At 39.8% G+C, this 71437-nt stretch overlaps 3 protein-coding genes, 2 long non-coding RNA genes and 1 other non-coding gene across 13 annotated transcripts; 4 read left to right on the top strand and 2 right to left on the bottom strand.

The window, feature by feature from the left end:
• The first annotated feature begins 14278 nt into the window (after nucleotides 1-14278).
• On the top strand, nucleotides 14279-18036 carry c5h4orf47 (chromosome 5 C4orf47 homolog). Its single transcript, XM_047585454.1, has 8 exons — nucleotides 14279-14363; nucleotides 14670-14778; nucleotides 15128-15347; nucleotides 15542-15679; nucleotides 16005-16080; nucleotides 16254-16439; nucleotides 16547-16710; nucleotides 17152-18036. Exons 2-8 carry the CDS (start codon nucleotides 14679-14681, stop codon nucleotides 17207-17209), a joined length of 942 nt encoding a protein of 313 aa, XP_047441410.1. The 5' UTR covers nucleotides 14279-14363; nucleotides 14670-14678; the 3' UTR covers nucleotides 17210-18036.
• Nucleotides 18037-21610: 3574 nt separating this feature from the next.
• LOC125007637 lies at nucleotides 21611-24036 on the top strand. Its single transcript, XR_007112755.1, has 5 exons — nucleotides 21611-21746; nucleotides 22656-22740; nucleotides 23204-23259; nucleotides 23449-23492; nucleotides 23747-24036. It is a non-coding gene; the product is annotated as an uncharacterized LOC125007637 (long non-coding RNA).
• Nucleotides 22786-22981, top strand: LOC125008724. Its single transcript, XR_007112912.1, has one exon. It is a non-coding gene; the product is annotated as a small nucleolar RNA SNORA74 (small nucleolar RNA).
• A 5788-nt stretch (nucleotides 24037-29824) lies between the features above and the next one.
• hvcn1 (hydrogen voltage-gated channel 1) lies at nucleotides 29825-35327 on the top strand. Of its 5 annotated transcripts, none has more exons than XM_047585671.1 (7): nucleotides 29825-29973; nucleotides 33329-33385; nucleotides 33502-33684; nucleotides 34167-34271; nucleotides 34349-34580; nucleotides 34669-34781; nucleotides 34963-35327. In XM_047585671.1, exons 1-7 carry the CDS (start codon nucleotides 29944-29946, stop codon nucleotides 35017-35019), a joined length of 777 nt encoding a protein of 258 aa, XP_047441627.1. In that variant the 5' UTR covers nucleotides 29825-29943; the 3' UTR covers nucleotides 35020-35327. The 5 variants fall into 5 exon arrangements, with proteins under 5 accessions (XP_047441627.1, XP_047441630.1, XP_047441631.1 ...); XM_047585674.1 differs by lacking the exon at nucleotides 29825-29973 and adding an exon at nucleotides 32112-32700 and having other exon boundaries at nucleotides 33459-33684; XM_047585675.1 differs by lacking the exon at nucleotides 29825-29973 and adding an exon at nucleotides 32112-32731 and having other exon boundaries at nucleotides 33459-33684.
• Nucleotides 35321-53386, bottom strand: tctn1 (tectonic family member 1). 4 transcript variants are annotated; one of them, XM_047585667.1, is made up of 15 exons: nucleotides 53091-53386; nucleotides 52436-52553; nucleotides 51770-51903; nucleotides 50896-51044; nucleotides 50286-50385; nucleotides 49206-49318; nucleotides 48998-49018; nucleotides 43986-44120; nucleotides 42947-43072; nucleotides 41424-41563; nucleotides 38499-38585; nucleotides 38245-38398; nucleotides 37918-38004; nucleotides 37742-37820; nucleotides 35321-35630 (listed from the first exon to the last, which is right to left on the bottom strand). In XM_047585667.1, exons 1-15 carry the CDS (start codon nucleotides 53374-53376, stop codon nucleotides 35506-35508), a joined length of 1854 nt encoding a protein of 617 aa, XP_047441623.1. In that variant the 5' UTR covers nucleotides 53377-53386; the 3' UTR covers nucleotides 35321-35505. The 4 variants fall into 4 exon arrangements, with proteins under 4 accessions (XP_047441623.1, XP_047441622.1, XP_047441625.1 ...); XM_047585666.1 differs by having other exon boundaries at nucleotides 38499-38636; nucleotides 41475-41563; XM_047585669.1 differs by having other exon boundaries at nucleotides 38499-38636; nucleotides 41475-41563; nucleotides 50896-50948.
• A 13689-nt stretch (nucleotides 53387-67075) lies between these two features.
• Nucleotides 67076-68147, bottom strand: LOC125008324. Its single transcript, XR_007112871.1, has 2 exons — nucleotides 67984-68147; nucleotides 67076-67386 (listed from the first exon to the last, which is right to left on the bottom strand). It is a non-coding gene; the product is annotated as an uncharacterized LOC125008324 (long non-coding RNA).
• Between the last annotated feature and the right edge of the window lie 3290 nt (nucleotides 68148-71437).

Raw genomic sequence — 71437 nt, 5'->3', positions numbered from 1 at the left:
AGAAAAGCATAACACATCATGGGCTGCTGTTAATGAGCCATTCTTTTTAATGACAGCTGACTGATTTAGTTCAGTTTGACTAACATGGCATGAAACAGCTAGCACAACTCTCTCTTCTATGGTAGCTGGTTTATTTTGAGTGGCTGCATACATAACTAAAGCCAAATAAGGTTTACCATAACATGTTTACTCTATATTTGTATTCATGACTCTCATCACAAGGTGCCTGGGAAATGTGCTGGATAAAACCTATTGTTTATTCCCCTCTTCTGAACAGCTCAGATTTCTTCTGCTACAGTGTTGGTGTTGGCAATAACAGACTTAGTGCTACTTGGCATGTGGAATTGTATACATATGAGTTAATATGAAATAAAAACAAAGACAAGCTGTTGAGTTATGAACAGAAATACAGGGACTGTCCTGACTAAACAAAATGCAATACCCACACATTGCAATATAGGCTACACTGGAAACTGTTAATAATCACATGTCAGTTAGCACAATTTTTCTTGGAATACTTTACAGATGAGAGAAAGGTTTGGTAGAATGAAAATGAGTTGATCATGAGTGTAGAGAATCGTGTCGTAGAGGAGTGGAAATTCAGTGGTCAAATAATTACTTATACTAAAAAAAGAGTGGCCGCATGTTGCCGGTGGCTCCGTGAACAATAACTTTTTTGGGTTATTCTTAGTGTGTTAATGGTTGTTTTTTGTCTGACTTGTTTGTTTGTTTGTGTTTTGTTCTACCCAAAACAGGTTTTGGTCATCTTTGTCTTTTTGTACTCTTTTAATTTTGTTTTTCTCTGGACATTTTGTTTTGTTTTGTGCATTGGTTGTTGGCTGTGGAGTTCTGTGGAGTGGCCGTTGTGTCTGGTGGTGTGTTCCTACTATCAACTGCTAGCGCTATCCATGTCTCCTGCTATGCAACTAGTCAAACAGCCGAACACCTCGGACACTGTTTTTGCCAACTTGTATATAGGCCTAATGCTAATTCTGTAAATTATTTGATAACATTCTTTATTTTTAAGTTTTATTTAATTTGATCTCATTTGTTTTATCTCTCGTGTTTTTTGTGTTGTTTACTTTTATGTGCAACAAAGCTAACGCAGCATCTGTAACATGTTGCAACACCTTCAGTATTACACACACACACGCTCGTGTGCATGTGCTTGGTGCCTACGTTGTGGCCCACACAGCTTAGTATGATTTATAGACCTTTAAGTGTTATGAAGTGACTCTGGCCATTCAGTCATATAGAATATAGAGGATGCCATCTGCACATATATGCTGTGTAACTGGGAAGAGCTATGCTTCTGACCTTTGACTGAAAGCTTGTCACTCACTAATATATGCGCACACAATAAGATGAACCACTCCAGCATATGAAGACAGACCCAAACATGTAAAGTACTTCTCACTCCACACCTATATAGGCTCACCAAGGGTCTCCATGGTAGGTGTCACTGCGCAGATAATGGTGAGGTGACAGGTCAGATGCTTGAGGGAGGGTTGAAGAGTTAAGAGGTTCAGTAAGGGGACAGCACTTTGGCTGATTGGTTATGGTCCCATGGGATGGGGGAGGCACTGAGACATGACATCATACCATCCAGAGAGAGGGAAATTAAGAGGAACATAAAGGAAGGGTTGGAGGTCAGAAGGTCACCCAACAGTGCCAACAACACCATCTATATGAGGTCAAAAACTCATTATCATCAGCATTTTGGTGAATTCTGCAAATTACTCCTTAGTTCAGTTTAATGTCTGTGTTGGTGTCTCCAAGGTAAAGAGTAGTGTCGTATAATTTCAGATTATGTTATGATGACTTGTTTGATGAATTATTTTATTTTACTTTTACCTTTCTTATCCCACAGAATGTCCCAGTTATTCTTATTTGATGCAACCATCTCCTTCCCTTTACACATTTTTCATCTTGAGCTAGTCTTGAAGCAGTGGGACTCCAAGCAGTGTGTAATAATGAGCAGAGATTGTAGGCTCTTTATTTCCTATTCACATTATTGTTTTACGTACCAAATAAATTGCAGAGGGATTTTCATCAGTCAATCCTCACTGTAGTAAAACTGTGGCATATTATTTTTATGAGTCATAGCATGTTGAAGCTAGTGTGCTTTATGTTCAGATGTTTCCCAGCAACACTAGACAGCCTCAGATTTACAGCATAATTAATGTAATAAAATACCAGGCATGCTCTACCGGCTTTTTAAGTAATGATGAGCAAAGTAGTTTTCATCCTTTGCAAAATTACAAATGCAGCTGAATAAACGTTCAGTGTACTGTATTTTCACATGTCCCAGTTCTTGACAGAAACTTATGCAAAATTCGTCCCGAGAGACTGACACCTGCATATGAATATGTTATATATATTTCGCCCTCCACTTGCTGCAAGTGTCCAACGCCAGAGTAAGCAAAGCAGCCCCACAGCATCACTGAGCCACCTCCATGCTTCACCATAGCTTCACCATAGCCAGTTCTTTTAAGCATATGCTTCATTCTTCCTCCTCCAGACAAACTGCTGCCATAGGTCCACCAATCCACAGAACAGAATCCCAAAACCTCAATGGCTTATTTATATACCTTTGAGCAAATTAGAGACAACTTTTCTTGTTCTTATGGTTCAATAGAGGTGTACATCTTGGAGTTTGAACAAGAAACCCTTCAATATTTACTGTATATGAGATACGGGGGTCTGTATCTTCTTCAAAAATAATCAGCAGTTAACTGAACAACCTTACGAAAACAAATGGTACTGCAGGACTGTTCACTTTCTTCTTTGCATTTCTATATTAAAACATTACTGCCACCTTGTGGTCTGTATGCGTCACTGTTGGAACATTTTAACTAAAAATACTCAAAAGTTAATTATCAATATTTTCCCATATTTTAATCATTTTAAGTTAATGTTTTTTAACCAAGTAAGTTATTCATGAATTACCAAATCAATGTACGATCTAGCATCTTCAAATGAAGGTGATTCTCTGATCCGATCTCTTGGCAGAGGCGCAGTTACCGTACTTGTTGCATTGCTTTCATCTTGAATCTTTTACATGTAGCACAAGCTGCAATCATCCTCTTTCCCATTTGTTTGGGTATCCAAAATTTGTGTCGTAGTTGCAGCAGAGTGTCTCTCATACCTGAGTGCGTTACTTGATTTTTGACTCTTTGTATTTGTCTTTCATCTCACTTATCTCTCAAGGTTCTGTGTCTGTCTTTTATTTTGTGATTATATTTTGAGTTTCCTGTTTTATTTTGTCAATTTTCTTTGTTTCCTGTCTGTCGTGCCTCCTTGTGTTTCTGTCATGATGTCTGTCTGTGTCATGTTTTGAGTTTCCTGTTTTATTTTGTGAGGTTTCTTGATTTTCTGACTGTTGTGTTTCCTCTTGTCTCCTTGATTGCTTATTGGTTTCTCCCCATGTGATTGCCCTGATTTGTGTCACCTATGTCTTGTCATCCCTCTGCCCGTGTGTATTTACAGTCCTGCCTTCCCTTTGTTCCTTGTCATGTCGTTGTGTTGTTTCCTGATCATGTTTCTGTTGTGTATCTTGAGTTTAGATTTCATCTTTGGATTAACCTGCCTGTCTGCAGCGCCTTCTGTTTAGTTTTTATTTATTATTAAAAGAAATACTGTTTTCGGGAATCCCCTGACTCATTGTTTGTCCTGCACTTTTGCCCTCCTTTTAAATCCTACACTTTCCTGATGGTAAGGTATATGTTGGAGAATAATATTGCTGAGTCATGTGTGTCCAATTGGTCCTCCCCATGCTTGCCACTGAAGAAGCCTGATGGTACATTTAGGCCATGTACTGGTCTTTGCTTGATTCTTTTCCACTCGCACATATGGAGGACTGTATGGATGAAGTTGGCTCTGCTAAGTTTGTCAGTAAGTTTGACTTGCTCAAAGGGTACTGGCAGGTTCATTTAACTCCTAGAGTTAGGCTGATTGCCACTTTTTGTCACACCCAGTGGTCTGTACTTGTATACGGTTATGCCCTTTGGGTTACAAAGTGCTCTTCAATTTTATTTATATAGCGCCAATAACAATACAAATTGTCTCAAGACGCTTCAGAGCAAGCCTGAGGGCGACGGTGACAAGGAAAAACTCCCTTTTAACAAGAAGAAACCCTGAGCAGAACTCAGCTCATATGGAGGGACCCATCTTCCGAAGGCCAGCCAGGTAGAAACAGAGAGGATAGAGAGAAAAGAGGAACAGGAGAAACAAGATAAACAAACTTCAATCATAGATACATACATCAAGCTGAAGGAAACATGTAGGATCTAGTAATATAGCACATAGCTGATGATCTTATGTGACAGTTTGTGAGTATAAGAGGAATCATGGGCAGGTTGGTGAATTGTTCATCTAGGTAGAACTGGACAACTGGAGGAGGCCATGAAGACTGGGTCAGATGTAGTTTATGGAGATCCATAGGTCTGATACACAGTACTCCAGACCAGAGACCCTCACAAGAAGATGGGAGGGGAGGGGAAGGGAGAAAGTGAGACACAGTGGTTGGTAATTGAAAATAAATGATAAGAGATAGAAAATAAAATTATAAGATATTAGAGGACAGGAGCCAGAGAAGAAAGAGGAGAGGACATGTCCTCAGTGCATCGTCCCCCTGCAGCCTAGGCCTATAGCAGCATAACTAATGGATGGTTAAGTCCAGCCCTAACTATAAGCTTTGTCAAAAAGGAAAGTCTTAAGCCTGACCTTAAACGTAGAGACGGTGTCTGCCTCCCGAACCCAAACTGAGCTGGTTCCACAGGAGAGGAGCCTGATAGTTGAAGGCCTCCCATAGATAGTTGTACCTCCCATTCTACTTTTAGAAACTCTAGGAACCACAAGTAGACCTGCACTTTGAGATCGTAGTGATCTGACAATATGGTTCTAAGAGGTCTTTCAGATATGATGGAGCTAGGCCTTTCAAGGCCTTGTATGTAAGGAGGAGGATTTTAAATTCAATTCTAGAATTTAAAGGGAGCCAATGAAGAGAAGCTAAAACTGGAGTAAAATGGTCTCCCTTGCCAATTCCTGGCAGTGCTCTTGCTGCAGTGTTTTGAATCAATTGGAGGCTTTTTAAAGAGCTACTTGGACAGCCAGGCAGTAATGAGTTACGTATAATAACCCAGCCTGAAAGACACAAATGCATGAACTAGTTTTCCCGCATCACTCTGAGAAAGGATGCTCCTAATTTTGATGATATTACGAAGGTGAAAGAAAGCAGTCCTGGTCACCTGCTTTATGTGAGAATTAAAGGACATATCCTGGTCAAATATAACACCAAGGTTTTTCACAGTAGTACTGGAGGCCAAGGTAATGCCATCCAACAAAAGCAGGTGATTAGATAATGAATCTCTGACATGTTTAGAGCCAAATACGATAACTTCAGTTTTGTCTGACTTTAAAAGTAGAAAATTACAGGTCATCCAAGCCTTTATGTCTTTAAGGCATGCTTGGAGTTGAACCAGCAGATTAGTTTCATCTGGTTTCATGGATAAATATAGCTGGGTATCATCTGCATACAAATGGAAGTTTATGCCGTGCTTTCTAATATTGCCTAAGGGAAGCATGTATAATGTGAATAATATTGTTCCCGGTACAGAACCCTGATGAACTCCATAGCTTACTTTGGTATATATAGAAGTGTTGTTTACATGGACAAACTGGAATCTGTCTGACAGATATGATTCAAAAGATTCTAATGCAGTTCCTTTAATCTTGATCACACTTTCAAGTCTCTGTAGTAGAATATTGTGATCAATAGTGTCAAATGCTGCACTGAGCTCTAGCAGGACAAGTATAGAGACAAGTCCATCGTCTGAAGCCATGAGGAGATCATTGGTAACTTTAACCAGAGCCGTTTCTGTACTATGATGAGCTCTAAAACCTGACTGAAACTTTTCAAACAAACCATTCCTGTTTAAATGATCAACCAACTGAATGGCAACAACCCTTTCTAAAACGTTAGAGATAAAAGGAAGGTTGGAAATTGGCCTATAGTTGGCTAAAACATCTGGGTCAAGAGTCGTGTTTTTTAAAGTAATGGTTTAATTAAAGCAGTTTTAAAAGATTGGGGCACATATCCTGTCAATAAAAATATGTTTATCTGATTTAATATGGAGGTATTAATTAATGGAAAAACATACTAAAGCAACTTAGTTGGGATGTGGTCTAGAAGACCTGTTGATGGTTTAGATGCTGTAATAACTGAAGTGAGCTCAGGAAGATCAATTTAAAAGAAAGAATCCAAATACTGACTAGATCCTATAGAGGTTTCTAATGCCTCTGTACTTATATCTTTGACAGCTGGAAGGGTGCTATGAATTTTATCTCTAATGCCAATAATTTTATCAATAAAGAAGCTCATGAAATCATTACTGCTGAGGGCTGAAGGAATAGATGGCTCAACAGAACTGTGACTCTTTGTCAGCCTGGCTACAGCTGAAAAGAAATCTGGGGTTGTTCTTGTTTTCTTCTATTAATGAAGAATAATATGCTGTTCTAATTTTACGGAGAGTTTTTTTTATATAAGTTGTTAAACTATCTTTCCAGGCTATGTGAGCTTCTTCAGAATTAGTGGAATGCCAAATTCTTTCCAGCTTTCGAAATGCCTACATTGAACTATGCAGGAGCTACCCTCCTCCGATTTATCACCTTCTTTTTCAGAGGAGCAACTAGATTTAGAGTTGTGCTAAGTGATGCTGTCGTGCTGTCAACAAAATAATCCATTTGTGTTGGACTTAAATTGTGGTTGCTGACATCCACATCACTGACATAAGGCACTGAGGTAAATACTGAAGGAATTAATTCCTTATATCTAGTTATAGCATTATCAGATAAGTGTCTACCATAACGAAATGTCTTTCCAATTTCTGTGTAATCTCTTATAGTAAATTCAAATGTTACAAGGAAATGATTGGACAATAGAGGGTTATGAGAATATATTGTTAGACCTTCAGTTTCTATGCCATAAGTTAGTACAAGATCTAAGGTGTGATTGAAACAGTGAGTTGAACCATTTACATTCTGAGAAAAGCCAACTGAGTCTAGTAATGACATAAATGAAGAGCTAAGACTGTCACTGCCAACATCACCATGGATGTTAAAGTCAGTAAGGAGTAAGGAGCAGGTGGGCAATACACCACAACAAAGATAATTGCTTTTTGGGTTTTCCAGTCTGGATGAGCAAGACTAAGAGTGAGGCTTTCAAATGAATTAAAGCTTTGCTTGGGTCTAGGATTAATACATAAAGCAGAGAGGAAGATTTCTGCCACTCCTCCTCCTCGGTCTGTGCCTTGAGGAATGTGATAGTTACTATGACTGGGTGGCATGGACTCATTTAAACTGACATATTCATCATCCTGCAGCCACATTTTAGTCAGATCAATCTGATGATCAGTTATCAAATCGGTCACTAAAAGTGATTTAGATGAGAGACAGCTGACATTTAAAAGACCACATTTAATTTTATTGCTCTGTTGTACTAGTGAATTTGTGTTAATTTGTAGAAGGTTCCTATGAATAACTCCTCTGTTGTTATTTTTCCATTTAAAAAATCTGGGAGCAGACAGCACATCTGTGGAGTTTGGGGAGTAATGGGTGTGAGACAGTACTAGAGAAGCGGCAGAGAGGGGTGTAGGACTGCAACTCTGCCACCTGGGCTGAACTCTGGGTTGTCATGGTTTTGGGGGTTAATAAAATCGGCCAAATTCCTAGAGATAAGAGAAGCACCCGCCAAGGTGTGGTGAACTCCATCTCGTCTAATCAGACCAGACTTTCCCCAGAAAGAGTCCCAATTATCAACATAGGCCACGTTGTTGGCTGGACACCACCTAGATAACCAGCGGTGGAGTCCGACATAGTTTTAGCAAACTTACACACCGATTCAACATCAAGTTTATTGGCGTAACCATTGGTCATTACTGTCGACGTGAATAACAATTGTACCATACTTAGCCTTAACCTTAGCCAGCAGTTTCAGATAAGATTTGGTGTCGCCCGCTCTGGCCCCTGGAATGCATCTTACTATAGGGTCTGGTTTCTCTAACTTCACGTTCCGTAAAATAGAGTCGTAATAACTGGTGTCTTTTACTTCCTACAGGGTTTTTGTTTCTTGGTACTAAAGAAGCACTTTAAGAGGGGAGAGAAACAAAGTGCCCTGCGATAGGCTGGCGACCTGTCCAGGGTGTATCCTGCCTCTCGCCCCATGCCATCTAGGATAGGCACCAGCAACCCCTGCAATCCTAGTGAGGATTAAGTGTTATGGGAGATGAGATGGTACCAAAGTTGCTGAGGGGGCGCGACCTCAACATGAGGAAAAGTGACGACCTGCAGGTGGTATCAAAGTCCCACAGTATAACTTTACCCTCCTATTATCCTTGGGGTCAATTTGAGCCCATTCAATGTCCATCATTCAAAAAATAACAGTTGACTTTTTTTAGTTCAAATTTCATGACTTTTCCTAATTTGATGGGGACAAGCATAAAATTATCAACATGATATCTTTTCAATGTGCTGAACACTATTGCACGCATTGGCGTTCCTCTGGGGTCAATTTGACCCCAAGCTGTCTTAGCTGTGTAAAGCTTGTCTGTCTGTGTATGACCTAACATCACCACACCTGCAGATGCAGAGTTGATACTTTAATTTATACATAACCAGAGGGAGGGAACTTAACCCAGGTTTGTCTTTTTGTGAATCGTTGAATGCACACATATAAGGGCGGGTTTCAAGGCAGCAGACCAATCACAATCATGAGCGCTGATCCGCCAGCAAAAAGGACAGCATTCGTCTCCTACGAGGAGCAAAGACTGATATATGAAGAAAAAAGTAAATCTCACTCGAAATCTCGAAAAGTCGCAGCTGTACCGAAGAGACGCCAAATGGCATGGCAAAGGATTGCAGATTGCATAAATGCGTAAATTACACATCAATGACTCAATTAGTTTACATTTAACGCAACCATGAATCCCATAGATGAATCACGTGTGTGAGAATTAGTCTCATTCCCCCAGATTTAACCCCTCTGGAGTAAAAAGAAAGTGGGAGCAGATAAAAACTTATCCCAGCTGGCACTGGGCAAGGCGGGGTACATCCTGGACAGGTCGCCAGCCTATCACAGGGCTAACACATAGACAACCATTCGCACTCACACACACACCTAGGGTCAATTTAGAATCACCAATTAGCCAATTTGTTTGGAAGTGTAGGAAACCCACACGGACACAGGGAGAACATGCAAACTCTACTCAGAAAGGCACAAGCTGGACTCGAACCCGGACCTGCTTGCTGGGAGGGATCAGCAGACCACCAACTGCTGTTCCGCCCCTGTGGTCATTAATGTTGTCAGAAAATTTGAGAAGATTTGTATGAAAATTTTACAAAATACATTCATTCTAATTTAAAAGTCCACCCTGATGGTGGCGCTAGAGGGAAGGTCAACTCACTGGTAGGTTTCATTATCAAGGGTTTCAGTATCAAGGGTTTCAGTATCAAGGTTTTTATAAATTCAAGAAATAAACAAAGTGCCAGACACAAAAACTTGGTCAACAATTTTATGTAAATCATTTTCTGGAGGACAATATCCTTGGGGTCAAATTGACCCCAAGGGTAAAATGTGTTGTATCTCTGCAAGTTCTTTTACATCCTCCTCAGTCTCCTCCTTTGTTCGGTTTGTTACTTCCATCCAGTCATGGTGACATTGTTAATTTTGTTAAGTATCCTGATTTTGACTTATCTAAATAAACTACTTTGGCTAATTCTGTGTGTGGCCTCCCTCCTGTTGTCAGCCTAGAGCCTGGCGGTAACAGTCACGAAAATCACTTCAGCTTAAAAAGTCTGCAGACAATTTATCAATAAACATGGAAACTACTATAATATTAAAAAATACAAATTTTGCAATGTGGAATGCAAACATATGTTGTTAGTGTTACTACTTTGACTATGATTGCACCTTAATCAAATTGGGACTTGAGAATGTCTGAATTTAACATACAGTAGACTTTTATTTAAAACCTAGCCGATTGGTACCAAAATATAATAGATATTTCAGTGATTTTCCTATTGAATTGGTAGTGGAATTGCTTTAGAGCATTTTGCTGGATGTCGATAAAGCTAAGATACAAAGGGAAAGTTGGCATCATTTGTATTTAAATTAGTTATTCAACTTTAAATGACACTTTATACATATACACTACTGGTCAAAAGTTTAAGAACACCACACTTTTTTCATTTATTTTTTTTACTGAAAATTATTCAGTTTATTGTGTCATTGCACTCTGAAATAAAGCATAGGACTAATAAGCAATTTGAGTTGAAAAAGAAATCATGGAATTAATTTATAGACCAAAATGTATTATAAACTTTTGACTCATCAATGTAGCCACCTTTGGCAGATATAACAGCTGAACACACTCGTGGCATTCTTTCTACAATAGAAATCAATTAAATCTTCCCAAGTCTGTTGCAGAAGTTCCCATAAATGTGTGGCACTTGTAGGTTGCTTGGCTTTCACTCTTGTGTCCAGTTCATCCCAAACCAGCTTCGATGGGGTTTAAGTCTGGAGACTGTGCTGGCCACTCCGTGTTTTCAAGCTTTCCATCTTGTTCTTTTTTCCTGAGGTAGTTTTGGCATTATCTTGCTGTAGGATGAACCTCTGACCAACTAGGCGCATACCACAGGGTATTGCTCTCAGAAACTTGTCCTCTGATTCAGTTGTGGCTTTGGGTGCCAGATTGCTTCCTATCAGAGTTTCCCCCAGTTTCTGAGTGCCTTTTGATGGTGAAGAAAACTGTACTCACTTGACTTTCTTTGCAATTTCCCTGTAGGAAAGACCTACATTTTTAAATGTTTTGATGGTCTGTCTCTTCCATTGTTAATTGCCTTTTTCTCACCATTTTTTGTAGCAACACACTAGTTTCTGCAGTACAATACTGTTGAGGGTCTGGTACCACAGAGGGGGTTGTAAGTACTTCAGAAAAGTTGGAACACCTGTAGGAATTAGTTGCACCAGCTTTCAAGGCTGATTCAACCTTCATTGCTGCAGAACAGCTTTAAATTGTTAACCCACTTCATGTTCCCTGAAAAAGTCCTTTTTGTATAATTCTGAAATGTACATTATTTTTCAGTTTGGTTAACCAAACCTTTTTTTGTAAACCTCTGACTGTTCAGTACTTACCTTTGTACCAGCTCAAGCTATTCATTGGGCTTGCATGACTTGAACTGCAATAAATAACTGGAAAAATGAGGGTGTTCTAAAACTTTTGACCGGTAGTGTTCATAAGTGTGTATATAAATATGATGGTTGGTAAAGATGTTTTTTGTTCAGACTGAGTTCACTTCATTTCACTTATCCTCTGACCAAATAGCTTTATCCTGACAAAGTGGCATCCCTCTCAAATATATTGAGAGGGAGGGGCCGAAAACATAACAATGACCTCACTGACTGACACACGCACACAGTCAAGATAGTCAGGATAACGATGTCTGAACACAGTGTTGTTTCTGCAGTGTAAGCCGGAAACTTCAGCTGTCTGCCCAGGTTGGCCATCAGCTGCCAAACTGGTGTAGTGGAGAGTATGCTCTCCCTTCTTCATAAAAAAAAAAAAAGATCTGCTTTTTGGCAAGTTAGTGGAGCCTGTTCATTATTGTGTAGGAGACATGTTCAGCTACTGCCTTTAGCACATGGTCATGATGCCACTGATGGTGAACATCTCCTAGGTCTCTCTTGCAGCTGCTCAAGTGTTGTCCTCCCTGGGCAGAGAAGAAGAGTGGCTTTGCTGGGCAGGGCAGGATGTTACATACAGCCTGGATAAGGAAACCTATATCTATGGCTAATTCAATTCAATTCAATTCAGTTTCATTTATATAGCGCCAATAACAATACAAATCGTCTCAAGACGCTTCACAAAAACCAGCCTGCAACCTCCAGGGCAAGCCTGAGGGCGACGGTGGCAAGGAAAAACTCCCTTTTAACAGGAAGAAACCTTGAGCAGAACCCAGCTCATATGGAGGGACCCATCTGCCAAAGGCCAGACGGTTAGAAACAGAGAAGATAAAGAGTAAAGAAGAGCAGGAGAAACAAGATAAACAAACTTCTGTCATAGATACATACATCAAGCGGAAGGAAACATGTAGGGTCTAGTAATATAACACATAGCTGATGATCTGTGACAGTCTGTGAGTATAACAGGAATTATGGGCAGGTTGGTGAATTGTTCATCTAGGTAGGAGTGGACAACTGGAGGAGGCCATGATGACTGGGACAGATGTAGTTTATGGAGCTCCACAGGTCTGATACACAGCACTCCAGACCATGAAGACTGGGCTGGTTGATGAGGCCACGGCAGCAGATGTAGTTTAGAACTCCACAGGTCAGATATTCAGCACTCCAGACCAGAGACCCTCACAAAATGATGGATAATGACAAGTAATATCTCAAAACTATCAATCACCATAAGGGATTAACAGTAATATTGCATGACAAGAAATGATTGACACTATATATGTGCTTTTAAAGTGTTTTCAGAAAATTAGTTACTGGTTAAGTGAATAGAGTACATTATGTCACAAGAACAGTGCATCTCAAATTCTGGAACCTATTAGCTGGTAGCTGAATAGTCTATTGTAGTCAGTGTCTTGGATGTGGGATGAACAGGCAGAACTGAGTCACTTTGACAAGTGCCAAACTCATTCTGGCCTGATGACAGTGTCTAAGTATCTTTGAAATGATAACTTGGGTGCTCCCAGTCAGCAGCTGTACATACCGACAATGATCTCAGGAGGGGTGTCATGGATGCGTAGGAAGAAGGAGCGAGTCTTAACTGAGGCAGTGCCAACTCACTCAACTTCCAGGACTCTGAGGACTTGCTCCTACCATCTTGCTTCCATATACCAGAATGTGTTGGGGCTGTTTGGATGTTTCAATATAGGTTACATGTCTAGATTATAATGCAGTGCCAAAATAAATTCAATACAGTTATACACAATTACACTTTGTTAGATTTAGGCACGAGTTACTGACAATAACGAATATGTAAATATTAAAAATGAAATAATTATCTACAGATATCTATGGATAAAAATGTATGTATATTGTGCTTGGTATACTCAGCTGTGTGTGTGATCCAGCTGCTACTGAATTGCCCATCCCCCATTCCCCAAGGACATCTAGCCATCAGAGATTCAGTCCCTTTGAGTCTCAATGTCTCTCTACCCCTTTCACTTTGTACATCATGCAATGCTATCTCCTCCCACTTCTACTGTGCTTCTTTGTCTGTGTCTCCTGTTGTGCATGTCTGTTTTTTTAGGTGCACCTCTGTGTGTCTGACCCACTCTGGCCAACTATAGCTCTCTTCTCTATCTTACATCACTTCTGTCTTTATGTCTGACTCTTTCTTTGCCGTTGATCAGTGCACTTTGTCTCATTTTCACTGACAACTCGGTCTGAAGCAATATGTTATGGGAAAAAAGGTCCCAGTGTGAATTAAGATCAGGTCATTGCTGTATACACCTTGAATTTCAGGTACATTTACTTCAGTAACTACAATGTATACCATTTGTTGTTATCGTCTGAATTTTTCCTAAAGCTGGCCTGCCATCTTGTGGCCAGAGACAAGATTTTGTACAAATCAAGGAAGTACAAATCCAAGGCAAGTTTAAAAAACTTAAAACCAATAAAATAATTAAATACACTCAAAGAAGTGACTGACTCAGTGACTGAGTGATTTTTTTTCAATTTTTTCTATTCTTCTTTTTATTCTTTTTCATACATCGCCCATTGTCCGTGTGATGGCAAAGTAAAAACAGCGCAGTCCAGACAGCTTTTGGAGACCAGTTTGTGTAGCAAACTGGTGCCTAAATATGGATAGTTGTAGTTGCTTGAGCCATAACACACACACACACAGACACACACACACACACACACACACACACACACACACACACACACACACACACAATTCTGTTGGTTCAAGTGACACTGATGTTTTTCCATCTTATTCCATGTTTGCAGTTGCAAGTTTGTTTTAGATAGATAGATAGATAGATAGATAGATAGATAGATAGATAGATAGATAGATAGATAGATAGATAGATAGATAGATAGATAGATAGATAGATAGATTGATTTTTATTGAAGGTATATTGTAAAATGTCAACTAAATGTTAAGCTTTTATTTTGAAGGAAACATTTCCTTTACATCTAGTGTGATCTTTCTAGCTTCACACAGTACTTCTATTCTCCAAGGTAACCAACTTGTATACACAGACACAAGGTGAACAGAGGTGCAGTACTGTGACTACGCACACAAATATTATCATCCAATAAGAGACCCTCCAATTTGTCATAGGTATGTAAAATGAAAGATTTAAGTTTTAAGGCTGACTGCCTTTTTTTTTTTTTTTTTTTTTTCTTAACATAAACTCTGTTAAATGTTGAGATCAAAGTTAATGGTGATGGTGGTTAAATATGCCTTTATTATACAAAAATGTGTTATTTTGTCAAATACATGGTTTAAGACAACCTCAGAAACATCTTTCAGTGTGTACTTAAAATAAATAACATACTTACAATAAATAAAATATTAGATTACCTTAAAGGTGTTAGTAGTGTTTTAAAGGTGTGTAAGTTGGTGTATTTATGTGTGTGTTTCCAGTGTTTAAAGATGCCTTTAGGTAATGGGAAGAGTGACATGGAGCGTCTGGGAGTATTTAAGGAGATGAGCTACATTTCTGTAGGAGACAAATATACTCCACTCAGCAGCCGTAAGCATCCATTTAAACTCCCATCTAATTAATTTAGTCTGTGCAAATATCCGCTTGCGGCTTTTCTTTTAACTTTAGCCCTAAGCTAGCCATTTAAATTATTTCATAACAATGATGCATGACAATAAGTTAAGTTGTCAACAATGTCAAGTCAACATGTTACATGTTGGGAAAAAATGGGCAGGTGTAAACACTTTAGCAAGTGGGGTTCTCTTGGTCAGAATTATTGACTGCCTACCAAATGTGGTTCTACAAGAAATAAACCATTAATTGGTTACTTGGTGTTGGGGAACATGCTGAAAAATCTTTGATCCGACACACAACTTTTATTCCTTCATCCTGAATCTAGGTCCATTCAATGAGGCAGCATACCAGAGCCGCCAGATGCAAGCAGGTTTCGCAAAACAAAGATGTGCATTGCAGAACGGCTTTTTTGAGAAGTCCTTTAAGCGGATTTTTGAACATGAGGCACTGAGTGACCCGCTGAGACAGGCCAGACAGAACCACATCCAGCAGGCCAAGAAGAATCTGGGAAAGGCTTTCCTGCCCTCTAATGGAGTCAAAAAGCCGTGAGACAACACAAATAAACTAACAATCCTGGTAGCAGTAATTATGGAAGTTCCCAAGGTTTTTATGGTTATGGGAATTGCTAGTTAAAGATGTTCAAATTAAAATTTAAATGGAAGATTGCGTACAAAGTTTGACTGTCCTACAATACTGTATTTAATATTCTTACAACAACATGTTCTTTGCCTGCCTTCAGGTGTGGTTCAGGTACTTACTATGGGACTTTGTCAGGACCTGTTGAAGCTATGAGTCCACTGTCAGTTACCGAGAAAACTCATCACTCACCTGGCCGCAACATCATCACCTCACCCCCGAAGAGAGGCAGTGGTTACAGGTTTATGGCAAGCAAAAGTGGTTCACAACTAACCAACATGGTTCACAACTAACCAACAACCATATTTCCCTATTTTTCCTCGGGAATCAGATTTGAACTTGTCTAAAACATGTTCAGTATAATTGAACTAGTACAGTATAAATTGAAGTTTTTGCATGCACTAAACAGTTTTCAACAACATCATTATCATAAGATATATAAAGATAAAAAAATAAAAACAAGAACAGAACTACCGTGTTTCCCCCGTCTCACGTAAGACGAGGTGTGTCAAACAATTACTCTTGTATCCACACGATTGTATTAACCAACATGTTACCTCCTGCAGCTATCCAAATTTAACCTTGTCCAAAATTGAGCTATATGCCTCGGATCCATACGGCAGAAGCAAAGAAGTACTTAAGGTAAAACAAAGAACTGTTTCCAAATAAGATAAATAAACCTGAGATATGAAACCTTCACAACCTTTAAACAAGATGGATTCTCCGTGTTTTGTGCTCCTCAAGCAACCTAGTAAAAATATAGACTAAGACTACCTACATACAATTTAAAATTTGTGTGTATCTGTGTGATACAGAAGGAGGCAGCGATTCATCGTGCCAAATTAAGAAATGGCCCCTTCAAATTCAACCTTCACCCCAGGGATTATTTCCAAGACAATCCATACCATAGTGACAAGCCACTCCCACCTCCACATAAGCCCCTCCCACCAGCAAAGAACACCTCTACAGCCCCCTTCAAGCCATCATCCCCCAGCAAACGGGTGATTCTATATGCTCAACTGTATCAGCATTACAATTTCACCTGTCTGATATGCTGCTATTTTCTTTCTATAGTAATGTATGTTTCTGTGAATGTTTCTTGTGTTAGACTGGAGGAATGAAAGCGGGGACATTTGACTCTTACCCCTCACACTCTGCTAATTCATATGTCATTCGTCGGTCCAAACTGGCCAGTCAACAGCCAATCTTCCGGCCTGTTCCTGGCCCTAAGAGCACACCTGTGAAGAGTATCATCACTGTCAATGTTAACAGGTTTGACCCCGTGTCTATTATTCTCTGTTCTCCCATGGATAACTTTAGTGATACAAACTACATTCTGGAGGTCATCATAACTTTTCTTAGCAACCCCCAGTTCTAAGACGCCTCATCTTAAGTGACATTTCCAGGCAGGAGTTTGACAATTTGAAACAGTGCGACTGCGTCATTGTGGCACAGCACATCCTTCTCAACCTGCATGAGGTTCCAATTTTGGACTTTGTGATTCAGGTTAACTCCAATCTTGGAAGTGTATTAAATTGGAATTTTCATTAGTTTTATCAGGTTAAATTATTAATTTAACCGTGGCCTTGAAAAGCAGGTATAGCTTTGTGTACTGTTTTCAGCTTTTACTAAAAATAAGAAACAAAATGTGCTGGGTAAAATTAAATTTTTTTCCTCCTTTCATTTCTCAATGTACATTTCTTGTTGTTTCAGGAGTGTGCACTCTGCAAAGTATCCTACCACCATCCCATCAGCTGTGATGAGTTTCTGACAACATTGGTGCACGATGGGCTGATATTTCACCTGCCGTGTGCTGTGAATGAAGAGATTCCAACAGATATTACACTTTTATAAAGATCCTATTCCACTTTGAGGCCATCATTAGTGGTTTTAGCTGTGTACTGTCGCTTCTTACATTTCCTAGTTTGCATTTGTCCTTAGTCAGCGTATGTATCAGATGTAATACAAAGTAGAAAACTCAAACAAAAAGGATTGGGCTTATTCTTGTTTTTGACATTTGTTCCAAATGAAAGAATAAAAACAGTAATATAGATGTAAATGCTGGGAATGGCTTGCCAGGTGGACAATTCTCTATGTGCTAGGGGTTAGAAGTTTTCAGCACTGGAGTAAGATGTCATCTAAGGATTTGCCTACAGTCATAGGCCAGCGAGCAAGACGATATGTAGAAGTTCAGAGTTAGGGTTTATGCCAGAGGCCTGTATCACAAAGCAGGATTACGGATTTAGCGAGGTAACTTCAGGGTTAACTCCAGGTTTCCGGTATCACGAAGCTGGATTCATTCTTATCTAGCTACATTACCATGGTAATTTACTCTGAACGGCAAACCTGCTTCAGTTCAGGGATTCAAGATTTATCTGAATCGGATAAAAGGCTCCACCCACCGGCCAATCAGCTGTTCGGGAAAGAATCACGTGCCCTTTCATTGAAGACCCAATTGAGATTGGAGGCCAAATCGCGAGAGCGTTACAGCGTGAACGCATCTACCAGGAGATAATCACAAAAGAATATATTTTAGCTATTTGCCCCCGCTAAACTCAAACACAGCTTAAAATAAGGATAATTTCATTCAGGCCAAAAACGTGATGTATTGATATGATGTAACTGGGGCATCAGCTTCCATCTTTATTGTAGCCCATATAACATTACAGAATTAAGAAATCCAACTCCAAAGGTGAAATTATATTTTTGTGCTTGGTTTTCATATGCTCCCACATTCTTTTTACTCCAGAGGGGTTACATCCAGGGGCATGAGACTAATTGTCATACTTGCGATTCATCTATGCAGCACAGTGATTGGGTTTCGTGGCTTCGTTAAATCTAAACTAATTGAGCCATTGATGTGTAATTTGCGCATCTATGCAATCTGCAATCCTTTACCATGCCTTATGGCTTCTCTTCAATGCAGCCGCGGTGTTTGACTTTACGAGATTTCGAGTGAGATTTACTTTTTCTTCTTCATATTTGAGTACAATCAGTCTTTGCTCATCGTAGGACACGTATGCTGTCCTCTTTGCTGGTGGATCAGCGCTCATGATTGTGATTGGTTTGCTGCCTTGGAACCTGCCCTTATACAATTCACTGATTCACAACAAGACAAACCTGGGTTAAGTTACCGAGTTGATAACCAGCGTCGTGATACGCTTATCCAGACTGTCATTCAGTGTGTTTACATGCAGAGCTTAATCGAGCTATGCTCAAAATTCGACTTTCTGACTACAGTCCTTGTCCCAGGTTACATGCAGCGCAAGAAAATCGAATAACTGCTCTCTTCTTTCACACTAGGTAGCGATATGTGTCTTTTCAGCAGATTATTAACCCCATTAATATGACACGATTTCTGGTTGACCTATTCATCTCATCTCATCTCATCTTCCGTACCACTTAATCCTGCACTAGGGTCTCCTACTGGAGCCTATCACAGCTGTCATCGCCCGCGAGGTGGGGCACACCCTGGACAGGTTGCCAGCCTATCGCAGGGCTAACACTGAGACAAACAAACATTCTCACTCACACGCACACCTAGGGTCAATTTAGAGTTACCAATTAGCCTCGGTTGACCTATAACGTGATATAATAAACAAGAATCGTTCATGCGGCAGACCGGCATTTCAAACAACAACCAGATGGATAATAGTACATTTTTAATCTTGTACGTAACGTTCGCGCTACTTCTGGTGCAGGTAAGATCCTCGCTATTCCTAAGACGGTTCTTCTAGTGACTCCATTCCTGTTCTTCTTCTTCTGCGGCCGGCTTTCTTGGATGTTTTTGTTCCGGGGTCACGCGCCAGCGCGGTGGTTGTGGAGCATGCGCACATGCATTATCCGATGAAAACTCAGATTCCAATCGCATTATCTCGGTGTCTAAATCGGATAACAAGAACTCCGATTTCAATCTAAGTAAAGTGTTTACCTGCACTTAAGTTCGTCTGTTATAGTCCGATTAAGGCAATAATTCGTTTTTTTCACATGCATGTAAACGCACTGATTGTTGTGGATAGGTTCAGCTGAATAAGTTGGAGTAACCCCAGTTAAGTTGAGCTCATTTCATGATACAGGCCTCAGTTCTGTTATTTGCCGATTCTTCAGCTAAGTGTAGCAAATCCTAAAGACAGATTCTACAGTCTGCCTATAAGCCCTGCCTTCTCTTAAAGGTCTATAAGTACTTCCTTCTTTAGAAGAACTGCATGAAAGAAAAAAGGATGAAATCAGAAGATGATATGAAATTTAAATTGAGTCTGTGCAGTATTCTTTAACCTTTTCTTCCATTAGGTCTAATTCATAATTCATAACTCATAATTTTACCTGACTTTAGAATTGCTTGTTGTTTGAAAGATGAATGAAACGAGTGAGTCAACAGGTGCAGAGACATACCTTGGAGTCTTAAGTAAGCGGGTGTTATGTCACAGTGCCCATACTTTTTAATCAGTTGTTAGAGTAGCTTCCTAATTACCATATTATACACCACACTAAAGGAGTCCTGTTGTGGATTTGACTGAAACTTTCAATGCAATGTGCGCCTTTCAATTCTATTTCTTAAAACCAAATAGGTTATACACATTAGGGTGTACCTAGAGTCTGACACTGCATCAATTTTTCTAATTCTATATGGAAGCACAGAGCATAGTCTAAAGAAATAAAGCTTGGAGATGTATTATGACTTTCTGACTCTCATCTCATAATTACAAAATGATCACAAATGGGACAGGAATAGGTAGTTGCATGTTAACCATGGAACCCAATAGCATAAATATGACACTGTAACATTAAAAAGAATTAAATTTTCTTTCGTGAATGCAATTTGCTTTTATATCTAGATATCTACATATATCTGTACCTATATCTACATCATCATGCTGTTTATTACTCATGCTCCAGGCTTCTTATTTTCATTCTTGTTATCAGGGACAACACATTTTACCTATATTTATCTGAATTTCGGGACAGACTGGAAAAATGTGATATACTTGAGGCGTAAAGCAATATTATATAACATCATGTACACTACCTAACAAAGTTTGGACACACCTTCTCATTGAATGTTTTTTCTTTATTTTTACTACTTTCTACATTGTAGATACATACCAAAGACATCACATATACGAAGCAAGATAGAGTATATGGAATTATGTAGCAAAGAAAAAATGTTAAATAACTCTAAATAGTTTTATATTTTAAATTCCTCAAAGCAGTCACCCTTTGCTTTGTTGACAGCACTGCAAACCCTTGGCCTACTCTCAGTGAGCTGCATAAGACATAAGACAACGTTTATTTATCCCATGTATGGGAAATTATCTTGTTACAGTAACGCAGAACAAGGTATGAAAATATATACAAGAAACTATTAAAGACAGTATCAAATTTGAAAGACTGTGCAAAGCATGTAAGGAATAATGTCCGACGAGGTGTCCAGAGTTTTTATTACTGGACCGCGTGACCTGAGCAGGTAACTACTCTTCCTATACTCCACAGATGAGTGAGCGCCATCTGCTGACGCGAAAGTGTATTGCTTTTAAACATGTCAGAACAGTCCAAATATCAACAAAAAATAAGGGGGTGCCTGTTTATCTGAAAACTACAGATAAGCGTTTACCACCTACTATAATGGCAGTGTAGCTCTCAAAGTTGATGTCCACGTTTTTCTGAGCTAGGAAGTCTTTTTAACTGCCCATTTCGTGGTTTTCTTTGTGTTAATCTCATCCTTATCATCCTCTAAATTGTCCAGTTTCTCCTCCTTGTGTCGCATCTCCTTCTTTTCATATTCTCTCCTTCTCTTCTGCTGCATCTCAGTCTTAAAATGATCAAATTCACCAAGTAGGTTAAAGTTAACTATCACTATTTTTGTCAACTGTATTGCCGTTGTGATAAATAAACAGTGAAATATCGTATGTTCCGTGTTTCTGTTGCCACGGTTAACAAAGCGTTTGAGCCAGCGCAGTCGTTTAGAACTGTCATAGGGTATTTTGACCTGTGTCCATTATCACTATATTAAAAATACCGTAATGGAATTGAACAAATCTGTTATAAACAATTGAGGTATATTTAAAAACAAATCGAATATGATCTATTTAATTTTAAATTTAATAATAACAATCCTCATTTCAAAAAAAAAAAAAAAAAAAAAGACTAGTCGTGCATCCGCTTACACGAGGATCTTCGGCAAAATATCCTTTCCCACAATGCACAGCGGCATCTGCCTTTCATAAGTCTCTGCACGACTTCCGCCCTCTCTCTGTCGGCTGGAGCCATGTGGGATGTGTAACGGATGGAGTCACTGCTAAACTTGTCAGGTACTTTAGCTGTTGGAAGATTTATTTATTTATTTAAATATTTCCCCGAAGAAAAAAGTCAAACTTCTATCAACTTAACACACAAATGGCGTCGCAACAATACTTTTAACTAATGAACCCTCGTTCAGCGACACCTGATCAAAAAAAATCTCACGCGGCTAACATGTAGCTCGTGGGTTCATTAAGTTGATATCCTCGTTTACATTGTAATTGGCGAAGTGCAAACGATCTTAACTTAACTTTTTAATATTATGCTGGGTCTTATATGGGAGAGCTATAAATTGGTAAACCAACCAAAGTTCTGTACACGATAGTGTTTGAGTAAATGATGCATGCAGTATGTACAAAATTCAGGCGAACGAACAACTCATTTAACTGTGTGCCAACTTTGATTAGGTCTACTCAGGAACAATACCACTTAGAGTGATACTGACTTTTGTGATAGAAGTCTTGACTTTCAAAACAGACCATACATGAGCTCCAAAATGTTTATGAACAGCATTCAGTTTACTTTGGGTATGTCCTAAATAGGCATTTTTTGCAATTAGCCTTAAAGGAGAGGTAAGCAAGTCTTGTTTTTATAAAAGTGGGGTTTTATACTAATGAGCCTTGATGCAAGGATGTGCACGATGAGCTCAAACAAGTAAAGCCAATTAACTGCTATGTCCTGTTTTTATACAGTCACAATGTAACTCGTAAATTATATCTACTGACTCGGTATTCGTATCAGAAGAATCCAAAGTGTTTATCACCTGTGTGTTGGCCGTGTCCTGTTACTTGTGGTCAGAGCTTTGCTGTAGATGCCTTATTGGTCCTGTGGGATATAAAGTAGACCAGCTGGAAAACTTAAGTTTGCATTGCGACCTCCTTAATGTTATACCAATGACTGATGCTCATGTTGCCTTTCAGAGATGATGGCTTTCCTGATGATGAAACCACATGGCAGAGCTTTAGACACCGGATAGTGAGATAAAGCACTTGCCCCAGAATAAAGGTAAATGAACAGAACTGAGTGAAGCATTGCAGGGTCTACCTGCGCCCCAGCTCTAAGTCAGCTGACCAGACAACATGTCTGATTCAGTGTTACAGTGCTGGTAGAGCAAGTCTCTGTACTTGGCCTCAGCTGTGCAGGTTCTGTTTTAGATTCTGCTGTTGAGCTGCTGCAGAGCGTGGCTCAATGAGAGTGGCCTGTCCTGATCTAATAGCAGGCCAGGCCTAGTATCGGGCTGCACATCACAAGCAAACACCTTAAGGTGCATAACCAGAGGTTACATTTTCTTAAACAGAGGTGCCATGAACAAGAGATCATTACAATGGCTTAATATCTTTGACTGAGATGGATAGATTTATACTTTAGCCTCGGATTGCAAGTCACCAAAGCGCCTGATGTTTCTGTTGATAAACTGGTCCTTGCCACTAAAGCATGACGTTTGAAGATGCATCTGGTTCTATTGCAGGCAGCACTGTGGAGATGCTCCTGGAGGAGCAGGGTCATGCTGCAGGCTGACTTGAGGTGAGTCTAGTGAATTAGTTTGATTTAAATTTGTTGAACTGTATGCTGTGATGACTGAATAATATAACACATCATGCTGACAAAACACCATGATGAACTTAAGACTCTGAGCAATGGCTGGGTTGACAGATTTTTTTTTTTTATTCACTTTTTTTTTTTGGTTTCACTAACGTTTTTGTCACCTTACAGCAGCATGTGGCGAATGGTGTGTGATGATCGGAGAATGACTGCAGGTATGTGGGACATGGCGTCACTGGAAATGAGAGCAAGCACATGTCTGTATAGCACATATAAACCCAATCCTGTACTGCCGTGACAGAGATTTTCTTCGCTCTGCTGCGGAATCTTAGTATTGGGAGAGAAACTCAGGACTTGGCACAGGTTTATGTAAAAACAATTTACCAAAACCTGACTGAAGACCTGAAACATGTCTGTTTTAATTAGGGGGAGAATCTTTCTAATACTTGTCCTTTGATTCTCTGGACAGGGTAATCCAGCTAGGTTGGTCTGGATGAGTGGATACATCTGACTGCTTGCTGAGAGGTGACGGGGCTGCTCGGTCATCAGTACATCACCCTGGTTCATGTCTGCTCAGCTGAGGCAGAGACCAAGGCTGTGTGACATTTCTTATTTTCTTCTAAGTCCAAGAATGTATTTCTGGTCAATGAAAATAATGCTGTATCACCTGTTCATGTAATTTAGACATGTTCAACTGAAATGCAGCATCTGTGTCAAAAATGTTCCTCCAGTGCATATGAATAAATTTAATTTACTACACCTTTATGTGAAAATTGATTCCAGTTCTTGAACAATTCAGTTGATCCATATTGAAAGGGTATAGGTGGGGTATTAAAGTTTGATATTCAGTTTTGGGGAAATTAAGACCCTTAGTTTTAAAGTCTTATGACTTTGTGAGGTCTTATATTTTAAAGGTGTTTTTGAGGTAATATTGGCGTTTGTGTCCAAACATTGACAAAACGTGTAAATGTATTAATTTATTTAAAAAAAAAAAAAAAAATGGATGAACTGATAATCTAAACTGGACGACTATGGGTGCGCTCGTAAACGTCTCTGAGAGCGCCCAAGTTTATAACTCATTGAATTTTCAATCCGTTTGGTTTATTATAAATGTCAGACATTTATGGTACAATTGGTTAAATTAAAAATGCAGATAATGTGCAATGCCATTGAAAGGCTTGTAGGAATTTGTCAAAACGGATATTAACAATAAAAACGGCAATAATGATATATTGAATAATACAATAGGTTGATATAATAAAACAAAAATATAGTTACAGGAAAGACAGACTTTAATGATCCACGAGGGGAACTACTTTGTCACCATAGCTTCGTTACACATAAAAGTAAACACTCTTTAACAATACACAAAATTCTAATAATTCTAATGGTGCAAGATTAGCATGCAGCGTCTCATCGCATGGTGTTTCCTTGTCAACTGAGGGATACATATCATATATCATATAGAATTTTATTTATAACGCACTTTACATTTTAAGGACAAAACAACTCCATCTGACCAACGCTGGGTTCTGTTTAGGCACTGTTCAGGCACAAAACTTATGTTAGCAGTTGACGTTATGAAACTGATAGATGATTTAGGAACATTTCCTACGAAGTACAATTACATACAGTGGCTGGTTTCTGAATGTCACTTTTATCATTTTACTGATGTCTTGTTAACACAAACAACTTTTGTTTTCTTATCCTTACATAAGCTAGTAACGTTAACAAGTATTTTTATTTACGTAAGCTTTACAGATACATTCAACACGTTTAAATAATATAATACATCTTCTCACTTATGAAATGGTATTCCCTGTTGCTTGGTTTTGGTGTTTTTTTCATGGGAACATCCGTAAACGACAGAAATCTGTAATTTTACGGCGCGTTCCAGGCAACACATAACTCGTGTTTTTCCGACCTGTTCCCATCGTGACGATAATCGAACTCGTAACTTTCCACCTGTGAACTCGTACTAGATCCGTGCGTACCAGTGTTGCCAACTTGGCGACTTTCCAAACCCTCTTGGCGACTTTTAGTTTGAAAAGCGACTAGCGACAAATCTAGCTACTGCTTCCGTTCCCGATTTCCGGGTATGTACCGCTTGTCAATATTGATGTTAATTGTGTATTTTGCAATACGGAAGTGGAAACTATTAGACACCTTTTTTTTTAAATGTAATTTTTCCCAGATGTTTTGGAAAAAAATTGAAGACTACATCTCCTCATACTCCAACCTACAAGTTAATTTGAAAGATAAAGATATACTTTTATACTATAATAATAAAGAGAAGAAAATTCAACACTTAATTAATTTGATTATTTTACTTGCAAACTTTTACCTACATAAAACCAAATTTTCCAAAGGTTGTCCTTTCTTTCATGTTTTTAAAACTAAATTTCAAAACTACTATGAATGTATTAAAAGAATTGATAACAAAAAAGTATACAATCTGTCAACATAATTCAAGATATTTTTTTAAGAAATGTAATGGCCTATGTCATGCCTGTTTTTCTTCCTTCCTTTCTATTATTTTTACTGTTATGTTTAACTCTTGTACTGACATTTGCACTTTATCTACTTTGTTTTATATATTTGTATTTATTCTTTACGTGAGATGCCAGACTTTATTTGTGTTATTCAAGGTCAATGTTTTTGGCTGTATTTGAAACTTTTCAATAAAGTTGGGGAAAAAAATAGGACAGCCAATAGCGACTTCCCTTCCTGAGGAGTTGGCAACACGGTGTGTACCAGGCGGCAACCTCCGGGGCTGAGCGATGAAGCCCATGCGGAAGTGCAAAAAATTGTAGTTCATCGAGTGGTTTGTAGTTCATCAGAGATGGTTGCAAAAGGAAGCAAATCCCCATAAACCCCCATGTTAAAAGAAAAACTTTACAGCATTATTAAAAATGTTTACAATGTTTTTATTTATTTATTTATTTTTTAAATAGTTGTCTGCTTTTCCACTTATGGCTGGTGACGTCATGCAACAAAATGGCCTGTGGAGGTGTTTCTTCGTGTGGCACACGGTGATAAATAGACTTTAGGACGATTCACACGTTACAATCATAATATTCAACATATTATTTTGTACTACAACCTGTTTTTGAAACGGTGCCAAAATATGTCTCCGTTAAGAAATAGCTAACGTTAGCGTCAGCCGTTTGCATTAGTTTCAGCCGTTAAAAAAGTTGATTATGGTGGATAAAACAATGTAAAGTACAGTTTTTCGGCACGTTATGTTTAGCTAACCGGCTCTGACCATAGTGCCTGATGTCATGCTTTTACCATCATCATTTTATCTGTACTGAAATCAGCTTTCCATTCGAAAACTGTGTATTTAGATGAGGAGATGTGCTGTTTCCTTCATCAGGAGAGGACTCAGCTCCTCTTGGCTCCACTGTACCAGTGCCCTCGGGAGCTATACTTCTTGGATGAAGGCCAAACAATAAGGCTCATACTTCAACTTCCACAGGGTAAGTTTTGTTATCCAAAAGGGACAAAAACATCCACTTAATTTGATCCTAGACAGACATGATCACTATCGGAGCATCCCACAGCATTGTCAGTATATTTTTGCCAACTGGCAAAGTTAAAATTATTATTAATCTTTTTTGCAGACATAAAAGCGGTCCATATAGACAACATGATAAAACGAAAAACAGGTTCAAAGAGAGAGAGAGAGAGAGAGAAAATAGAGACAGACAAATAGAGAATCAACAATCAACTTTCCACATAATTGAGTTGTGCAATAAGCTGTGCAGTGTGCATCTAATTGCATGTTGTTCTTCACATAGAAAGTTACATTTTATTCTTGATTTAGGAGCAAAGAATGTCAGTGACAGACAGACAGAGAGAGTGTGTGTGGAGGGAGAGGAAGCATCCAGCAGAAACGGAGCAGCAAGCGCGGACCCCAGCCCTTCATCACAGTCAGGGCCTCAGAGTCAGGAGACAGCTTTCACCGAGATAGCGCCCTGAGTACGCCCTAGGGCTGTTAGTGCATATTACGAACACACCCTATGTCATGGCGCTAGCCACAAAGCCACCGTTAGCCGCCACGGGCACCAGCGATCAACTGTTCACCTCTGCCAGTAGCATTGCGCCACCAGAACAGAGTTGATGTTACACCGCCACATAGCCGCATCCAAAGCAACAGCTAAGACATCGGCTAGTAGGGTTGTCTCCTCATCTTTATCCATAGTTATATACACGTAGGTGCCGCCTCCGCCACCTCTGCGCCATCTTGGGTAGGGGGAAGTCGTGTACCCTTAGGCCGGATTTCCATACACAGCCTACCTCTATACCACTCCACACCTCACCAACTTTTTTTTTTAACCTTTTCCATTGCTTAGGAGCATGGAAAGATGATCTTAGGACCTTTAGATCATGTCACTTGCAATCTGGTTGGCACGAGGTACTCAAGTACTAACATTTCTAAAGAATTATGTAATATTGAGATAAGTCCAAATGAGAGTCATATATGTAAGTGGCTATAGAGAATAATTTTTATTGTCATTGAACACACAGAATTTGTTTGGTAGCTTTCTCTAGTAACAGTTTGAGGTATTTAACGGTAATATATTAAAATACTGTATAATATATAAAATCTTTCATCTCAATATAAATCTATTAAGTATATCATCCTGATATTTTTTTAGTTAGGTTGCGACAACACTGATCAGGTGTAACATTATGACCACTGACAGAAGTAAATAACATTGACCATCTGTGTTTAATTGTTGGCAAAGTGCCAAGCCAGGATGAGCAGACGCATGTTAATTCTAACTGTGGAATTACAAGCTGCAATCCTACCTAACTAACCTAGTTCATACATTGAACATGCAAACACTACCAAAATGTCATTTGATCTTTTATTTATCTATTTAACAGCATGGAGTCATTCACTCAGTGTTGAACAAATGTTATGTGTGGTCTTGGGCTTTTTGCAAGCGGAGGCTTTCTGTACTTGGTGAGGGTTGCTGCTGTAGAGTGCGTAGTATGTGTCTGGCTATTAAATTATTATCAGGTGTCTTCATCTCCTTCCCTGGCCACAGAAGACTCTGTGATGTCAAAGAGGATTTTTATAGGATTGCAGGTAAGACAAATTACAAATTACAGAACAAGTGTTAACAGTCATGGTAGGGTATTTATTGCTTCGTGTTACAGGTTTTTCCAGTGTCATTGGTGCACTTGACTGCACCCACATCAAAATAAAATCCCCTCAGGTGCCCATGAGGAAGATTTCATGAATAGGAAATTCCTTCACAGCATTAATGTTCAGGTGAATGTGCTGACTACCTGATCAGCAGCATTGTGGCAAAGTGGTCTGGCCCGGCCATGACTCCGGAATCTTTCGGCCTTCTGCAATCTATTGGTGCCTGTCACAAGGTGAGTCACATAACCTCTATTAATAACGACTTTTAACATCAGGACTGTGTCAAGAATGTCACTCTGTTTATAAGGTTGTGATGATGACATTTTGTATTCACAAGGGAATTGTCTGGTAGAGGATATGGGAAGCAGGAAAGCACAGCAGGCATATAATAATGCCCATGCCAGAACAAGGGCTGGGATTAAAAGGAGCTTTGTTCTCCTTAAGGCACTCGTCCAATGTCTACACCATCTAAGGTCAGCACAGACAGGGCATGTGACATTACTGTGGCCTGTGCTGTTCTCCACAATGTCGCCTTTCCAGGTGACGACAGTGGTCGGCTGGTCAGAGACCAATACGTCTTAAATTATTTCAGTTAAAATGCATTCTGTATATTTAAGATGAATATGGCCTGCAAATGGCAGAGACATTTCTGTTATTTTATACTAATTTGGCCTATTGTTCTAAATACTCTCTGTATACAGGCCTGTCATTTGTCTGTTCATTTGTTAAGTATGGATTAGCCCTGCATTTATTTCAGTGTGCAGACATGCAGGGTGTATTATAGACAGACATTTGTGAATGTGTATTTGTTCTTGTGTTGTATAATATCATTTCATTATGAGCTTTCTATCTTGTAGAGCACTGTATGATTTCAGCTTTAAAAAGAAGCTGATGGTTTACTTGCTTTGAATCATCCTTATTTAATAAAAGAACATCATGTTACTCTCTTATATTTATATGGGATATATGGGGAACTAAACTATACACTGATTGCAAAATCATCTAAAATAATTTATCTAAAATGATTGCAATTAATGAGGAAAAATGTTTAAATAATGGCATTGGGTCTAGTTGAATGTGATGATAATGTGTAGTGGGCAGTGAAATAAATATTGGTTTCCATTTGTTGTGACTGCTGACTGAGATAAGAGATGAGATTGAATAGATCCTGGAACTTAGGCTGATAGGATAACCAACATACCCCGGCTTAATGCCATATCCTGGTTTTGTGCAATGGAAACCCCAGGCCTCCAAATTCACTAGATCCCAAAATTTATCAAGTAGGCTATCTGTGAGACGGTCCAAAGAGCCCCCTCCCCTCAACCCAGAGGACCCAAGGGCCTCCGCCTCCCACAGGCCTCGTATACACCACAGGACACCCTCAGCAGGCCTATGTGCACTCTCTGATGAGTCAAACAGTTTTGGAGGATAGGGGTTTCCTATTAAGATGGTGGTCATAATGTGTTGACTGACCAGTGTATGTTACTAGCAGCAAACAGCAGAGGGGTATGGAGAGAGCTGAACATTCAACATTTAAGGTAATTGCCAAGAGCCACATACGTATTCTACTCGCTATTTGGGTTTCTTATCCCAACATATTGTCATTTTATCTCAATATCCCAGGGGTCTATGGAAATCTTTGCAATACAGGACCTGGTGCAGTGTGGAGTGGTTAAAGTTGAAAGAATGCAGCTGCAGTGATACCATAGTCATAATTGTAGGCTAAAAAGTTTTGTGTAGTGTAGGACGTGATTTTTGGATGTATTTGCGTCACCCTCTTCCAGGACGCCCTCCTTGAGCCATGGACCGTAAAAATGATATGATAATAATGTGGCAACACGAGGGATAATTTACTCAGTTATGTCTCAAAACTCTTTTCTCTTTTGTATCCTGCCGACAACGCCAAGTTTGTGGCAACACGAGGGATAACTTACTCAGTTATGTCTCAAAACTCTTTTCTCTTTTGTATACAACCGACAACGCCACCTTGGGTTAGGGCCCAAGGACCCGTATTAAAGGTCAATTACCAACTATTACAAAAGGACACAGGTTCGTTCAATCAGGGAGAATAGGAGACGGAGTTCAATTATCACATACAAAAACTTTATTTTGGCACTCTAAAATAAACAAGGCATGGGACAAAATGAAAATAATAAAAAACGGAGCCAACTGAGAAAAAGGATACGAGCTGGGGCTTACCGGCTGGAGGAGGAACCAACATGGGGAGTGACGTCCACAATAAAAATGAAAAGGGGGGCACCCCACTCACACAACCAAAAAAACGTGAGGAGCGCACAAAATAAGCAGGGACCACCACACACACACACACAGGGGACCAACACCACCCGGGGAAGAACCACCACCACCGTCCACCTCCAGCTCTAGGGAAAATAAAGCACAGTCAACAGGGCTCACAATTAAAGGAAAACAATATCCCACAATATAAACGAATTAAAGAATAATCAATTAATACACTAAGGAATAATACAATTAGATTAATCAAAAATCAAATTAACAAACAGATTAAAAAGTCTCTGGCCAGAGATATCTACTCAACAGTAATCGTAACTAATCCATTTCTGACAAGTAACTGAGGGCTGAAATTAAGAAGTTTTCCCCCAAATAGAACATAATTACAATAAACTCCCAAAATGACACCTTACTCAAGCAAAGCAAACCACTTAACCAAAAAATAAATAACCACAATAAACTTTACTATTAATCAGAAAAAGAAACAAAATATAAATAAATGAATAAACAAAATTACACCACACCTTGAGAATTGCATTTAAAACGCACACACACGTAAGCACTCACGCACACACTCACGCACACACACACTCTAATCTAGGGGCTGAGGGTCCGGACTGGGCTCGTAATGTCCAGCACAAGCGGTAGCCACACACCCACGAACGCGCACCGCCACACGTGCAATAGCAGCAGAAAACCCGGGCCAGCAGCGCGAAGCAGGTCGACCCAAAACGGCCGTCAAGAACCCGAAGTCAGGAGCAGCGAATTAACAGGAGCAGCGAAGTAGCAGTAGCAAGGTAGCAGTAGCGAAGGGGCGAGGCAGCCGTGGCTAATGAGCCGGAATTATTCAGTACCAGTCTTACTCTGCTTGGCGTCCAAACTACCGGCCTTTTATCCGGTCGGTTTCGGTCTCTACCAAAAAAAAGGGAGAGGGGTGAAGAGCGTAGCGGCGGGGGACAGCCACCACAACACCAACAACCAGCACTGTTAGAGGGAGAGGAGTGGAGAAAGGAGGAGGCTCAACACCTGGCCAAGACAATTAGCAGCAGCAGCACACCGCAACTCACCTAAACGCCAGTGATAGCGACCCCAGTGCCCTGCCAGGACCGCGTGGATGCCGGATCTATCGGAAAGGTTATGTTTGAATTAACTGACACTAACAAGTGTGGACTTTTACCGGCATGCTAATGCGTGCCTACCTGTCCGATGCGGTGAGCAGTGGGGACAACCTGGAAGTGGGCGGGCCGACGAGGCAGGAAGCGAGAGGACAGGGGGGAGAAACCTCTCCTACTTTTATCCTCTCTGTGTGACTAATGATTGGCCAGAGAGGGCAGGGTGAACCGGAATTATTCAAGACAGTGGTGCCTCATACCACTACAATAAAATAAATCTGCACACTCCATGGCAGGGGCGCACAGCGGCCAGTGTTCAAAAGTAACAAGAACTCATCTGGAACTCAAGTTACTATTTAGAGGCAGGGCCAGCGTACCAAAATACAAAGATAAATACATAAACTGACTTGAAAGATTTAACGCTAATGTTTCGCTCATACACACTGCTCACTCGTTGTCCAGCATCTCGAAATGCGATGGCAAAAACACACAATAATTGATTCAACAAAGTGACAATTTTGGTTACGCTATTCACAACAGTTACTCGTATTCTTTAATGTTTTCCGCTATGCGAAACGGAGTAAACCTGCTGTTCTTTAAACGCAGTCTGGTACAACTCGACGTTAACGTGGAGACACGGGGGAAGGAGTCGAAGGCGGAGTCTTCACTGGGAGAAGTTGCACGTTATTTTCCTCCTAAAAGCTTTAAAAGTTAAAGTGGGAAATAAAAGTAACCCGCTAATCCGTTTCACAGTAATAAAGATTCCGTTCGCATGCGCTCTGTCCTCGAGCCGTAAAGCTTTCAGCAAAACGCTTGGTTGGCAAATTCAGTTCAGACGGATGTTTTCATCACGAGTTGTAGTCTGCGGTCGACTCCTGAGATCCCGACGTTAAACTCAAACGCGTAAGCGCTGCACTCATTCCTGTAAAATCTGGTAGGAAAAGTTTCAAACTTTTTACTGCCAGAAAGACACAGAAGCTCGATATTTGCGTTTGTCAGTCCTCACTACATTGGAATCAGCAATGGATACCAAACGAATGCCTTCCTTGTGTCAACTGTGTTTCAGTAGACTAACGTGTGGTCTCATGCCCCCAAAATAATAATGTTGTTTGGTGCTGCTGTCTGTGAAGGCCCCCAATGCTGAATCTAATTCGGAACAAGCTGTGTGTGTTTCATTTTGACCCCTACTCTTCAGGGGACAGCATCTGTGTTGAAGTCATCTACTCTGCAGAAAGAAGCTGTAGTTGCAGATTGATCCTTTGGGCATGGTGGTTTGATGATAACACTCAACAGTCATATGACATACAAGGGTGAATGATTAATAAGGATGGCACCTTAAGCTTTCCTTTAACACCAGACTCACACTGGTTTGCCCTTTCAACAACGTACTGCAAAACTAAAAAAAACTAAAAAAAAAAAAAAGGAGAAGTAAACTCTGGTTGTCTATGGAGAAATCTATCATGTTGACACAGATTGCAAAGTCTGTGCATTAGCTTTACCATAACTCTTACTGACCTGCCTTATTCTGCAGATTGTCTCATGCAGTGTTTCGCCTCCGCTGTTCTTCTTCAGAAGAGAAAAACATTTGGTAAGCTGCAATGTATTAAGTTATATTCTAACTATTAGAGAAAGTTAGTGGATCGTTTTTGTTCTCTATTGAGGTGAACTGAGGTAGTACGCACGAATCTCCCCCGTTCTGTCAAGTCTGCCAGCATGGCTCGGTACCTTAAGTATTTCACCACTGTGGGCGATGAGCAGCCGAACCAGTTGGAGGATGAAGAGCTGCTCGTGGCCAGTGAGGACCTGAGTCCTGCTACAGCGCAAGTTCCACCTGCACTGACCTTCAGGGATTCACTGAAGAGGCTGTACAGCTCAGAACATTTTCAGGTATTCCATTATAGTCTTTTCACAGATGATGCTGAAACCGATGTTCTGCCTGTAACAGTGATCACATTCAAGATGCTTAAAATCAGCCTGTGTACTAGAAGCCTACTGCAAATTAAAACGATGCTCATGCATTAATGCTGCTGAACCAGTATAAGCATCGATCTACTACTAGGAAACTAGGTAATTAAAATACAGTTATTGCTACAGGTTAAGGAGGTTAATGAGACATATTTTTATTTTTTTCAAGATTTTTCTAATCTTTGCATTCGTCTTCAAATTTGAAGTAACTACCATTCTGAGCCCCAGGAGTGCTGCAAACCTCTGGTGTAATCTTGGAGAAACTGTATTTTCAAAAGATATTGTTATACTGTAAACTGTATTTAAGCACAATAGTGTCATGGGGAATGGTGTGACAATAATATGAACATTATGTTATATCCTAACAGTCCTGCATTCAAAATGTTCTTTAACTTGGCTTTTAGATAGCAGTGGTGTGTTTGGTAATCCTGGATGCCATTTTTGTCCTTGCGGAGCTGCTCATAGACCTGGCTGTCATCGATTTAGAACATGGCCATATTGCTCCTGAGGTCAGACATCAACCTTTCCACTGAGTTCTGATTATTACATTACATTGCTACGATGTAACTAACATTTAGTTTCACAGGTATTTCACTATCTGAGCCTGGCTCTTCTCACCTTCTTCATGGTGGAGCTGGCTGGGAAGATGTTTGCCTACCGCCTTGAGTTCTTCCAGCATAAGTTTGAGGTATTTGATGGTTTGGTGGTGGTGGTGTCCTTTGTGTTGGATGTTGTTTTCATCTTCCACGAGGACGCCTTTGATGGGATGGGTCTCCTCATCCTGCTCCGACTCTGGAGGGTGGCTAGGATTATCAATGGTCAGTGCTCACCGGTGAATACAGCCATCTAGAGCTTCTGTTATTGTAGACCATACAGGTGGAGCTGACTATGTTTAATTTCCTGCAGGGATTTTAGTGTCAGTGAAAAGCCGTGCAAGCCAGAAGATCCACAAGCTGAAGGAGAGTTACGACCACCTTGTCGCAAGAGCCACAGAGCTACAGGAGCGTGGGGATAAACTGGTGATTACTTATACCCTCTATTTTACATTTAACCTTTAAATAGAGATCAAATAAAAGTTATGGGGACATTTTTTTTAAAAAAAAGACATTCTTATATGTAGGACTACATGGGCAGCAAACTATGGCATCTGTAAAAAAGCAACAAATCAATTTGTCTCTCTGTTTGTCTCTATCATGACAGGCCCAAGAGAACCAGAAGTTGCACGCTCTCCTGAAGAAGCACGGCATAGAGTTCTGACTCATCAAGCCAACTGTTGTGGTGCTACTGTTCACCAACATTTCTATCAACAGTCACACTGTATACTTATTTTACACCTAACTTCAGTACCCTCTGCTTGTTTTGAGAACATTCAACTTCTTAGATATTCGCATTTATATATGAAATGTCAAATATATACTGTAGATAACTGGACTCCAGAATGCTCATTAATATCTTTTGCAGACTGATGACTTGTACATAAAATTACATTTATATCTGCTAAATGAGACTGTATGTCATATAAAACAGATTTCAATAAATATTCCAGAGTGAATGAATATATGTAATAAATAGGTGATTTTATTTATTAAAACTTCTTACAAAACTCGTTCTATACATGAGACAATGGCAGATTGATCATCCAAACTGTGCTTGTGGTGATAAATGCCATATAAACTATGTTTGGTGTTGCTGTACACTGGTGAGTGGAACATGTTGTTGGATCAGACAAAAGGGAAGAAAAAATCAAATGGTAATTTGGCAATGATGGTGGGTGTGGCTCTGTAACCAGGAAGAGCAGCAGCTGATGTTGGTATGAAGGCCACAGAAGTTCTGATCGGCAGGATGTTGCTTTCTCCAGACACCACGGCCTGTGGGAGCATAAACACACACACCAGATAAGATTCACCATCTAGAGAAGCTTGCATTGTATATGGTTTCTACAGCTGTATTACCATATTACATGTGAGCCTCTAGATTCTACTTTCTGCTAGAGTTGGTTAAAAAGAGAAAATACTGAGGAAAATTATGCATGTCCCACATATATTGAAGTATGAAGTATATCTTAAAGTATGAAGAATGAAGCATAAATATGTTGGTCCTTGTACTGTGAACTATATGAGTCAAATATTAAAAACTGGCTAAAATCAAAGATTTAAGAAGTTTATTTGTTTAAGTCATTAGTGCTTTTACATTGACAGCTATGCTCAAAATTTGACTTTCTGAATGCAGTCCTTGTCCCAGTTTACATGCAATGGAGAATAACTGACAGGAACATATCCTCCAAACGATATGTGTCTTTTCAGCAGGTTAATAAGGCTCCCTTTCCAGTTAACCTATTACGTAATATAATAACTGGAGTTGTTCATGTGGCCGGCAATTAAATAATAAGTTCGATAATTGTACAGCTTTTTTTTTAATCTTGTACGTAATGTGCACACTACTTATGGTGCAGATAAGACGAGCGCTATCCCGCAGGTGGTTCTTCTACCAGCTCTGTTAACCTTCTTCTGCGGCTGGCTTTCTTGGATGTTTTTGTTCTGGGGTCATACGTTGTGGAGCATGTGCACATGCACTGTCTAGTTAAACTCCTATTAGGCATATACATGCCAGAGATTTACTATTGCATTATCTGGGTGTCTTAATCGGAAGATATGATATTAGTCTAAGTAATGCATTTACATGCGCTCAAGTTGTCCAGCAAAAGTCGGATGAATGCAATAATTGTTTTTTTTTCAAGTGCATGTATATATACTGATTCACGGAGTTGGTTGGTTGGACCCATTTTATTGAAAAAGTGGGGTAGTGGGTGGTTGGGGAAAGAAACTAAAGTGAAATAGTACTATAGTCATGAAGTAGCAAAATAGCCATGAAAATGCAATGTACATAAATATTATTTGGCCGACTGCAGCCGTTGTTTATTTGGATTTTTGATTTGCTGTTGTTATCCTTATTAATATTAAAATCAGTGAACTGACAAAATGTTTACTGTAATCTGATCATGATTCAATTCCGGGCTGATTAAAAAAAGTTGCCTCTGGTCATTTCCTGGATGCATGGATGGCGCTCTGCAATGGTACAATATTCTGAAGGCTTCTCAAGTGGAAGAAACAAGATGACTTGGGGATGATAACGGAACTGAGGCTATGTCTGTGGATTATCACGCTTGTAGATGTTGCAATGTTTTGGTAAATGTGACGTCACCGTAAGAAATATCTGCTCTGGCTGAGTAATCAATGTCAGGAAGGATGCAAATTTTATGTGAATACTTTTAGGCCCAAATGTTTAAGATGGTTGTGCTTGCTTTCTAACTTATGACAATCATTTGGCTGCTGTATCATCTGGTTCTTCTGGTTACTATATTGTAATGGTGATATTAAGACTATGTGTCTGCTGGGCTGAGAATTGAGCAACAGATGTTTATGTTGATGATATAAGTAACAAACAGCTGTGTTTCTGTGGCTAAACAGTGTGATCATGACCCACATTGCTTTTGATGATCTTGGTGTCTCAGGTTCAAAATATGTTGACTGATGCCACTCAAAAGCCCTGCTTGCTTTTATGGCAAACTAAATATCAAAGATATCAATATGAGTGCAGAAATTGTCATGGACAAGTCGGATGACAGTGTCGACTGTTTTCAGTGTCGGATGACAACCAGGATATTTACGTGGCGAAAAGAACAGGAAGCATCCAGTGTTGAGGCTGGCGCGGTGTACAAACTGAGCTCAAGTACCTCTCCAGCAACCATCGGAAACTGAATCATTCTCCCCACCTTGAATTTCAGCCTGGGTCATTTTTGCTGGACACCGTCACTGGTCCCAGCCCTGATGCCGTCTGTTTGTGTGGGTTTTTGGCCAAAATGCCAAACTTGAGGTTCTAATACAGTAATGCAGTACTGCTTATAGTGTGCTTTAGTGTTAGTGTTGCTATTCCTACAATATTTCTTTATCCTCTCTATATATAGACATTTTCACTCCACCTTTTCCAGTGTGTTTCCACATTTGGATCACGTATAAGCACACTTGGTTTCCGAGGCTGTTGGAGCTCTGAAGAAATAGCTGTGGAAAACCATATGAGTATATGAATTCTAAAAGTAATTGTGAGCCTTACCAAAGTGCTGGTGTTGGTCTGGATTACTTCTTTGATGCTTACTACCTGAGCTTGGGGGTTCACCAAGGATCCATATCTGGTCCATTCAATTTCTAAATGGAGTGACAATGGAATGTTGCAACTCTGTGCTTCCTGCAAATGACAGACACAGTGTTGGATATTTCTCATCAACTCCTCTGAATACAAACACCTGTGTGATATAACAATATAATAATCTGTATGACCAGAATGGAGCCTCCTTCTGCTGAAAGTACTGTAGTGTTGTGCCCCAGTGAAAGATACTGTAGATTGTTGTGACCTCTATGGCCAATGTTACTGGCAAAAGTCGTCTTAAAAGAAGTCACAGTAGGTTAAGTTTCATACTGAACTAACCCATGGATAAAAATTGTTCTTGATCTGCACCCAGTCCAGAGGACTGTCTAGTCGTGAGTTTCCAAAGGATGCCACAAACTGGGGATAGTTTGGTCCTCTGAGAATGTCCAGAAGCAGCTGGGAGACCAGGGAGCAGTTGGCAGTGTCCTCTAGCCTGCAGAGATACGACAAGTCACTCTCACCTTTGTTTTACCATGTAAGGCAGTGCTACCTTTTTCATGGGAATAACATATGTTGAGTGTGTGGATGCTTGCCTTAATATGCAGCCAGACACCGAGTCTAGACCAAACAGGACTGGAGAGCGCTGGTGTGGACCCTGAAGACAGTCTTGGTCTTCAGCACTGCGAAGCAGAGACAGCGTGTCTCCAAGGTTGATACTTCTAGCAATCCCAGTGGAGAAGACTGTTAAATGCAAAACCTACAAGTGGTTGTTTGAGTTACTGTTGCCTTTCTATCATCTTGAACCAGTCTGTCCATTCTCCTCTGACCTCTCACATCAATAAGATATTTTTGTCCACTCAACTGCCGCTCACTGGATATTTTCTCTTTTTTGGATCATTCTCTGTAAACCCTAGAGATGGTTGTGTGTGAAAATCCCAGTAGATCAGCAGTTTCTGAAATACTCAGAGCAGCCCACCTAGCACCAACAACTATACTACATTCAAAGTCACTTAAATCCCCTTTCTTCCACATTCTGATCCTTGGTTTGAACTTCAGCAAGTCATGTGATTGACTGATTAGCTATGTGTGATTGAACAGGTGTACCTAATAAAGTGGCAAGTAGGGTTGCAAAATTCTGGGAATTTTCAAAGTTGGAGACTTATCATGGGAATTAACAGGAATAAATTTACAAAATTGGAGGTTGGCCCTCAACAGGAATCTTAAATATGCACACGTGGACAAAATTGTTGGTACCCCTCGGTTAATGAAAGAAAAACCCACAATGGTCACAGAAATAACTTGAATCCAACAAAAGTAATAATAAATAAAAATAGTATGAAAATGAACAAATGAAAATCCGACATCAATTTTGAGCCATGGTTCAAAAGAATTATTTTAAAAAATAAACTCACACTCAACATGGACCAGAGGAAGCGAAGAAAAGAGTTGTCTCAGGAGATTAGAAAGAAAATTATAGACAAGCATGTTAAAGGTAATGGCTATAAGACCATCTCCAAGCAGCTTGATGTTCCTGTGACTACAGTTGCACATACTATTCAGAAATTTAAGATCCATGAGACTGTCGTCAACCTCCCTGGATGTGGCTGTAGGAGGAAAATTGATGATGAATCAAAGAGATGGATGATACGAAGGGTAAGAAAAGAGCACAGAAAAACTTTTAAAGAGATTAATGGTGAACTTCAAGCTCAAGGAACATCAGTGTCAGATTGCACCATCTCTCATTGTTTGAGCCAAAGTGGACTTAAAGGGAGACGACCAAGGAGGACACCATTGTTGAAAACAAATCATAAAAAAGCCAGACTGGAATTTGCCAAACTACATGTTGACAAGCCACAAGGCTTCTGAGAGAATGTCCTATGGACAGATGAGACAAAAATAGAACGTTTTGCCAAGGCACATCAGCTCTATGTTCACAGACAAGAAAATGAAGCATATCAAGAAAAGAACACTGTCCCTACTGTGAAACATGGAAGAGGCTCTGTTATGTTCTGGGGCTGCTTTGCTGCATCTGGCACAGGGTGTCTTGAATCTGTGCAGGGTACAATGAAATCTCAAGACTATCAAGGGATTCTAGAGAGTAATGTACTGCCCAGTGTCAGAAGGCTTGGTCTCAGTCGCAGGTCATGGGTCTTGCAACAGGATAATGACCCAAAACACACAACTAAAAACACCCAAGAGGAAAACATTGGACTATTCTGAAGCGGCCTTCTATGAGCCCTGACCTAAATCCTACTGAGCATCTTTGGAAGGAGCTGAAACATGCTGCCTGGAAAAGGCACCCTTCAAACCTGAGACAGCTGGAGCAGTTTGCTCATGAGGAGTGGGCCAAAATACCTGCTGAGAGGTGCAGAAGTCTCATTGACAGTTACAGGAATCGTTTGGTTGTGCAACAAAATATTAAGTTAAGGGTGCCATCATTTTTGTCCAGGCCTGTTTAATGAGTTTATTTTTTAAAATAATTCTGTTGAACCATGGTTCAAAATCGATGTCGGATTTTCATTTGTTCATTTTCATAGAATTTTTATTTATTATTACTTTTGTCAGGTTCAAGTTATTTCTGTGACCATTGTGGGTTTTTCTTTCATTAACCGAGGGGTACCAACAATTTTGTCGTGTGTAGTTGGGGAAAATATATTGTAGCATACTTTTGGCTAAAACAACCAGATTTACTTCAAGTACACTCAATCACATGCACACAGCACACTGCCTACTGCAGGGCTATTGAGGCCACACCAGCTGCATACACTGTGCATTCCTCCATCACATGCACAGATGAATTCTTGAACCCTGGAGGCCACAGTTTTGAGCCCAAAGCACAAGACTATTGAAGCCACACATTTGAGCGCGCGGAGTAGTAAGTTTTGATCATATTATGGGGTAAATATATTTGATCTATAATAGTATTGATGTTTAACTTGGAATCATTAAATAAAAATAGGTGCTACATGTTAGCTATTTTTCATTTCATTGACCATTTAAAAGGCTAGCTTATTATGGTGGTGGTAGTTACCTCAAATGTGATTACATTTATGTTTGGATATGATCCAGTTTGTTTAAATTACCCCCAATTTACAGTTAATTCCCATAAATTCCCATAATTCCCATGTAAAGTTTACAATTTGGAATATTTCCCAAATTCCCCAGCTTAACTTCCCATGGAAAGTTTCTGGAAATTTACTAGAAATTTCCCACCCCTTTGCAACCCTAGTGGCAAGTGAGTGTATTTTGCATTTGCATTTTCCCCATCTATAAGAAGACTGAAAAGACGCAATAGCTGGTGGGGACTGGTATAGCAACGTACACATACTGCAGTTCTGGGCAACATACAAGCAGTTATACAATGACGAAAGCTCTTGAGAGTATCCATTTACTACAGCCGTTCACGGACACATTAACTTTTCTGGTTCATGTGGAAATCCATTTTCAACAGAAAAACATAGTGATCATTAAAAAATATCATAATTTTGACTTTATCAAAATGACCTTCTTAGACTTACACAGACTTATACCCTGTATAAGAGACATCAAGACATACAGGTAAAGGATATTCTGCTGTTCTTGTTCCAGACACAAGAGGTAGTCCAGCCACATAACCTGGATTTCCGCTGTAGTGAACAGTCGCCTCTCCACCATCCTCCTGTGTATCAGACACAAGACAAAGTACATTATGAAGACTTAATATCAGGAAAACGTTTTCTCATGTCACACACATTATATATATATATTTCACAGAATCATTGATAACAATGCATTGTGCACATACAAACACTGAAGCAAAATTGTATGTGTATAGCTGATTTGATGGAACACAAATAAACTGTAACGCTAATAACGAATGTGTTGATCTACATCTTGGATCGTGACGTTGGAATTACCAACTTTCGCAGTCAGTTTGTTGAGTGCTGCATTTGAAATGTTCTTTCTGGTTCAAATGAAATGCACTTATCTGACCTGGTGTGTGGTCCCCTGTCTTTGTACCAGAACATTGTTTACATTCTGCATGCATTGCAGTTATCTTTTTCACCATTTTATGTGCTTACTAGAACTTATGTATTTTTTGGACTATTTTCTGTTTTCTTTAAGGCCTCCTTCCGTCGGTGGCGTTGGGTGGACGGTCACCGGTGGTTGGGGGGTGTAGGGGGCCATTCTGGCCTGCACCGGCATGTGGTCGCTTGGTCGGTCTGGGGGTGATCGCTGTCACTTGCCATGTGCGCCAGGGTGTGGCGTGCCCCGTGGCTATGGTGGTTCTCTGGTCTTGTTACCCATGCAACCCACACTGAGGTGGTGGTTCTCGGGGGCTGGGGTTTCTGACCTGACTCTGGGCACTGGTAATGGTCTCACTCATATTTAGGGAATGCCCACATGCCTGTGTGTTGTCACCTGCCAGCCCATGCTGGATCACATCAATAAGAATTGATGAGACCCGTCTAATAAGGGCTGGAGTGTTCTTACACTCCATCACTACGTGCCCTATCGCAGACTGCTCTCCCCTATTGGGACACCCTTACCCTCCCTGGATTCTCTCATCTCTCCAGAGATCTACACAGCACCCCCCTGTACCCAGTCAAATCTGAGTGAGGTGATTTGGGAAGCACAGAACCTTACACATCACCAGTTTCTGTCCTTTGTTCTCTCCCTCTATTCAGTGAGGTGTAGCACTGCCCTCCCTGCCACACAAGGTCACTCCACTCAATAAAGATCAACAGGATAGTTCCCAGGGTAGTGATGGTCACACTTATGCACTGAAGTAATAAAATATTCAACTGCAAGAATATAACTGCATCAACCTCATATAATGTTGACACCCTGTGGTGTTTAACTATGTAGACAAATGCAGACAAAAAAAAAATAAAGAAAAAGGGTGTGACATGAATGGACAGATAAGTAATATACAGCAGTGTGGTGCACTAAGAGCCCATTTAGTAGATAAACTCTTAGAGCAAATATTAATATTTACATATCAAGAAAACACTTTTGTGGATACAAATTAATAGGTTACTGGCCAGTTGTGATACATTACCTGGACATACATGACCTGAAACTCCTGTTCCAGTGGCAGCATGGTGTCACTGACAAATCCAAGCAGCAGAGATACTGTCACGTTTACTATCTCACCAACTGGGTTGTACCTAATCGTAAAGAAAACCTGAGGAAATACACAGGCTATTACGGAGTGAAATAATTCTATGTCTAGATTTCCAGCTATACGTCTTTGTGTAGTTACTGTAATGTTGATTTTTTTGTCACAATATATTGATTTCATATGTTTCAACAATGAGGTCATAGTCATACAGAATTTGATTCTGAATTAAACTGAATTAAATTACATGAAATAACTGAAAAAAGTATTGCTGACAATGTACCCAATATCTAACCACTTGCTCCATACACTCTATGTCACAGCACTGTGGACTGAGCTGTAAATGAAAAGTTGGTGTTGTGAAACCTTACACAAGAAAAATATAAATTTTGGGAAGAAAAGGCACAACTTCTTAAAGTTTTTGATGTCTAAGATTTGGCTGGTCTTTATATAGATAGTTTGTAAGTCCCAGCGAACTGTGAAATGTCAGTTTTGGCTCCCTTCCCATCCACTTATATAGGACTTGGTACGTCTTAATTCAAAATAACCACCAGGGTGTTACCAAGATGGCCAGACTTATCTCCAAGGACTGGAGCATGTCTGACTGTTATTCAACTAATCTCAGAGCAAGAGTAAGATGAGTGTAACTGCCTCCTGGACTGCAATATTCGGTTTCTAACATGGACAGGGCTGCATCAGCTATTCCCAAATTCACAAGTAAAGTCCTCCCTAGGTTTGAAGTCATCATTGAGGTGTTAAATGTTATTTTCTAGAGCTATTGTTATTTCTTCATACAGTCGTATTTAGAAATGTAATAGTATTGAGTACTCATATCTGTAGTCTTTATCAGCATTATAAGTACTTCTATCTGGTGTGAGTGCATTCCTAGTAGTAAGTTTGAAATACATGTTTTCCCAGGTAAAATTTTAACAGCTTTCTATTCAAATTTACTCTACAAAGACAGTGTTGGCTGATTTACCTTCAGCACTACATTAGCACAGAGGGCAGGGCTGAGGAGAAAAGGACTGAGGTTTTCTCCACCACTTATCTCTAGCTCAGTCTGAGATCCATCTGTAGATTGCAGGATAACTGAAGCTACCTCCACAGGAACAACCTCCAGCAACACAAGGAAATCACACATTAGCCATTTGTCCTAAATCAGCTTGCAGAGAGATGAAGGCAGGCAGCCCATGCTAAGTATTATGCTCACTGTAAATAGTGGCATCTCCCAAGGAAAACAGTTGTACAGACGTTGGTTGATAGCTTAGCTGTAGCTTATTAGCCAAATAAAAGCAGACACATTCATTGTTGTGCAGGATATAGCTCAGTCAATTCTTGGTAAATTGAAATTAATACTATTGTAAAATACAGATCATGAAAATCAGTGGTTGCCTGGATGTAGGAAAATAGACAGCTCAGTAAACATGTTGTCAGTAACTGATTACTTGCTTTTTAGGGGGAACTGAGCATAGGGTTATGTAATTTCCTGTTTTTGAATTGCTAAGTTGGTCTAATTTGCTCATGTCTTGCTAAATTTCGTGTGGCTGTGGTGACATGTGAAGATTTTGAAGTTTCTTCTCTGAGTTTCTCATTCTCCTCTCATCTGCTACAATTGCTTGTCCTCTAGACTGTCACAGGGGGCTGGAGCCTATCCCAGCTGTCATTGAGCGAGGGTGGGGTGGGGTACACCCTGGACAGATTGCCAGTCTATCACAGGGATAACACATAGACAGACAACCATTCACACTCCGTCCTATGGCCAATTTAGAACCACCAGTGAAGTTAACAAGCATGTTTTGGACAGTGGGAGGAAGCCCGAGTACCCAGAAAGCATCCAAGCAAGCACGCTGAGAATATGTAAATTCAAAACTCATTTTGCCATAGCCTACTACCACCTAGAAGAAAAGACTGAAAATTGGTAGGGGTCCACAGGTATGCAATGCTTTTACTTGGTCTGACCAAAGTGTCATCAGGACCTTACAGATATCCAACTGTGGGCATTAATTTATTTATAAATCTGAGCATGGACTGTTTTATTTGATGATGATTTTCATACACAGGTATAATATACCTGACCTTAACAAAAACATAAAAACAAACCTAACGCTGCACAATGACTTTAATGAATGATTTTCAAAATTATTGTATAACTAGTTACGCTACAGGACTCTAGATTACTTATATCAGAAATGATATAGTTCAAGGTATTGTAATCTTCTGTGCTTCCCAAACAATAATCTAAAACACAGTTCTGAATTCAGAAAACACAGAATATCAGAGAATTACCACATTTAAGTAAGCATAAAAGTGAATATTTAGCATCTTTGCTTGGAAAAAGCATCAATTCATCACCTATTAAAACATTTGTCAATTCCTTTCTGTCACTAAAATATTAGAAATCGAAATGTCTGTGAAGGTTCTCAGTCATCCAGGTCATGGTAATCCAAAAAAGCGTTGAATAAGGTCAGCTGGACTTGTAGAATTTCTTGAAGACGTTTCGCCACTCATCCGAGTAGCTTCTTCAGTTCTGTTAAACTAGTGGGAAATTGAGGTTTAAATAGGAAAAACTCTGTGGGTAACACCCACCAGAAACTTGCTTGACCAGAAACTGGGGTCACTAATTACCATAATGGCTGATACTTACCTGTCCTTGAATGGGGGGAACTGTGTGCCTAGGCTAACTTACCCTATGAATAGAGCTCTAATGAGGCTATTGTCCATGGGAACCTGGAGGCTCAATGTGTGAATGTTGTTGAAACTTCTTGGGGACAGAAGTCAAAACTGAATTATAAATAGTTGGTAAATTAAATCTCAGTCCACCTCCTCTGTTTAGAGAAGGTTTCTCCATTTTGACATAGATGGCTTCCTTAACTCCTCTCTCAAACCATCTGTCCTCTCTGGCCAGGACTTTGACGTTGTTATCCTCAAAGGAGTGTCCTTTGTCCTTCAGGTGGAGGTGGACTGCTGAGTTGTTTCCTGATGAGCTGGCTCTCCTGTGTTGGGCCATGCGCTTGTGTATGGGTTGTTTGGTTTCCCCAATGTACAGGTCTGTACATTCCTCGCTACACTGAACCGCATACACTACATTGCTCTGTTTCTGTCTAGGTGTTTTGTCCTTGGGGTGGACCAGTTTCTGTCTTAGGGTGTTTCCAGGTTTGAAATAAACTGGGATGCGGTGTTTACCAAAGATTCTCCTTAGTTTCTCTGATACCCCAGCTATGTAGGGGATGGTGATGTTCTTCCTTCTGTTTTGTTCCTCTTCCCTGTCCTTCCTGGGATATCTTTTTGAGCCTTTGACAAAGGCCCAGTTGGGATATCCGCATGTCTTGAGGGTTTGTTTAATGTGTGTTCCTTCCTTGTCCTTGCCATCCTGTCTGGTGGGGACAGTCTGTGCTCGGTGCTGGAGGGTTCTGATGACTCCCAGTTTGTGTTCCAGGGGGTGGTGTGAGTCAAATAACAGGTGTTGATCTGTGTGTGTGGGTTTCCTATATACTTCTATGTTGAGGCTTCGATCTTCTTCAACACGTACCAAACAGTCCAAAAAGGCCAGACAGGCCCCGCTGATGTCCTCCCTGGTGAACTTGATGTTGCTGTCCACTGTGTTGATGTGTTTAGTGAAAGATTCCACCTCCTTTGTCTTTATTTTAACCCAGGTGTCGTCCACATATCTGTACCAGTGGGTGGGAGTGGAACCTGCAAAGGTGTCCAGAGCTCTGGTCTCTACTTCCTCCATGTAGAGATTGGCCACGATCGGTGACACTGGGGACCCCATCGCACAGCCGTGTTTTTGCCTGTAGAAACCTCCATTGAACTGAAAGTAGGTGGTGGTCAGGCACAGGTCGAGTAACACACAGACTTGTTCTGGGGTGAGGTTGGTTTTGAGGCCAAGGTGTCATCCTTTTGTAGTCTTTTCCTTACTACATCCGTGGCTTCTCTCGTGGGGATGCAGGTGAACAGAGAGTTGACATCAAAGGACACGATGGTTTCTTCTGGGTCCAGTGTGATGTCCTTGACTTGTTCACAAAGTCCCTGGAGTTTTCGATGCGGTGTGGGGTGTTGCCTACTAATGGAGAGAGGATGGATGCCAAATGCTTGGCAATGTTATATGTGACAGAGTTGATGCTACTGACAATGGGTCTGAGTGGGGCTCCCTCCTTGAGTATTTTGGGGAGACCATAAATACACGGTGTGGCTTCCCCTGGGTACAGACGGTAATAAAGGAGTCTGTCGATGACCTTCTCCTTTTCCAGTTGTTGTAGGTAGTTAATTATTCTGGTTTTGTAGATGTCATGAGACATCTACAAAACCAGAATCCACCACCCCCTGGAACACACACCGCATCGAAAACTCCAGGGACTTTGTGAACAAGTCAAGGACATCACACTGGACCCAGAAGAAACCATCGTGTCCTTTGATGTCAACTCTCTGTTCACCTGCATCCCCACGAGAGAAGCCACGGATGTAGTAAGGAAAAGACTACAAAAGGATGACACCTTGGCCTCAAGAACCAACCTCACCCCAGAACAAGTCTGTGTGTTACTCGACCTGTGCCTGACCACCACCTACTTTCAGTTCAATGGAGGTTTCTACAGGCAAAAACACGGCTGTGCGATGGGGTCCCCAGTGTCACCGATCGTGGCCAATCTCTACATGGAGGAAGTAGAGACCAGAGCTCTGGACACCTTTGCAGGTTCCACTCCCACCCACTGGTACAGATATGTGGACGACACCTGGGTTAAAATAAAGACAAAGGAGGTGGAATCTTTCACTAAACACATCAACACAGTGGACAGCAACATCAAGTTCACCAGGGAGGACATCAGCGGGGCCTGTCTGGCCTTTTTGGACTGTTTGGTACGTGTTGAAGAAGATCGAAGCCTCAACATAGAAGTATATAGGAAACCCACACACACAGATCAACACCTGTTATTTGACTCACACCACCCCCTGGAACACAAACTGGGAGTCATCAGAACCCTCCAGCACCGAGCACAGACTGTCCCCACCAGACAGGATGGCAAGGACAAGGAGGGAACACACATTAAACAAACCCTCAAGACATGCGGATATCCCAACTGTGCCTTTGTCAAAGGCTCAAAAAGATATCCCAGGAAGGACAGGGAAGAGGAACAAAACAGAAGGAAGAACATCACCATCCCCTACATAGCTGGGGTATCAGAGAAACTAAGGAGAATCTTTGGTAAACACCGCATCCCAGTTTATTTCAAACCTGGAAACACACTAAGACAGAAACTGGTCCACCCCAAGGACAAAACACCTAGACAGAAACAGAGCAATGTAGTGTACGCGGTTCAGTGTAGCGAGGAATGTACAGACCTGTACATTGGGGAAACCAAACAACCCATACACAAGCGCATGGCCCAACACAGGAGAGCCAGCTCATCAGGAAACAACTCAGCAGTCCACCTCCACCTGAAGGACAAAGGACACTCCTTTGAGGATAACAACGTCAAAGTCCTGGCCAGAGAGGACAGATGGTTTGAGAGAGGAGTTAAGGAAGCCATCTATGTCAAAATGGAGAAACCTTCTCTAAACAGAGGAGGTGGACTGAGATTTAATTTACCAACTATTTATAATTCAGTTTTGACTTCTGTCCCCAAGAAGTTTCAACAACATTCACACATTGAGCCTCCAGGTTCCCATGGACAATAGCCTCATTAGAGCTCTATTCATAGGGTAAGTTAGCCTAGGCACACAGTTCCCCCCATTCAAGGACAGGTAAGTATCAGCCATTATGGTAATTAGTGACCCCAGTTTCTGGTCAAGCAAGTTTCTGGTGGGTGTTACCCACAGAGTTTTTCCTATTTAAACCTCAATTTCCCACTAGTTTAACAGAACTGAAGAAGCTACTCGGATGAGTGGCGAAACGTCTTCAAGAAATTCTACAAGTCCAGCTGACCTTATTCAACGCTTTTTTGGATAGAAATCGAAATCTGACAACTTGTTAAAACAAAAAATAGGCATACTTACTGTGGCATGTTTGTTCTTACCCTGTTGAGCAAAAAAACATTTGTAAATATATTTGAATTAACATAATCTGATTCTCTTCATATTTCCATCAACAACATCTTGTTATAGGGGCAGGGGGCAATAACTGATGATATCCTATGAGGGACAAGAATGTTTCGGGTTTTTTTTATCGACAGGCAGTGTGTGGCACAGCAAATGAGAGACTCACAACAAACAGTTGAACGTTAGTGTAGGTGTCTATGCTGAGAGCTGACAGAGAGCTGCAGTCCTGATCCAAGACCATACGCTGAGAACATCGATTGCTCTGATCCTTTAAGAAGGCTGTGAAAAGAATCGGGAAAATAAATATAATGGAATACAATGATGGCAATAATCTGTGTAATTAAATAAATTCACGAAAGATAACGGTGCCACATTCCTGGATTTCTGATGAATAGCTCAGAGGGTAAATGGTGTTTTTCAAACAAATTAAACTTTCCTGTGTTTTACTTTTATTTGAGTTGCACTTTGCCTAATGCAATTAAAATTTTGTTTGTAGTATGGTGTATATATTATCACAGCAGCTATGGGACACATCCATGAGTAACCTTTACCGGTGTCAAATATAACATTTTAAACGGACATGTCAGAAGTCGTAACACTACCAAGGAGAGAGAAACATACAGTATCAATGTTTAAATATTATTATGTGTGTCAATATATGTAGGTCTTTTCTTGTGAAGTGTATGTACCTGTTGAGCCCTGTCAAAGAGATCTTATCTTATCTCACAGGGTGTGACATCATGATCACAGCATGTTTTCATGTCAACTGCTGAAGCAGTCCCATAGGACCATGAGAGTTTGAAAAAATAAATGGATATCAGACTGTACTGCACAGACTCTGGCTCCAACTCCAAGATGGCACCTACCGTATGAAGTTGGGACTTTATAAACAGTTTATGGTAGAATCCTACTTCAACAGCCATCTGGGTTTATCAGAAAAAACAACAAAAGTGCTATATGATTAAATGTTTATTAAATTAAAAAAAAAATGTCAGTGTGAGACACATTTACTTGAAAGGGTCTGGTCTTTGGAGATGAGCGATAAAAATGTTTTTAGTTTTGCTGCTGAGTTGTTGATGTTAAAGCATGGACTTTTTTATTTGCTGATCTAAATATCAGATTCAGACACAAAACTAAGGAATATCAAATGCACCAGAAATGTACTACATGTGCATAGGACTTTCTTGATATGGTCACTATAGAGGACAGAGTTGTGCCACAGTTTTAAACATTACTCAGTAGTTACCAGAAGGACTGTTCACGCAGTCGGCAGTGACACCGGGTGCTGGCAGGCAGAAGAACACTCTCTGTCCACTCTCTCCTCTCATCACCACTGTATCCCCATACTGAATGCATAAACACAGAAGAAAAAAAATGTCTGGACACACCTACTCATTCAAGGACTTTTTATCATTTTTACTATATTCTGCTATGTAGATCTAAACCTAAGACATCCAAACTAGTCCAGATTTCCACAGATTTACCAGGCCCAAGTAGTTTTGATCAGATGTAGGTCAAAGACATATTGTTTTCTGTACTGTTTGAAACACGCCCCATAACCAATGTTACCAGACTCATATCCTGATAGGAATTGACTATTACACTAGAAGAATAGGCCCCTTCATACAACAACTCGTATAACAAAACGACACCAGCACAACACTAGATGGCAATAAATTCCAACAGGTAACGTTTGACAAGGCACACTGTTATCTTAAACCATATCTAGATTTATTTATACCACAGAACACAGCAAAAATACAGCAAATCCCTTGAATGAAATGACTGGATCTGTACTTATTTCATAATAATAATACATTGTCACATGAAGTTACTTCTTTAAAAGAGAGAGTCACCTGGTATCCAAGCGAGTCCTGCAGCTCTGCAGGGGACACATGAGCACTGTTCTCTGAACCAAAAATAAAGTTGGTGAACTGTTTAAAGAGTGACTCAAAGCTGTTTTCAGTTGGAAGCGCAGGCGAGACATAAGACAATCCATCAACACCTGCATAAAGCAAACATTCAGAAAGTGAGATGAGAACTTGTGTGAATGGTGCCTCAAGGTGCCCCCTTAATTCTTGGAGAAACCTTCTCTAAACAGAGCAGGTGGACTGAGATTTAATATGTCATGAATTTACAAAAGAGTCTTGACGTTTCTGATGAGTTTTATCCACAGAGTTTTCCTATTTAAACCTCAACTTCCCACTAGTCCCTAAGAACTGGAGAAGCTATTCAGATGAGTGGCAAAGCGTCTTCAAGGAATTCTACAAGTCCACTGACATTTCTTCATATGTTATATCTAATCATTAATCAGGACTTTCATTGGAACCAGTACTAGTCATTGTCAGGATTGGACTGCAGTAGTAGAATAAACAACAGCAAAAATATATTGGACATATTTTACATACCGGTAGTTTTTGTTCGTTTGTGAACAATGATCTACTACAACAGATGAAGCTGTTATAGCAGACCTACATACAAAGGCTGTTCACAAAGGCGCAACTTAATGATAGCTCATAATGAAAGCTGAGTGCTGCTTATAATGAGTTAGGATTACAGACAGTTGGTCAAATATAGCATTGTGTGTATTAAAAGACCATTTAAGCTGAAAAAATATTTAGTTGATTAAAATTTGTTTGTCATTAAATGTGGTGGTATTGTTTAAATGTTTTGGTACTGTACCAGCTACCAAATTCTTGCCATTGCGACATCTCTGCCCTGATGACTTACGGTTTTGCGAATGAATGCAGAAGATGTCATAATTAGTCTCCTTTTGAACAGACAACTGCAGCTCTGAGTAGCCCTCTATTGTGCTCCTTAAAGAGTAGTATGCTACGTCATGGCTGCATAGCTGCTTGCTGACACTGCAAAGTGACATGAGAGAAATCATTAGACCAACCATGACATTGGAGCTATTTTCTTTCTCAAACACACTACACATATACATAAAAAAAAACACACAGCAACACATTTAATGGGAACACACTATAATGAAACTAAATACAATACAAGACGGCCTGAACATGTGCTTTGCATTAAAACCCTTCCAGCATTGCAATTGGTATAATATCTTACTGTTGTATGGTATTGCATTGTTTTAATTTGTAATTCCTGCAGAAAATGTGGATGTCAATGACAGGAACTAAACTAGTTCAAACTATGGCGAAAGACAAAGTGGGAGGACGCTGGGATTAGTGCTTAAAAGGCTGCGTGTGTGGTGAACCTGCATGAAGGTTATTCCACTCCCACGGTTTTTACTTGGTCTGCATTAGTGACAGGCCTAGGTCAAAAAGAGGGGTTTTCAGATTCAATGCTGTGGACTACCAACAGATCAAGCCTTTTAGCTTTACCTGAACGACACCGAGTGGAAGCTTGTGGACAAGCTATGATACTTGCCTGACCATAGAGACTGTACAGCTGGTGAACAGAGCCACCTCCTGACGACACTCTTTGTCACAACAACAGTTGATGTCACACACATCCTTGTGTTCATCACAGGGACATAACCTGTCAACTGACACACACAAACACACAGCAAGGTTTAGGTTAGAATAACATTTCACCTCAGCTTGACTTTTTTTCTAGTCTTTAACTTGCTAACACAACCCCCAAAAACTCTGTGGAGTATTCAACTGAAAGAACAAGCTATGGGGCATATTGTTTATGATGCATTCATGTGTACTGTTACATAAATTCACAGTGATCTGGTTGTAATTTGGTTAATCATACTCCAAACTTTACATTTCTGATGGTATTATTTGCTGGCACACATTAAAGTAAAGCTTCTAAACCTAGTTAACTGGCTTAGTACGGTAGCGATATAAAAGGACAGGTCTAAGCTAGCTGGCTTCCGGTTTGTGATCCTCGTAGATTAACATCATGTCATCATTCAGTGACAATAGTAACCAGTTTATCAACGTGTAAGACAACACAAAAACACAACTTTGTGTTCTACTACACGAGAGGAACAAACTTTGACTAAAACTATACATACTAAAGTACACGAATGGCGTAAGCTCAGTGGGAACACTGGTGTGTAGCTACGGGTTACCGTTGGTGACAGGGTTGAGCAAACGCCCGGAGACGGGCAGGGGCTCTGCGGGTGCGGCTGGCTCCTCTGTGCTACTGGAACTCGTTGTTGAGGTTGTAAACTCAAATACCGTAGGCTCTGTTGTTGTGTAATAATTCGCAGTGGTATAGTCACTGTTCTTGTCACCAAACAAAGTCGCATTAAAGTTGTCGTTCGTCGTGTTTTCGTTTGTTGTGACCGCAGTAAACAAGATAAATAAACAGAAGATGTTTAAAATAGATCCAACGGTAGCAGAGGAGGCCGCCATTTTTGTTTAATCGTTGCTATGGTTCTTCTTCTTCTTGTATCTATTGGTGGGTTGCAACAGTGTCTTTGAAGGAGCATACCACCCCCTACTGTATCGGAGTACGTAACCTGGACTTCTAAATTCTATTGTTTAAGCATGTATCTTTCAAACACCGACAATAGCTCTCAGTGCGTCTTTTGCTCTGTCTCCTACAGTTCCTAATATAGCCTCAATATTCCATTTCTTTCACGCCTTATTTATATTTTCCATTAATCTTATGTGCACCACATTTAAATGTCATTTCATACTCCACACATTTATCTCATTAAATTTTACCTACCATAGACAGTGTTTTTTATAAACAATTGGTCGAATTGTAGTCTGGTTAAAACTATCTCCTCCTGACTGTTTTCTCTTCACACCCTGTGCATTGATAGATTTCTGTACACTGTAATATATCTTTCCACTACAGTCCCAGTCGCATCTGGTTTGCCCATTTTCCATAATTTGTTTTTTGATCAGTGGCTTAACCTCTCCTTCTCCCAAAGGTACATTTGTTATGTTTCATCCTGATTGCTTTCTTAGCTATTCTGTTTGCCTCACTCCCTTTAACATCTACATGTGCACACCCAGCAAAACCACACTTGTATTCTTAGCATGTGCAGTTTAAATAAACTTTGTTGGATTTCTATAGTATTACATCCTCTCAGCTTGATTTCATACTTTTAATACTATATAAGGCTATGAGAGAATCCACACAATATACTACTACTGGTTTTAATTCTTCTATCCATTGCAGACCTATGATAATGAGCATCATTTCTGCTGTATAGACTGATCAGGTAATCTCCTTCCATTACTATAATTCATTGTTGCTTCATTTTTAGATCCATCTGTATACATATCTATGTAACTATAGTATTTGTTTCTTAAATATCGGCTGGTCTGAGGTCCTTTTTCACTGTCTTCCAATTTACTTTTTAACTCTGTTATGTTATAATCAGTTTTGGTCACTGGAAATAACCACATGGGAACATTACTGATAGGGGTAGGAGTGTTAAAATAGACATAATTTAGTCTGTGCTATGGTTGTTCTTCTTCTTTTGTGTGGAATGGTGGTTGGCAAACCAGTTTAAAAATGCATTACTGCCAGTAACTGGACTGTGTGAAACATGTAACTACAGCTTATGTATAAACCAGAAAAAAAATATAAATCTTTTATCTAAATTTGACTCTTAACAACGCTTAATCTTACTCAGTGACTGAAAAATACGACAATCACAACCACAGTCACGGACTTATGATGCTGTTTAGTGCATGTGATGCTGTTTTTTGGTGATAACATTGGAAATATATCTATAATGCAGGCAGCAAATAACCAGTAGCTCTACCATTCTGTTTTGACACACAACCCTGTTTTCTTTAAGCTTAATGGGACAATCATTTGATTTTCAGAAGGACAGTAAACCAAAATCACTTCCAAGCAACAGCCGTTTGACCAAGAAGCGCACAGATGGAGTGCTGTCAGATGGCCGGATCTCTACAAAGGAAGTCATATTTTGATATGACTTTCCAGGTAAAACAATCCGTCAGCACATCAGTGCACCTTTTTCAAATTTGAACACTTTTGAACAGTGACTCAGTGATTTCTTATAGCCACTTTCTTCAGTACCTAAACAATGTGCCTAGTCTCAACCATAGCAATGTTATCATCATCTTCACTGTGACACGCTAATTATTCCTCACCCACAAGATGGCGATGCAGGACAGTAAAACAGAGCCTTTCCCCCCAGTTACTTATTCTGTCACTCTTTTATGCTACACCGCATGAGAGAACAGTGATGTACAATATTTGCACATTGTGTACATACAATAAGGCATTTCTAGGTTGTTTGTGTTGATCTTTCTGGACTAATGCTTCATGTTCTAGCTCAGATGGAACATCATAAACTAGACAATCCAAACTGTAATATACCAACAATCCTTAAACTGTAATTTGTTAATAATCTATGATTTCCCCAATCACAAAATGACATCAGGTTGTTTGTATCGTCTAACCCCTAAAATCTTTCAGATTCCAGTGATATTTATGGCACAGTTGGAAGTTGGAACTAGTGAATGTTGGGTAGTCAGGCTTGAAATGACTTCAGGAATTAAACAATTAACTGACTGGCATCTAGAGGAAACATTTAATCTGTTACATGTAAAGCATGTTAAGTTTTTGCACAGTAAACTATATTCCTGAAATAAGATAGTCCACTGATGGGTGAAAGCATGTTGCATGTCTTTTCAATTTAAGAAATTATGTAAGACATTTTCTATTGGCAGTCAAAGGTGTAATAACTGCTGTCATCGGTTGTGTTTTCCTCAGATCTGCAGCACTTTTGTGACTTTCAACACCCGGTTAATAGGAGAGAAATGTTTTGACTTGCCAGATAAAGGTCAACAAGGAAATGAATAGTATGAAAAGAATATTGCCATGTTTCTCCACTGTCCCACTTCAAAATGGGCTGTATGGACAAAAGGGAGTGTGACCAAGAGGGAAGGAGGGGATGCATTACATCTGTACATTCTACTTATGCACAATTGGCCTCAGGTTTACATTGTGTTTTCTTCCTGTAAATGCAATATTGCATTCTGTTGAGAAAGAATGACAGTGCCATCTTGTGTGCTTAGGAGTGGTAATAAAGCAGGTACAGACAGAACAGACATCTGACTGAAACATGCTAGACAATATGTTACTTACTACTTTTTTTTTTTTTTAATTTTGCAAGTTTGAATGAATCAGCAGCAACTGAGTTTGTTGCAGCTTTAAAATCCTCAGGTTCATCCTGTTCTCCCTGTTGTGATGTCATTACCATATAGGTCTCAAGAAATGTGTTACAATGCCCAGGTGTTTATTACACACATGCACAACCTCAATACAGAAAATTCATCAGTTGCACTGTTTCAGCTTCTGGATATACAATGACCTGGATGTCTGAGAACATTAATGGACAGAAAACAGTTATAGCTAATCTTTGTCAGTTTACTCATCCTGTACACAAGCCACTATTTTCATCTGCTAGTTGCTAACATGTGTTTACCAGTGGATGTTTAGAAAAACAGCTGTTGTCTGCTATTGAAAAGGAGCATTAAATGTCATAAATTGATGTTTTAGAACGTCACTATACTTTCTTCAGATGTGGTGTATATCCTATTGAGAACTGATTTTGGACATTGACATTTCCGACAGTTAACCAGCCAGTTGCGGACTGACGCTGTTCTGCTGTCACACACCTATGCTTCCATTTAAACAATAGCTGCTAGTATTGTGAATGGTATTTAAACTCCTTACTTCAGATATTTTATTTGGCCAAATGCCAGGCTCTTAGCAAACATACTTATTTTATTTTTACGGGGCTATAACATCGCCGAGTGCAGACCGTATCGTTCTGACTGTTAAATAACAGAAACAGTGAGTCTTATCCAGCTCTGCCCCCTGACCTTAGACATCCTCATCTCTCTCCTCAGTTCTATATTTTTGGGAATCAACTTGGAGAGCGTACATGTCTTGTTACTCTGCACTACTGTCCTTCTTCATTACCCTTCCTCTCCCATTCATTCATTAGTTCCAGGTGGCCATTAAGGCAGCAAGGCTCAGAACAGTTATGAATGTATTCAGTCTGACTCGATGTGGAAAATATTCAACTGTCAGGAGGAGCCAACCTTTACTGAGTGTATATCTGATGTGCATATGTCTTTCTGTCCATACTCACAATCTGTGTGTGCATGGGGGCTTGGCCACTGGAAAATGCACACACATTTTCACAAGGTCGCCACCTCGCTTGTGTTAGATGTATGTGTTTTTGGGTGTGTGTGTTGGGGGGTTGGATAGCAGTGTGTGGAGGGAAGTCTAATTAGAGCATTAATTAGGAAGCCAACGGCTTATTGAATGAATCCTGTGTTCATTAAGCAAACAGAGCAGTCAGCTTCCTCCTCCTCTGTGTTTCTTCCTTCTGCTTTGAAGAAGGTGGTGTAGCTTCATACTAATGGAGCAGTAACTTACTAACAGTTCTATGATACTGAAAGACTTCTACTTTTGGTAGCGTACAAGAAAATGTCACATGTAATCATTATAGTTTAGTATGTTGTTTAACTAAGGAAAACATTTAATTGGAGTCATTTTACAGTGTAGTTCATCCTTTTGGATTTAATTATCTATCTTGTATGACTGCGCTGTGAGAATTTTTTTAACAAACAAAACTTTAACCGTGAACAGATCTCCTGTCTTCATAAATACGCTGTACATAAATTAGGGGAGCACAGCAGCTCGGTAGTGCTGATGCCTCCCAGCGAGAAGGTCCGTGGTCGAGTCCAGTTCGGCTTTCTGTGTCGAGTTTGCATGTCCCTGTGTGTGCATGTACCTCTCGCCCAATGCAAGATGGGATAGGCTCCAGCAACCCCCAACCCTAGTGAAGGATAAAGTCTGACTAACTTCATGTTGTTCAGATCATGGTAATGGTCTTGCTTTTATATAGCACTTTTCTCCCTACTCAAAGGTACTCAAAGCGCTTTTACAGTCCACTCATTCACTCACATAAGCATACACACATTCGCACAAATGGGGGTTCAGTGTCAAGGACACTTTGAACCGGGCATCGAACCACTAACCCTTTTAATTCGTGGGCAACCTGCTCTACCTACTGAGTCCACAGTGTGCAGTGCATTCAGACCATCTGTTGGTGGTCTTGTTCTTCCTGTGGTTGGAGATAGTTCTTCGTGACTCTAGATGGATCTTTGTGGCCCGCTGCAAATCTACAACTTATACAGTTATCCAAACAGCCTAATGTGTACCAAGGAACTACAGGTAGCTTCTAATGACTTCTTTGTGAAAGATGACATTAAAATATCTTGGTGTTGGGTTTCTGTGATGATAGGAAACCTTTGCAACGCTCCCAGCCAATGTTTTTTAAGGTGCCATCCAGTGACTGTTAGACTTTTTTTTTTTTTTTTTACAAAAACAACAACGCTTCACTCACAATGTGTGCCCTTCAGTGTGCTGTGTTCTACCACATACCACTGTCATTAGCTGTAAATCTGCTGTATTACTTGTGATGTTCTTTCAGAGCAGCCTGCATTTGTGTGGTTGTAACTCACTATACAAAGCATGTGTGTGTGTGTGCGTTAGTAGTGTATCATGTCCCGGTGCAACAGAGCACCACCTCTGCTCCTCTAATCCTCTCTGCGTGTCTGTCTCCATATATCTGTCCACTTATCTGTCCATCTCTCATCAGGTCACTGTCTGTACTGTTTCTGCCTTCAAACAACGTTCCTCCCTCCCTTTCTGCTGATACCAGTGTCCTTCACAGGTGTACCTGCACACATTACAAACCTTGTACTGTATCTCCATCATTTCAATTTTCCACTTGGAAAGTCTCTCTGTACATAAATAAAGTTATTAAATCTCACTTTAATGAAGAACCCCACGACAAACTTTTACATAAGAATAAAAAGCAATCCGCTTAAGACAATAGTGAATGTAAATGAAACAGTGCAGTGATTAGAATATTAATATTATCTGGACATCTTTTCTGTAACAGCCCAACTCTCTCTACCTTCCTGTGTCTGTCATTCTGTCATCTCTCTTTTCTGATAACATCATGTTATCTACCCTTGAAATTTAAACACAAACCTCATGCCCTTCAGTCACACACACATTCCGTTTGTGTGTGTACATGTGTGTAGGTCTTTGTGTGTTGCCATTGTCTTGTAACAAAGGTCAGAGGAAGGGTTATTAATCAGTTTGAAACTAAATCACAAGTCACATCTACTCAAAGAACATTGTAATTCTCAAACCCTTCCTCTAATTTAGATGTCAATGTTTAGTCTGTATTTGTAGCCCATAATCATCATATAAGAGAGGCCAATAATATAAAAAAATCACTTTCTTTATTTAATATAATTTAATTAACACAACCTTTATTAAACTAGGTCAGCAGACAGCAAAGTTTTTTCTGTGACCATTAGATTGAGATGAATAATGGTTGTATGGATCTACTGTGACTTAAGCAGACAGCTGTTTTTCCTTCATTTTCCACCCTTTAACTTACAAAACCTGGATACACACTTCAGAAGTATCCACACTTCTGAATGTATGTTTCAGTTTTACAGCAAAATACAAGGTAGTTGTTTTGACAAGTCCCACTGTGTCTGTGCTCTCTTTAAGTTGGTATACTTAGAGATCAGTCTCCTTTTCAGTCCCAGAGACAGTCAAAGTAGGATAGACAAACTAGCAACTATTGTTGCTCACTTATTGTTGACTGATTTTAATTTCTTGCCTTTAAATTATTTTCTTCAATTAAGTCCAGTTGATTTGCTGCTATTATATTATGACAGTATCCCTTCATATTCACAGTGAAACCACTTCAGACTAAAACTGAAGACTAAAGTTGCATTCACATACAGATCGAGTTCAGGTTTAGGGTGCCTTATATTTGATCTGTGTTGTATTGATCAGGTCATACATCCATCACACTGGATCATATCTATCAAATCAGAGGTGAATGGACCACATCCTACTATTTTAATATCAGGACAATATTGCACTCATATACTGGTCTATCTTTAATATACATGCACTAGACTAACAGGCATTCATATCATAGTCAGTCTACCAAACATGAATTATCCATCATAACAAAGACCTTGGCTTTGCCAGATTTCCTTCCAGTTATTACTGGTTATTACAGCCAATGAAAATATGAAAACCCAACCTCTGATTTATCCTCAACAGCTGTGTGTGCAGAGCTCAGCTCATTTCAATCACGAACGGCAGCATCTTGATTTACACCAGCCACTCTTTTAATAGAGCTAGCCATGGTCAAATTTAAACTAGCTCAATTAATCAACTAAACATTCAATATGTCTCGTTCAGCAGGAGAGCAGAAAGCACACACAGCCTTCCCAATATGAATTTTCCGGGAGATTTCTCTATTGATCGACAGACAGATGATTTGTGAGATACATTGTGTGGAGATCAATAGACAGTCAGTCGATAGTTCATGGGGAGAAATGAACTGTGGTGACGTGAAGGCCAGAAAGTCAAGTTTGCATGTAGTCTCACAGCACATATCAAAAATCAAGTCATACACTGATGATACGGATGCTGAAACTAGCAACCTTTGAGGCACAGTCCCCTAAAACTAGGGCTACATGCAGCCAATGAGGTTTAAAACAGTAGAGAGGCACAAAGCCTGAGGAGAATGCAGGGTGGCCAGTGACTTTTACAGCAATCAGACTCATGTTCCTCTTTTACACACACACACACACACACACATTACTATTTTACTGGAGTTCCACTTTACTGCACTGCTCTGTAGGGAGATGTGTCTTTGGTGAATGCTAGTGTGTTGCTACTGTATGTGTACACTCTATGTGTTTCAATTTGTTAGTGTGTCCAGCAACAATTGTTGTGTGTGTAAGAACAGTGAGGTTAGAGCAGTGTCAAAGCCAAGCGGATGATGAATGGCATTAGTTTAGTCTGTCATTACAGAGTAGTGTGTTATGTAGGGGTCAACCCTAATAGAGGAGAGGAGAGGAGAGGAGAGGAGAGGAGAGGAGAGGAGAGGAGAGGAGAGGAGAGGAGAGGAGAGGAGAGGAGAGGAGAGGAGAGGAGAGGAGAATTTTGGTGGTGTTAGGGACTGACTAAAGGGAGGTAGCCCTGTAGTGCTCATTATACATATTTAACTGTTATTCATTGTTTTCTACAATGTTGGCTGCTGGTTTGAAAGTCAATTCCAATCCATAGCAATTTTGGCACAATTGTGAATGGCAGTCATAAATTAATCTAGATTAAACAGACATCACATCTAGATGTCTATACCAAGTTTCATGGTCATTCACTTCATTCACATGGTCATAGATGTACAGAGAAAAATACAAAGTCATGTGTAGTTGTGCAATGACCAAGATGTTGCCTCTTTTTTCATGGATTTTGTGTTCAACATTTAGTTACAGATATTTTCCCAAGAGTGGTGGGAGGCTTCAGCTCATTATGTTGTTTCAAATTTGTTTCAGTTGTGGCCGACGTCTACAGCACAATTTGCTTGTAAATGTATCTTATTTGGCATCAGCAGTGACTGTAGTTAAACTGTGTGCATTGCCAGTTGAAGTTGCCATACCAGTGTGCTTACATTCCTCTTCATTACCTCTGTATGTTCAATTCCTCATACACACTTAGCCTTTTATCGTCCTGGAGTCATAATCATAAACAGGAAATTCATGACTGTTCAAGCATAAATTATCTTCCCAACCCAGTAGCTCTTGAGGTATCAGATGCTGGGTCAACTAGTTGGCCTGACTAGTTCCTAGATAAAATTCATGGAAGATTTGGCCATCGAACCTTTGCTGTATGTGACAAAAAAAAAGGTAACTTGTGGTGTTGGTGTTACACTCAAAATGTGTAGAGTAGTCACGTGTATGTCAGACCTTCAAGGTTTGGCAAACTTCAGATTTCCATTTTTACTGGCAGTTTAATTGTACTGTTATTGCTGTTCAGACATCATATGACTGGACAATTGCCAACGATGACAGTAACATCCTCAACCATAATTAACCCATTAATCCATTTCCCTAGTTCAAGACAAAGAAACTAAAGTGAAAAACCGAGTTTAAATGAAAATCTAAATTAAATGATTTAAGTGAATATTCAGCTTCATTTTAGGAATGTAACATTGTTGATAAGAAACCTACAATAGACTCCAATTCACTGTACCTTATTGTTTTAGCAGTATTGACTGGGGCTTCAGCATACTGTGCCAGTGAAGTGTTGTTAATAAACATTTTCTGTTGTTGTCATCATGGATCAAGTTAAAATATGGTACAAGAGACCATTTGCAACATTTATTGTCATACACACATTACAAATGCTCCTTGCTCATAGTTGTAGACAGGGGCTGTTCCTACATACCACTCGTGTAAGTCATTGAGATGGTAAGAAAATGGAGGAATGATTGGAGAGGGTGAGAAAGAGTGGTTAAAGGACACACTCCTTGTGGTCACTTTGGGTGATGGGGCATGACTGACCCTGATTCTGTACACACACACACACACACACACACACACACACTGTCCTGTCAAAGGGTTGACATGGCGCTACTGAGACAGGCAGGATGTTTTAGTAATCTCCACCAATCAGCTGCCCGCTAGTCTGTGTAATAAAGAGAGAGAGTGTGTCTGTGAGAGAGAAAAAGCAAGTGAAACAGAGAGAGGGGGAGAGAGAGAGAGAGAGAGAGAGAGAGAGGGAGAGAGGATCTGCTCTAGTTGTTTGAAATAACAGCTGAATAACCCCACCTACACACTTTAGTTGCTGTCACACTCACACACACACCACAAATGACCAGTGAACGCTATATTAGCCATCTTAAACAGAAACACACACACATGCACGAGTGACCAGAAGCCTTGGATGGGGCCTAAGAAACATGGGGGACAGCGGGGTCCTGCTGGATCACCAGCCTCGTTATTAAGTCAGGGTGGACAAACACAACGAATCAGTAACATGAATTAAAGTGGCCCCTGCAGTAGCCTGTCACCTGGCTGGCTGTTTCATTCCAGGGCCACACCAGGTGACACCTTGATGTGTTTTAACCCTGAAGCATGTGAACAATAAATACTTATTTTCACCAACACTCTGGGGGTGCAGGGTTATTCATACAAGCTCTCCAGTGCACCTTCTATTACCAAAGACTTAACTGGGTCTGGCTCAGGGTGCCCTCAAAAGCAGCTGTTGGGTTAAGGTTAGCAAGAACCGACCTGAACAAACCCAGGTAAAAGTAAGACTTGATCCTAAGTCCAGTAAAGCCATCTGCACCCTATGGAAACCTGTGGAGCTTCTGTTCTATCTCATAAACACATTCTTAATAACTACTATGTTACCACAGGTCATACCTTCAGTGCTGGGGCCTGAATGTACTAATCAGTAACTCTACATTTATGTCAGCACACACTGGGTAACACAGTTTTTCCTTTAGGCCCTTTATTACTGCTAAGGTATTAAATGCTTTCTGTAATTTAGACTCTAAATTACCTATCATGCAGCAATAAGATTTATTACTGTTGATGGGTTCATGACCCTGTACAAAACTGTACAAAAATGTTGGCTGGACTTCATTGGCTCTGAAAAGAGAACAACATTGTTTACTGTTTATTTATAAGGCCTTTCTTCACAAACTACCTGTTTAGGTAACAAATTGACTTACTTTTAATTTATATACTTATAACAAAGTATATGTAGTACATTTTATATGGACTGATCCAATTTTGCACAATTCAAAAGGATTCTTTTGTCACAACTCTAGCAGGGTGCATTGATTCCGTTTAATCAGTTCAAGGATATTATCATGGATTCCATGCATTCTGAGTGTACCTGTCCTTTTTAAGGCCTTGCCTTATGTTTATGTTTATATTATTGTATTGTGTATTGTACTAATGGATTGTTTGTAATCAGGGCATCATTGGAAAAGAGAGCTTGCTCTCAATTGGACCTCCCTGAATAAATTTTGTTTATTCACCACCCTGTTTTGTGTGTCCTTTAAGCTGCTGTCATGTCCCCGTGGGGACAAATATAGTCATTTGAATCTAATTGAATTGAATTGAAGGCGCATGAAGCCATCTTGGACTGCTTGTACAGATTTACACTTGTGTGGTATTTTGAATAAGGAGTAAAACAATATAAAATAACTAAGTGATCTCCAAAAACAACACAATCTGTAGACTAAGTATACAATCTGAAATTCTTTGACATTCTTTGTGCAAAGTTTAAATTTCAATGAAACCATGCAGTGTAGATGTAGATGCCATCACACATAGTATCAGTAAGTCAATCTACACAATCTAAGCACTGAACATCCCATATCTAACAGTAAAAATACATCACACATACTAGGTGATGCACAGACGCTCCTACTGTACTTTCATCAGAAAAAGTAAATATGTGCAAGCTTTATACTTTTTGCGTTGTCTCACTTTTTCCCTCATCTGTCTGACAATCACAGGGCTTCACATATCCGGTCTCACACCTCCCAAACTGCTAACAGATTCATTAGGATTAATTTCACACTGTAACTCAGACTGTAAGTAAACTCCAACAGGGCGGAGCTTGGTTCATTTGTTCTGGAACAAACTGTGATTGTTGTGTTCTTATCGACGCAAACAAATCAAGCTCGAGTGATAAGCGATTTTGGAACAACAAAATAGGTGTGAAAGCACCCTTCCCATTCCAAAACAATGCTTTCTAAAAAAAAGAAAATTACAAATGAATTATTAATAATGAAAAGCCTCCACCCACTATCTGTTGGACAAGTTAAGCTTGTTTGCATGTTAAATAGATTCTTCCTTTAAGTTTGCTCGCCATAAAGCAGAAATAATATATGTTCTGTCAGTTAGGGTCTGTACAACAAGCTGTAAATACAAATTGAAATATATCACTGTAGGAAGTTGCTGTAGCAAATGTGGTGTCTGTTGCCTATTTACACACCGAGTGTAATATCAGTGTAACAGTATATACATTTAGCTTTATTGTCGTCACCACCAAACTGAGAAATATATCTCAATCTCTTTAGCTTGTAAGTGCTCCATTTGGTGCACAGTCTGTTGTCAGACTAAAGCGTTTCATGGTACACAATCACTTAATATTGTAGGTAGAAGAAGTATTGATTAATAGTAGCCGTAAAATCAAATGCAGCAAAAGGATGCATTTGACATTAATTTCTATTACTGATCCAGCCTAGTGTAAGTAATGTTCTCCCTCCTCTGACATGTGGACCCTAACATATCTACTCCTGGTCATGTCATCTTAAAGTCTTCTGTACTATCCACACAAAGTCTAGTCCTGGTGGGTGTGGGGTTTTTGGATGGGAGGTGTGTGTCGGTGTGTCCAGGGCGCTCTGTGGGTCAGTGTAATGCTGTAGGTTCAAGCGGAGACCTCAACCCTCAGCTGGATGTCATCCCCACTCTGCCTGCTGGGCTTCAGCATGGCTAACCTCTGCTTATGGTGGGGCTACAGGGTCAATATGGTGTTTTACCAACAGGAAAGTGATTCTCCGCAGCTGTCAACATCTATCAACCTCAGTCACACACACACAGGCAAACACACACAGGTCAGCCACTCAGCCATACGCACACACCCACGACACACTGGGGTCAGCCACTCATAAAGCCGTAAACAACAGAAAATTGTATGTGGCTGAAAAAAGTGTCAGCTCAATTGGATTCTGCAAACACTGCTCTGTTTTTCCACAGCCCTTTTATTTTCTCTGTCCATGTTGATATGTCTTCTATCTTCTCTGCTCGCCTAGAGGTTTTCGCTCTATCTAAAGGCTATCTGAGTGGCTGATGCTTATGGCTCTGTATTTTTCCCCTTTTACTCACCACTTGGCTTCTTCAGACTAGAACCATTTCTGTCCTATATGTGCTGAGAATATGAATACTGACGCTAGACTAAAACTGGGAAAACAATTTCAAGCATTCCCTGTCTGAATGATCACTAATTTTAAAATCAATCAAACTTTACTCGGGTTTTTCATAAAGTTTGGTGGAGGATTTGAGGTGCTTTACAGATTACTACAAATAATAAAAGATCATAAAGTCTACACTGCTACACCTACTACAATGCCTTGTATTTGTTTTTAAACATTATGTTTATTTCTCGCATACAATCACAAGATGAATGTTTTTAACTTGCCTACGAACATCTACACATATTCTGCTACCAAAATTTGGGTCAGACATTTACATGATTTTTAACAAGTGATCTGTATAACGTATTCTGAGTAATAGAAGATGCATGTTAATGCATGTGTAAACTTTACATGGAACATGCACAGCAGTAACTGCATTTTTATGAAAACTATAAAAACCACACTGGCCACAGTAATCTTCATTGTTAGAAAGTATACATTGAATTCCATTAGCAAATGTAATTCACACCTTTATTATATAGACACAGGATTAGAGGACTGCCCCCAGACAGTGTATCCTAATGACAACAAGCTCCACATTCTCCTCTTGACTAGGTCTATTTTTCTACCTCCTTTGCAAAAATGACATACCTAAAATAAATGGGTTATATCTGTTGGGGCTGTATGAATAATGTATATAATAGTAAACACCTGTGAGTGTCATAATAAAGATATATGTTACTCTGTCAGAGAAAAGTCATCTGGAACACAGTAGAAAATATAAATTTCTTTTCCCAATAGAGCTCATGACTTGAACAATTTATGATTGTGATGTTAAGAATTACTTCTCCATTGCCTAGTGTGTACTCGCCCTGCCTGGGGGGCAGGAAGAGTCAGTTAAAATCACTTCTTTTCTTAAAATAATTCTTATTTCATGAGCCAACAACTCATAAAACCCATTGTTGCAAAGTGTTCTGTCATGTAATTTGGGATGTATTTTTACTGTTATCTTTTTAACTGTATTGTACTGTTGCTTTATATGTATATTGTTTTATTTTTTTCATTTTATCATCTCATTTGTACTGTTCTGTATTCGTAGCCATTATTCATTTCACATTTGGTCAAAATTATCTGTGGTATGTTTGTGCTTGTTATGCTGGAACACACACTTGGGGGGTGTCAATATATATATTACCTTAGCTCTGAGATGTCCAGGGTACAATTCAAGTGAAAATTAAGTGCTCCATGAGGAAACAAAACAAAGGAGAAAACACAAAACAAATGTTCTCTTGTCCTTTAATGTCCACTCATTTGAGTAGCATTCACAATAGACCTGATCATTTTGTTTGTCAACAGTTTCTTTACAAAATTTCAAACTTGAATGGCTCCAAAACTTCTTGCGTTTGAAACTCATCCAGGGTCATTTCTTGGCTCAATGAGACCTTTTCGTACTCCAGAACAACCTCAGCCTGTTCCTCCTTCCCCATACGCAGAGAGACAGCTCAGGTCTGGCAGTAAACAGGTGCATATTGGTTTCCACCTACTCTGCTGCACGTCTGCAGTCATGAGCCATCTTGGATTCCTCTATGTCCTTGGAAAAAACAGACAAAAATACATACATACATTTCTACCTATAGCAAACTTTACATAATTGCATATTCCTTTAGAAGACATATAACCAGTTGTGCAAGACTCAGCTCCTTTACTGACACTGTACTGTGAAAAGACTCCACTACAAGCAAATTTCCAGTATTTAAAAATTTACTGAAGTGAAAGTGGGTAAAGCAAGTAATTCAGCAAAATATATAGAAGTAAAACTGTCATCATCACTCATTGCGCAGTAACATTGCCCTTATCAGTATTTTACCAATATCTGCTCTTTTATAACTGCTACATTGATATATGTTGCATTTTCTACAACTGATTAAGTTAAGCTATTTTTAACTACTTTATAAACTGTTGTACTCTATCTAAACTACATCAATTTATCACGTCGCCTTACATAATTGTATGTTGATACTCTGGCTATTGTGTGACAACTACTATCTCTAAAAAGTTCAAACCACAGTTGTAACATGCTGTTATTTGCATCATTAATATTGTACGTGTTAAGTTGCGGCAGGTATATCAACGGCGACCACAGGGCGATACAATACGTTTGAAAAGCAAATTAAAAGCAGCGACTTACCGCGATGTAGTTCACGCCTTCACGTTCCAAGTTAACTACAGTTATATGGCGGCAACCTCCGGGGCTGAGCGATGAAGCCCATGCGGAAGTGCAAAAAATTGCAGTTCATCGAGTGGCCGCTTGAGGCTGGTTGCAAAAGAGAGCAAATCCCCATAGACCCCCATGTTATAAAGCCCAACTTTATAGAATTATTAAACATGTTTACAGCCTGGTTCAAAAAACGGTTTTGGTCTCAATGGTTTATTTCACTATTCATGAGAACTGTACGGAGGGTGAATTTTTCAACTCGTTCAGTTAAGTTTTATTAAGGATTAACATTCTGCATAATTAAGGGCGTTCCCGGTCTGAGTGACAGGCGGTAGCCTGAGCTAACTGGTAGCGGAGGGGATGTCCGACACGACAGCCTACGTCCATATTTGGAGTATCCGCGTGTGGGTGGAGTAAAGCTCATCCAACATGGCGACGGCGACCACTTCGGGCTTCATTTTTTCCCCCCAACTTTATTGAAAAGTTTCAAATACAGTCAAAAACATTGACCTTGAATAACACAAATAAAGTCTGGCATCTCAAGTAAAGAATAAATACAAATATGTAAAACAAAGTAGATAACATGCAACTGTCAGTACAAGAGTTACACATAATAGTAAAAATAATAGAAAGGAAGGAAGAAAAACAGGCATGACATAGGCTATTTCATCTCATCTCACCTTCCGTACTGCTTAATCCTGCACTAGGGTCGCAGGGGTTGCTGAAGCCTATCCCAGCTGGCATAGGCTATTTCATTTCTCCCAAAAATTCTTTAATTATGTTGACAGAGTGTATACTTTTTTTGTTATCAATTATTTTAATACATTCATGGTAGTTTTGAAATTCAACATGAAAGAAAGGACGACCTTTGGAAAATTCGGTTTTATGTATGTAAAATTTTGCAAGTAAAGTAATCAAATTAATTAAGTGTTGTGTACTGTTATTATAGTATAAAAGTATATATTTATCTTTCAAATTAATTTGTAGGTTGGAGTATGAGGAGATGTAGTCTTCAATTTTTTCCCAAAACATCTGGGAAAAATTACTTGGTGTCTAATAGTTACCACTTCCACATTGCAAAATACACAATTAACATCAATATTGACAAATTTTGACAGAAAAATATTAGTTGGGTAAATGTTATGCATAATTTTGTATTGAAGTTCTTTGATTTTATTGGAAATAGCAAATTTATGTGGAAGGAGCTATGTTGTTTTCCAGTTAATGTCAGAGAAAGAAGAGGACCATACAAATTTACCTCTGGGCAGGATTTTCCTCTTCCTGAATGGTTCCTTATATGTTTATTGTTACAATGGCGACTCATAATGTTAACACCATTAATAAAAAAAGCAAACCCAATATTCTCTGTCTCTTGCCTTTCAAAATGACCTTTTATCAATTGAAGAATTCCACTAAGAATAGCATTTATTACATTAACAGGAAAGATAACAGGAAATATTTTGGATCTAAGGAATTCTTCATAACTAAGAGTTTCACCTTCATCATTTTGTAAATCCTTAATATGAATTATATTCTTGTCAATCCAATGTTTCAGATATAGAGATTTATTTTTCCTAGTTACTTTGGGCTTCATTTTCGAGGTTCAGAATCCAATGGGTGACGTCACATGGGTTTGTCCATAGTATAGAGACGGGTTTCTTGTGTACAAACAATACTAGGTGCGCGCGCCACCAGGGGGCTGGTATCAATGCCGTATTGTTTGTAAGTTCTCCCTGACACAATTGCAATAAAATGTAATTTCATTGAAAAAATGCTTTGTCTTTCATTGCATCACAAATCATAAAAACACTTGCTGAAACATCCATGAATTTTGGATGTTTCCAATATCAGGAGCAGGGTCATAATGTTAGTGGCCCAACATTTACAATTATCTAATTGAGAAACCTAGTGTGTACACTAAGGACAGTTTGTATGCATACTAAACGCGTATAATTATGAACTTTGTGGTCATGTGCAAAACTTAAAATGTTATGACACGAGCTCAGGGTTTTGCGTTTTGAGGGCAGGTGTCCTGCCCAGCTAGAGACAGGGAGTACAGGCAAAACCTTATGATACCTGGTGCCCAGGGATAACCACTAAGTGCACATGCATGGCAGAGTAAGTCTCACACAGTGAGCCTATGATTTCACTTACTTGCAGTAATAGATCTATCCATCGCACCAGTCCCGCTTCTTGTTTGTTGTTCCGATTGTTGCTTCTTGGGCAACAATCCGAAGATGGGGACCCCCCCCCCCCGAATATTGAAGGGTATTTCGCACACTGAATTTACGTAATAATACACCAGTAATTTCACATTTTTTCTGCAGGGATAAATTCAACACAATATTTACACATCAAGTATTTTAATAAAATCATAGCCTAAATGTTATTTTTAAATTATTCCCTCTCATGTGATAATTCTTACATCTATACATTACAACGGAAGATCTTCAGGCACTCAAAAACATTTGTCCAGACGCTGCTTTCTTCACATCCATCCTGTAGCGTGGAGCCACAAGCATCATCTACTCTTGGCAAAAGGAAGAGATTGCCTCGGGATATTTAAGAGTTTCCATCCAACCTTTTCCAACTCAACCGATATGTGCAGTTTACTGCACAACAGCTCCTTGTCATTTTCTTTCTCCGCTGACTCCACTGGTAAACAAATAAGAAATGTCCCGCTTTCTGCCCCCTGACTGCTGTTGTGGTAATTTCTCTGCTGCTGGTGAAGAATGAAATAGAGACATCTGTTTGCCGACAAGGTTTTTATTTTCTTTGCAAAGAAAAGGTCAATCAACACGCGAGCGGTCAAAGATGAAGAAAGACCCCGAGTATGGGGAGACCTAAACATTTATCCTTGAGGAACACCCCTTTCCCAACCATTTGTCTGCTGCAGGGGCCGGCCCTCCCAGGGAGTGCTCTCATGTCCTTTTGCCTATTGCAGGTATCCCGCGCTGATCCCCTGTGAATGTGTTTTACACCTTGGGTATCCTGCAGGATGTTGCATTTAGGTGTAAAGTTGATTCTAGACATCACCAAAAGGACCCGGTATCTTATGTTGGGAGGGGGGAAGGTTGGGTGTCTCAAGTGGTTGAAACAAAGAAATTGAAATTGCCAGCATGGGCATATGTGCAATGACGTTGCACAGAAACTGGTCTAAACAGTCAATGGTTATACCATGGTCTTGGTGAATCCTCGATTCTGACTGGCTGCAGGGTGTACATTAAAAAGCAGTAATGGCCCCCCTTAAAGACGTTCTGGTCAAATTATCTGATGACAGTATTAAATGATTGCGCTGGCTCAAACGTTTTGGTGACCATGGCAACAAAAACACAGAACCCACATAGCAAATCATTTTGGCTTTTTTATGGCATACATTTGGCCTTGTTGGGCTTGTTTTGGCAAATGATTAGGGTTTTGGGTCCGT

The sequence above is a fragment of the Mugil cephalus genome, chromosome 5 (genome assembly GCF_022458985.1).
Source record: "Mugil cephalus isolate CIBA_MC_2020 chromosome 5, CIBA_Mcephalus_1.1, whole genome shotgun sequence".
In the NCBI taxonomy this organism is placed as follows: Eukaryota; Metazoa; Chordata; class Actinopteri; order Mugiliformes; family Mugilidae; genus Mugil; species Mugil cephalus.
This window is presented reverse-complemented; position numbering and strand designations above follow the sequence as displayed.

What these genes read in the sequence shown, in the direction of transcription:
- c5h4orf47 (XM_047585454.1), top strand. Translation starts at nt 14,679, where the DNA reads ATGCCTTTAGGTAATGGGAAGAGTGACATGGAGCGTCTGGGAGTATTT. An exon ending in ATATACTCCACTCAGCAGCC is followed by an intron (nt 14,779 to 15,127) that starts GTAAGCATCCAT and finishes TCCTGAATCTAG; the next exon opens with GTCCATTCAATGAGGCAGCA. An exon ending in GAAGCAAAGAAGTACTTAAG is followed by an intron (nt 16,081 to 16,253) that starts GTAAAACAAAGA and finishes TGTGTGATACAG; the next exon opens with AAGGAGGCAGCGATTCATCG.
- hvcn1 (XM_047585671.1), top strand. Translation starts at nt 29,944, where the DNA reads ATGGAGAGAGCTGAACATTCAACATTTAAG. An exon ending in CTGAACATTCAACATTTAAG is followed by an intron (nt 29,974 to 33,328) that starts GTAATTGCCAAG and finishes CTTATTCTGCAG; the next exon opens with ATTGTCTCATGCAGTGTTTC. An exon ending in ATGGCCATATTGCTCCTGAG is followed by an intron (nt 34,272 to 34,348) that starts GTCAGACATCAA and finishes TTAGTTTCACAG; the next exon opens with GTATTTCACTATCTGAGCCT.
- tctn1 (XM_047585667.1), bottom strand. Translation starts at nt 53,376, where the DNA reads ATGGCGGCCTCCTCTGCTACCGTTGGATCTATTTTAAACATCTTCTGT. An exon ending in GTGCTAATGTAGTGCTGAAG is followed by an intron (nt 43,073 to 43,985) that starts GTAAATCAGCCA and finishes GTATTTCCTCAG; the next exon opens with GTTTTCTTTACGATTAGGTA. An exon ending in AGAACAATTTTTATCCATGG is followed by an intron (nt 38,005 to 38,244) that starts GTTAGTTCAGTA and finishes TGTCATTTGCAG; the next exon opens with GAAGCACAGAGTTGCAACAT.